The following is a 72,089-nucleotide window of genomic DNA, read 5'->3' on the forward strand; positions in this document are numbered from 1 at the left end:
AAGGAAATACTCGTGCTTGTAGGTAATCAAAATAGCCGAAGGGTGAAACGATCCTACCCTGCCTTTATTTCCCCATCATGTTGGGACGACCTTAAAATCAGCATATTAATGTGAACGGGCAGAACCGCATAACGAATCTCGGCTCCCTCGGGAGTTGGGACTAAGGATACCTTTTTTCGCCAATAGGGGGGTGCATACGCCGCGCATGTTTCCCACTCGGTACTTGTGCAGGTAGTACACCTATCCCGAACCCAATCGCTCGCCCATTAGGTCCCTCTCACCTGCATGCCCCCTTGGCTTGCACTTGTGGGTTGGCCTCTTGGGCGAAATTCGTCTGTTGAAGACACTACCTCGACCGGGGCATGTGTTGGATCTACGATAAAAGCGGTACCAAGCCAGGCGCAAATAAACTACCCATAGAAGCCTATCATAAACTACGTGGCATATTTAATTTTCAAATCCATGTTTGTAATGTAGTTATGTGTAGCGAAATATGTGATTGTGTGTGACAAACTATCCTAGAAAACCAACGACCTTAAAATTTTCCCAAACATTCATAAACCAATTTGCCAAAGAGTTATACCGAAATACGTGTTCCGCAAACCCGAACGATCGCCACAAGAATAAGCGACGCTCGGGATGGCCTGTAACGAATCCCACAAACGCTGCACAACGCGTAAAGGACGTTATAAGGCAAGCACGCAAAATCGAAGTCGCATAAACAAAAGTAGACGCAAACAGAAAACGAGAACCAGCCAGGGACGCATTTTCAACGCCCCTGGCTGGGCGCTGAAATTTCTCACGCCCACTGCTGGGCGCTGAAGTTGCTGCCTGGCCTTTTGGTCAGGCACAGCAGCCTCGGTGCCCGCGCATGAAAAAATATACGTAGCAAAAAAAAAACTTTTCGTAAAAGTTGCTGCAGGGGCGTATGAAAAGGCACTCGACTCTAAAAGCGACTAAAAAAATAAAAAAATAAATAACTCTTTGTGTCGTTGTTAGGCCTTCTACGACGACAATGCTCGGCACCAAAACCGAACATGCTAATAACTATGAATATCACATGGGCAAAGTATTCAAAAAATAATGTTCAAATAAAGTCTTCAAGAAAAAAAAAATGTTCAAATAAATCCGAGTCTAGACTAGGCTATGCCAAAGTACAATCTAAATCCTAAGTCTTAGTTGTCTTATCCATAGAATCGGTCCCAATGCTTGGTGTCGTTCTGCAAGTTAAAAGGTTAAACCATATTGAGTCTCCCCTCCTAACATTTAAATCAATAAGCACCCATATGTAATTGTCATCCCTTGCTAAGAATCCACGGCCTCAATACTCTCTCACCAATAAAAAGAATATACTATAGTATTTGCAAAATGGAAACAGTCACATTCTGGAAATCATCCCCCATAGTCGCACAACCCCAAAGTGAACCTAAGGTGTCAATACCATTGGCAAGAAAAATTAATGGCCTCAAGGCTTATAATCACATTGGGTCACGACTATCATAGTCCTCTCGAGTCACTCACTCCTTGAAATACTATTAAGTACGGACTAAAAGATTTTCAATGAATGCAACATGACCAACCATGAAAATACCCAAATCGGCATACCAATAGGGCTACCATTGGGGTAAAGCAATACACATTAAGAGAGAAGCCGCACTAATGATTCTAGTCTCGCAAAAATAAAAATTCGATCTCCCCAATTAACTACCTTGCCAACATTAAACAAAATGGCGCATGACAAATGAACACCCAAGGGTTAAAATCTAAAGTGTCAACCAACGAAAGTTATGGTCCAATTAGCCTAAGTCTGAGAGTTGCTGGGTCAAGTATTATAGGCTTACGCCACGTCATTATTTTGAGTCTAGGCCACCTCCTTGTATTTATACACGGGTTATAATCAGAAAGATTAATGAAAGTTTGAGTCTAAATCACAACTTCCAATTAAATCCCAGAAACTGGAATCTGAAAAGAAACAAAAAATTATTTTCGATGTAATTCTTTCGTTAAAATTCAATAAGGTAAAAACAACATTTTGAATCTACGCTATTTGCATATTTTAAGAAACGACTAAATACGCTTGCAAAGTAAGACAAATTAAAGGTCCATTATAAGCCTACCAAACGAGGCCCACTCAGTCTCGCCTCGTGACTCAAAGACCACAACCATCTACCTTTTAGCCCAAATTAAAAATTGAAGAATTTATGTTGGGGAGGAATCCCAAGAAAAAAGAAAGAAAAAATAGAAAGAGAAAAGGGAGAGCGAAAAGAGCAAGCCAGGGAATACTTATCCCGTAGTGCAACATTTACCTAAGTAAACGAAGGAAAAGAATTGAGTCAACCAATCCAAATCATAAAATTCTACGATGTCTACCCTTTCCAATCCTTATGCTCTTAAACGCCTTCGCTCTGGGTTCCCTGTTAAGCTCATTTAGCCCATCCATGTTCTCATTGCCATAACCCAAGAAACCATTACCTCAACTCTTGTTTTTGAACTTGTTATCAACCGCAAACCACGCACGACCATTGACACGTGCGTCATGCCCATCATTTCCAAAGTCCAAACCTGCTCTTACACCACCATTAGCATAATGACCATATAACTTGTTTGGATACGTCCTGTTGATATACCCTTGAACCGTCCCCATGCTATTCATTGGCCTTGGTTGATGTAATCCTCATGCTCGACTAATACGTATACAACTTATCCTATCTCATTCAACCCATCTTTCAAGCCGTCTTGAGTCACAAATAAAAAATAGACAAATGAAGAGTACATTCTACGCTCAACGTAAAAATAAAAAATGTGAATAATAAAAAAGAAACTTTGCAAAGCGCCTCTAAACTTAGTCTAAAAAGAAAAGAAGCATTTAGCGCACCAAAAAAGATCCGCCCAGAAATAATTTTCAGCGCCCACACCTGGGAGCCGAAAACTTTAGCGCCCCAGCCTTGGCGCTGAATCTCTCTGCTAGCCAAATTTTGTCCAGAAGTGCTCGTCATTTTATCCGCACATGCACGGAAAAATAACGAACACTTGGAGGGGTACAGCACGTATTCAGATATACGTACCACCAAAAAATACATGTACTCAAAAAATATATAAAACCAATTTTTGGCTTACGGCAAAGCAGTAGATTAAAATAATAATAAACTTCACTTATTCTACCGTTTCAAATAATATGTTTCCACCTCAGAACATACCTATCGAATTCGGCATTCTAAGAAACCATTTTCTAGGATAAGAACTACGCAAGACCTGATTCCAAATTAAATTTATTTAAGGCGGATACGTAGGCAATCCATGATTCGGTCCAACCAATTTGCAACCAATATTAAAGCCTATAGAAATAACAAGAATAAGAAATAGAGTCCCTTATTAAAATTTAATTACTTGCAACCCAAGTCGAAAGAAAAATTTAAGTCAAAGGAAGAATCCAAGTCACCAAGATGCCAAATTAATGAGCACACATCGAAAAATAATAAGGGCACGTACCCTTGCCAGAAGGAGCACTCACACTCCTAGGCACTTAGCCAAGACTCAAAAGATCACTCTGCCTCAATTGAATGGGGGCTAACGCAAGCGTCCATGACCTCTAAAGTACTCGACTTGACCCTCCCTAAAGCGAACTAACTCACTTAAAGACTTTCTTTCACCACTAGACATAGTCGTTCGCTTAAAGACCTTCTTTCACCACTAGACACAGTCATGATCGCCAACAAGTAGTAAGGGCAGTAAGATTGCAATAAAGAGGATTGTTCTACGGCATCGCCCCATCGTTCCTTCGAACTCAGGGCACCCGTTCATGGTAATTCAAATGCTTGCTAATCCCCTTTGAAAAAAAATAAAAAAAATGGTACATTGTCAATAGGACTTGGCACTTAACCAAGGCTCACCCTACTCAGGAATATGACACGGGCATCTAAAATCGAAATCTGAAAACATTATTAATGGGAAGACATAACAGTAACTGGGGACTAAAAATTGAAATGAAAGAGATAGGAAAGGAACTAAGTATACCTCGACCTTTTATACAGACATACACCAAGTAAATCTAAGTCAATTTGAAAACGGTTTATATTCCCGCAATTTTGGAAAAGATGGCCCTAAAAGCCTAAAGCATATGCCAAACGGGCACAAGTATGTCTTGACGCCTGCACCCTGGCTTCCAGCAAATCCTTAGACAGCATTCCAAGAATCGTAACAGTATTTTGATTCACTCATGTAATCTTGTACGAACCCTTCTATAAGTCAAACTTACTTAGGACACCTCGGATTGTACACATTAGGACTCGGATTTTAAATAATTTTCAAATGATTTTTAAAGACTTCTTCGAACATAATAAAGTGTCGTTGGTTTAAGCTAAGTATGTGTTTATCTCGATGTTACAAAGTGAGTCAAAAAGATTTCTAAATATGATTATGGGTAAAGAAAGGCACCTAACTTTTGGTCAAGGAACACTTCCACATGTTACTACCTTGACCATGGCGATGTCGCATAATACGACATTTACAAGAGAAGTAGCAGGCCACTACTCGAACGTACCTCGCACTAAACGAGTCTGGTTCAAACTATTCATGATCCCTGTCACCATGAATGCATAAAGACGTATGCAAAGCATTATAGCACCAAGCCAATCCCGTAGCTACAATTGGGGGCTTGAGAAAAACACTCTAAAAATGCTCGAAATGACGATTTTATCGCAAATTCTCGACGCTAATGCTATACATACATCATAGGGGCACAATCCTAAGCTTTAAATTGTGAAAAACAAACCTTAGAATGGCTACAACCCCTCCCAAATTCTAAGCACTACTTAGAATATATAAAGTCACCCCACTAACAAGGGTAACTGAAAATCGCGAGTCACCAAAACTCCGATCAAACCACTGCACATAACGCGCGCCCTATAAAGCGCCCGTTACACGGTCTACATCGTTCCAAAAAAAAGCGAAAGAAAAAAAAATATACTGTCAAAGTTCTGCCCAGAAATCATTTTCAACGCCCAGAGCTGGCGCCGATATCTTTAACGCCCCAGCCTGGGCGCTGAATCTTTCTACTAACCATGTTTTGCCCAGATATAAAAATAAGAAAGAAACACCTATGGATCCTCGCATCGAACGAAGTAATAAGCCGTGCAAACCCACGCAGAAGATGCTACACTTGTTCAAACACCTGAACGAGGCATGATGAAGTACTCCAATGCAAAAAATAATAATATCCCAACACCTGGAGGAATGTTCTAAGACACGCCGTTAGGCCACACAAGCCTACGTTGCACCATAATTTCAACCATCCCACAGTACAAGTCTAAAAAGTAAGGCACATTGCACTAATGCAAGCACGACCAAGAGTAAGAGGCAAAGACTACTTATCGCCCAAATGCAAGCCACACGACTTCTACATTAAGGATTAAAGGTAGCAAAACATTACCTACCACGGAAGGGATAGCTCGCACCCACACGAGCAGGAACCCCGAGGCATCTTTTTCGAAAGAACCTACAAAAATCGTACGCCAAAAGGAAGCATCCCAACATGCATACTTGGGGGCTCCAAGCTACGAAACAACCATAGAAAAATAAAAATAAAATCTCGAAACAAATGTTTGAACAATCGAAAGGGTACGATGTTTGAGCCCACTTCATGAATGGGCCTGAACCCTATCAAGCTTCTAAGCAAACTATTTAAAATCAGTCGTTGCTCAAAAAAAATGAAACAATTCAAGCAAACTGATTAATGGACCGCACACAACGGCCATTCTATGAACGCTCATTCGCACATACATATCATCATTCTAAGTATCGAACATTCACGAACACGTTCAAAAGGAAAAATATGCAACAACAAGAGCGGTCAAAGTCTTACGCCTCAAGGTATGTTCCTCGGGACATATAGACTCGCCCAACTACCGCAATAACTGTACGCCTTAAGAACAACAGTTCCTTAAAATAATCGCACCAAAGCGACAAGCACCGTAGTCCACCAATCGGCTACAACTTCTCAAGAAAATCATCACGTTCTAAAAACAAAGAAAAAACAAAAGAAAAGAGAATACATAGAACTTCCAAGTGAAATAAACGAATGAACAAGAGGCCAACTGTGTCATCAAAAGACCAGCCCAAACAACACTTTCAACGCCCCACCTGGGCGTGAATTATTTCAACGCCCAGGCCTGGGCGCCGTAAATGAACCCAGGCTCAAAAAAAGGGCCCTAACTTCTATTGGGCCCTGCCGCATCCATTTGACTCGAAATTGCCAATTTCCTTACTGAAAGTTGCACCTCACGACTTTGTCAAGAGTAGCACACCACTACGAAGATCGCTCGCACTTACGAGCACGATCCCAAACACAATGAAGGACATTACAAAATGCGTATCCCCAAAGAACCCCTTTGACAAGAACTGACCGCCAAGCACGAGTACTTGGTGGCTCGAAAGGAAAAAATATATCTCGACAAAAAAAGGAAGGTATGCAAAGTTAAAACAATATTCCCAGACTACGCTGTACAAAGTCCCGTGTTTGGATAATCTCAAAAGAAAAAGAACCGGTTTACGACCTCAAGACAAAGGCCGCCGTTGATACTTATACATGGTCCCCCAATCAAAGACCCAGGTAGTGGCAAAATTGAGCCGTAAGGACTAGCTCAAAACCATGAAGGAAGATGACCACAAGGCAATGGTCCGCCTAAGCACGTTGTCAACCCACATTCAGGTTGCAACTAAATCCGAGCATCCCTCGAAGGACCTGCGCGGTTTTATTGGCGCAGACCCCGCCGGCTAAAGATGGCGAGCCTGTCCGCTAAGGGTGGACACCCCATCCGATAGAAGTGGACGAATCTGTTTTTGAAATTTGAAAATAAGGACCTACGCGGTTTGTGGCGTAGATCCCGCCGCCTAAAGATGGCGAACCTTGTCTGCTAAGGGTGGACACCCCGTCCGATAGAAGTGGACGAATCTATTTTGAAATTTGTTTTGCTTTTTTTGAAAATAAGGACCTACGCGGTTTGTGACGTAGACCCCGCCGGCTGAAGATGGCGAGCCTGTCTTAATTTTGAAGACTTTATTTTTTCGAAAACTGAGGACCTGCGCGGCTAGTGACGCAGACCCCGCCCGCTGAGGGTGGGCGAGCCCTGTCCGCTGAGGGTGGACGTCCCTGAATTCGTTTTCTTTTCGATTTGGGAACTCGCGCGGTTTGTGACGCGATCTTGCCGACTGAAGATGGGCAAGTTCCTATTTCTTTGGTTCTTTATGATTTCTGTTGAGAATTTCTTTTTATTCATTCTTGCAAGAGCGAATTCTTTCGAGGGGTGCTCGAATTTAGTTGTAACCTGAACGTGGGCTGACAACGTGTTCAGACGGATCTTTGTCTTGCGACCGTCCACTTTCGTGATTTTGAGCTAGTCTTTACGGCTCGACTTGGTCTTTGATCAGAGGACCGTGCACAAGTGTCAGTGACGTCCTTTCGATGAGGTCGAACCTGTTGTTGTTCTTTTTTGAGATATCCAAACATGATATGGTGTATGGCGTAGTCCGGGAATGTGATTTTGATTGCGCGCTCCTTGTTGGAGTCTTTTTTTTCGCGAGCCCCCAAGCACTAGGGCTCGTCGGTTTGTTTTCCGCATCTTGTAATCATGTTTGGGGTCATGCTCGTATGTGCGAGCGACCTTCTACAGTAGTGTGCTACTTTAGCGAAGGCGTGGAGTGCGACTTTAGTTTTCAGGCGACATCCGGTTTTAGCTTGGCCCGGATTAACCCTTTGACAGACAAACATTTTTTATTTGGAAAACCAATGACTTGACGACACATATTTTTGGTGTTTCGAAGAATGACCATGATATTTAACTTGTTTTTTTTTTGAAAAGTGTACACAAGCATTTTCTGAGACGAGTCTAAGTTTCGACCAAGTTTTAATGTTATATTTTTTCTCGCTTATTTGGGAGCTAAAGGTGCTTTGGGCTTGATCCTACTTGCAATAGGGCCTCGTGTTTAGCAATACGGTCTTAAGTCCTTTCCTGTTCCGTGTTTTGTGAAATCTGGGCCTTGGGCTGCACTTTCAGCGCCCAAGGCCAGGCGTTAAACATTTCGGCGCCCAGCCGTGGGCGCTGAAAGTCCTTTCCTGGTAATATTTGACTTTCGGATTTCCTAACACGTTTTCGAATGGGATCAGGATGTTATTGGGTGCGTTCAGCTATATATAGGGGCTAGATACGTCCCTATTTTCTACTACTCTCAAATTTTTTCTTTTCCTTTTGTTGTTCTTTAATTATTCATTGCTTTCGCCATGTCGATCCCTACTTTCTCACTCCAACGGACTGTTAGGCGTTGGCTACGGGCCCTTACTCCCACAGAAAAAGCTTTGTTAAAAGAATACTACTTAGAGGCACTTTTAGGCTTACAACAAATTAATATTAATTATAATTTTCTGCATGCTGCCCTAAGCTTTTGGGACTCCGATCATCATGTTTTTGCCTTTCGGGGCAACGAAATATGTCATTTCCCGATGAATTTGCTGCGATCCTTGGTTATCCTACTAATGCTACTCCTGTTACCCCTGGCACTATTGAAGAGGGTAAAACAACCATAAGGGCTTTCCTAGGGCTAGATGATAACATGTTTACTGAAATTGTTGTAGATGATAAGGTTAACTTGGCAAAACTTGTAAAACATCACTTTAGGCCTAGTAAGAATATGACCGAACAGAAATTGAATATTCGAGCCCTTGTATTTTGCTTGTTGAATCATTATTTGCTATCGAATAACAATGGTGAGTTCGGTGACATAAGGTTGATCCCCTTGATTAGCCAGATGGAAAGTTGCTATTCTATCGTGCCGTTGGTTGTTACCGAGACTTTGCTGAGTGCGGACGAGCTTAAGAAGGATGCCAAATCTGAACATTTTAAGGGAAGCCCCCTATTACTGCAGGTGATCGATTTTTCCTTGCGCATGTATACGTCCCTTTTGCACATATTTTTTTTTTGCTTGGGGCTGAGTTTTAGCGCCCAGGGCTGGGCGCTGGAGTTTTCGGCGCCTGGTCCTGGACGTTGAAACTGCGCCCCAGGGACCATTTTTTCTTTCTTTTCACTCTTTTGATTCGATCGTGCCTGTTTTTGTAGATTTGGCTTGCGGAACGGCTTTGACTTTTGGAAGCTCCTGCCAATCCTAAACACTATCGCCCTATAGCCTTGGGTAACCGAAAATACTTGCACCAAGGCCAGGACGAGGCCGAATGGACCTCCTTTTTTACTTATGGCATTTGTTCTATTAAGTGGGTGGTACCATGGTGGGGTTTGACTACTATGACAGGGGGGTCTGATGTATCGGTTTATGTTTCTTTGTTGGGGCTATCTCGTCCCATTTATATTTTCCCTTACCGAGTCATGCGTCAATATGGTTTAAGGCAGACTATCCCCTTTTCTGATACGGTACCACCTAAGGTAGCGGCCTTTTCACAAACACGGGTCCTAGCGTGGGCCAAGTATTATGATGGTCTCCCGCGTTGGGCCGTAGCTACAAATGGCTTTGTGGGTCTTTCTGAAAACTACAATTTGTGGATGAGCTCCGATGATAAAGATGTGAGGACCGAGGCTCGTAATGGGGAGCCGGCTGAGCTTTTGATACCTCGTATTCGTGTTAAGTATGAGGGTCCTGATTCTGCCAAACCTCGTACCTATAGTGTTAAGACTGTGAAAGCTCGTCCTGATCGAAAGCGAAAGGAAGTTCCTCCCCGTTCCAGTTTCAGGCCTAAAAAGATGCCTAACATGAAGGGGCCTGCTGTTGTTAAAAGAAACGCAAGCTCTCGCGGAGATCGTCGCCGGAACAATGTATGGGTTAGGAAGGCTCAGCCGCCTGTAGAAACAGTGGCTAGTCTAGTGGATGATAATAATCCTTCTCCCACCATTGCCTATGCCCTCGAGGCTGAGCAGGCTATAACTGAGAATGTTTCTGAAGCCCTGGCATCTTTGGAAGTTAGTGTCCAGGAGCCGGTTCTTATGGAGATTGATATTGGGGCAGCGCAGAAGACTGTGGGGGTGGATCCTGCGAACATTGCTCTCTACAAGACTTTAATTGATGATCCAGAAGAACTAGAGTAGTGTAGTTCTTGCTAGGGTGTAGGTGCCCTCTATTTATTTCAGTCGTGTTTGTTTTTATTTTTAGCACTCTGTTTTCCTTCTTATTATATTTTAATAAAGGCGTATTTTTAGTTTTCATTTATTTTTGTTTCTCCTCTTTTTTATGTATTTTATATGTCTAACACTTTTTTGCACAAAGGATATTTTTTTTTATTATTTGGACCAAATCCTTGGTAAGGATTGCCTACGTATCTTGTCAGAATCAGGTCGCGCGTAGTTCTAGCTTTTGAATTAGTTCTAGTATGCCGGATTTCGGTAGATATGCCCTGAGGTGGAAACATATTACTTAGTCGGTCAAATGAGTGAAGTATTATCATTATTTTCATCTGCCATTTTTTTTTTGCCATAAGTCGTGTAAAATATGAAATTCGAAATTCGACTAATTTGTATGGCTATATTCTTGGTTGGTAAGCCTATTTGGATACGTACTGTACCCCCCAAGTGTTCGTTATTTTTCCGTTGTGTGCGGATAAAATGACGAGCACTTCTGAAAAGAAAACTTTTGGCAGGCAGAGAGTTTCAACGCCCAGGCTGGGGCGTCAGAAATTCCGGCGCCCAGCCCTGGGCGCTGAAAATGACTTGGGCGGTCAATTTTTGACGCTTTGCTTCACATGTTCTTGCGTTTATTTCTATTTCTTTTTTTTTGTGCCTTGATATTTTGCTTCGTATTTAAAGTTAATTTTGAGGCTATTTTGGAGGCTTTTTTGACTGTTAGCGTGAAACGCATTTTTGTCTAGATTAATTTTTTCTATTGGTGACTCAAAACAGTTTTGAAAATGGAGTTAGGGTGCGGAATTTATGAAGATCTTTGTGTAGGCTTTGGAGGTGGGTTGTTAGTGAAGGGTATGATGGAATCTATGTTTTATGAATCTGTTTTTTTTGGTATCATTTGCATTGTTTTGGTTTTTTATTTCCTTTGATTTTGGGATGCATGGATTGGCTCTTATGATGACACTGGTTGGCTTTTTAGGTTTTGGGGATATGAATGGGATAGTGTGGTTTATTTTGTGGGTTTCGGGAATTGGTTCCCATGGCACTATTTTAAAACCGAGTGGGCTTTGTTTGTTGGGCCTATAGTGGGCCGCCTCTTTTATTTTTGTATTTTGCAAGTACATTTGGTGTTTATTTAGTGTTAGAATAAAAATTTTAGGAGAAATATTACGCCTTTATTGATTCGGAAAGTAAGGAAAACACACTGAAATAAAACTGACCTATATTCTAAGTGGCCTTAGGACCCTCTAAAGTCTCTATTATTTTTTTTCTATCAATCTAAAGAACTACTAGGCGCTTTTTACTAATGGTGCTCTATGTGGCTCAAGCCTGGGGTTTAGTCTCATAAAACTTCGGTCCTTCACCGGTACTCATCTTGAATTCCATTCCTTTTGCATTGACCCACTGATATGTCTTCACCCATCCGTTCTCGACCACTTCTAGCGTTGATGCAGGAGAGATTAACCGGGTTGGATCAAAACCTTCATCTTGTAAAGCTAGGGTAGTCATCACAGTCTCGTTCTCCATAGGCCTCGATTCGTTAAACAATGTCCATAGAGCCTGGTTGTCCAATATTTCAGTTGTTTTAGTCTTGGTGAGGTGGGGTGCCTCATCCAAGGTGTGGCAGTCATGGAAAATTTCAAATCCGGGTTTTAGCAAGTCATCCTGAACGAAGGGTTCAGGGAAATCACAGCATGGGTGTTCTTCTCCTTCCCGAACGAACATCCCGTTAAGGGTCCTTTGATATGGGGGAAGGAGGGTGGTTTGTTTGGCTTTGTTAAGGCGTAGCCTAGATAGGCGGTCAGCAATATCTTCCTCTGTTGGTTCATAACCTAAGCCAAAGGGAGTAGATTTGTCGGGAAAAGGATGGAATGTGTATGCCTTCTTCCTTATGCCCAATGGGGTTCCTGGGAAATAACCTTGAGCTAACAGCATTCTAGGGATGACTCGGGATGCATGCGGGTCTAGGAATGCTGGATCATAATCTTCGATGAACTGGGTTGCTTCTTCCATTTGAAACCCATAAAGGTCAGTCTGCAGTTTCGGCCGTTCCAACCATAGTACAACTGACGTCGAGAGGAGGGGCGCGGATTTCTAGTATTACCCCGTTATGGTTAAGTTTAACCATTTGGTGCAAGGTAGAAGCCACACCTCCTAAGTCATGGATCCAAGGTCGCCCAAAGAGGAGGTTGAAAGTGGGCTTGATGTCGATTATTTGAAACTCCGTGGTGCGTGCCACAGGCCCGGTTTGTATGGCAAGGTTGATTTTTCCCAATACAGGCCTTCGGGAGTTATCATAAGCTCGTACCCCTTATGTGGAGGTTCGGAAGTCATCGTTTCCTAGCCCCAAGCAATGGGCGGTTCGCAATGGGCAGACGTTAACCGCCGAACCATTATCTACGAGCGCTAGGGGGATGTTTTGTCCTTTGCATCCAACCACTAGGTAAAGGGCTTTATTTTGAGCACCCCCCTCTTTGGGTAAGTCTTTATCGGTGAAAACTATGGCCTTTTCTCCGGCATCTCTCGTGACATGGCTAACCAATGAGTCAGGTGTGATATCTGTAGGTACTGAGATGAGGTCAAGTGAGCGAATAAGCTTTACGCGATGTTCTTTTGAAGTACACATAAGATCCCAGATGGTAATCTCGGCCTTGGTTCTTTTTAGTTGTTTCAGGAGAAGATTTTCAATGACTTCCGCGACGGTGGCGTGCCGTCCATTCTCAGGAGTTTGCCTAACCGGGATGTCGTCCATAGGAGGTGGGTGAATATCCGGTTGGTATATTCTTCCGGATCGGGTGAGGTTGTCGACCTCGGGCTCCTGAGGGGTGGTGTCAATGAGAGCATACCCGGGCCAAGTTTCAGTGAAGAAGTCCTGGCCCGAGACTTGAGATAGGTAAATATCTTCAGCATCATCGTTCCACACACCGCACACTTCCCTCTCGATTCGATCCATAGGGACCACAGCGAGTGGTGCACCTTGAGGTGTAATATACACCGTGGGGTCGAAATTCTCTGGTTGGTCGAGAGAGATGTGACAAGAGCCGAGTGGGCTCTTGTTGTTGTTAGGTTTGCCAACGTTAGGGAGAGGTATCACTTCATCCTCTATCATGTCCTGGATCGTATGTTTTAGATTCCAGCAGTTTTCAGTGTAATGCCCATTTCCTTGATGGAATTTGCAGTAAGTACCTTCGACCCAATATTTGCTTTTGACAGGAGGGTCACGAGTGGGGCCTATAGTTCTCAACTTTCCTTGATTGGTTAGTCTTTCAAAGGCTTGTACCAAAGTTGACCCGAGTGGGGCAAACTTTCGGTCTCGGACCCATCTTGCAGGGTTTCTTCGGGCGGGAGTCTCTTCTACAGCATGGACTTCTTGGGCTTGGGATGTGTTACCCCGATTATAGGTGTTGGTCTTATATGTGGGTTTTCTCTGTATGGTTTTGGCGAGGTCGTCCTCGATCTTTATTCCCACATCATAAACTCTTTTGAAAGTGTCAAGTCCCAGGTACCTAAGGTGTTGTCTGTAAGCCGGGTCCAGGTTGTCAATGAATTTTTGGACCAATTCTGTTTCGGGAGGCCTATTGATTAGCTGGGCCGCCTGGTCCCTCCATCTAGAAAAGTAGGTTGTGAAACCCTCATTTTTCTTTTGGAAGAGAACTTCCAGCTCGCGCATGGTGACTTGGAAATCCATGTTCGACGAGTATTGCTTGATGAAAACATTGACAAAGTCTTCCCAAGTGGGAAAGAGCTTAGGGTCCTGGTGATAGTACCATTTGAGCGGCACAGGTTCCAAGGACAAAGGAAAGGCAGGTAAGTACATGGACTTGTCCACGCCTTTCAAGTTCATGGTATTCACAAAGCTCAGTAGATGATCACGGGGGTTGTCCGTGGCCATGAACTTTGGTAAGTCAGATGAACTGAACTTTTCTGGTAATTTGCCAGGAAAAGGTTCAGGATCGAGAGAGAAGTATTTGCTCTCGTTATCGAGGTCATATTTGGCTTGCGCAGCCGCTAAAGCTTCATTTTCCATTTTCAGTTGGCCCATAAGTTGGGTCATTTGGACCATCTGGTCTCGCAAATCTTCGATGGATATGTTTGAATGTGCGAATCGAGGTTCGGGAAGCGGAGATCCCTGAAATGAGGGACGACGGACGGAGCTTGGAGTTACTAAACCTGGTGTTGGCGATGTATCTTCGAGACGCACTAACCGTTGATTCCCTGATCGGCACCAAGTGGCAGGACCAGTCCTAGGCATAAGATAAGCTACAGTTTAGGCTCCCAAAGTTTCAAGCATTACTTAGTCTAGACTTCGACTCTCTAAATTGGTTTTTCACTCTTTCTTTTGTCGGTACACTTTTTGGTTTTTTTTATTTTGGTCATTCTTTGGATTTTCGAAACACTTGCCTGTGTGACATTCATAGTTATTAGAACGTTAGGTTTTGGTGCCGGGTATTGTCGTCGTAGGAGGCCTAAAAATGACACAAAGAGTTATTAATTTTTTGCGAGTCGCTTTTTAAATCGAGTGCTTTTCTTATGCCCTCGTAGCAATTCTTTTTATGGACATTTTTTTTTTGCGCTACGTATTTTCCTTTCGCGCGGGCACCGAGGCTGCTGCGCCTGACCAGAAGGCCAAGCAGCAACTTCAGCGCCCAGCGAGGGACGTGAGAAATTCTGGCACCCAGCCAGGGGCGTTGAAAATTCGTCCCTGGCTGGTTCTCGTTTTCCGTCTTCTGTTTATGCGACTTCGATTTGCGAGCTTGCCTAATAACGTTCTTTACGCGTAACAACGTTTGTGGGATTCGTTACAGGCCATCCCGAGCGTCGCTTATTTTGTGGCGATCATTCGGGTTTGCGGAACACGTGTTTCGGTATAACTCTTTGGCAAATTAGTCTATGAATGTTTGGGCAATTTTTAAGGTCGTTGGTTTTCTAGGATAGTTTGTCACACACAATCACATATTTCGCTAGACATAACTACATTACAAACATGGATTTGAAAATTAAATATGCCACGTAGTTTATGATAGGCTTCTATGGGTAGTTTATCTGCGCCTGGCTTGGTACCGTTTCTACCGTAGATCCAACACATGCCCCGGTCGAGGTAGTGTCTTCAACAGACGAATTTCGCCCAAGAGGCCAACCCGCAAGTGCAAGCCAAGGGGGCATGCAGGCGAGAGGGACCTAATGAGCGAGCGATTGGGTTCGGGATAGGTGTACTACCTGCACAAGTACCGAGTGGGAAACATGCGCGGCGTATGCACCCCCCTATTGGCGAAAAAAGGTATCCTTAGTCCCAACTCCCGAGGGAGCCGAGATTCTTTATGCGGTTCTGCCCGTTCACATTAATATGCTGATTTTCAAGTCGTCCCAACTTGATGGGGAAATAAACGCGGGGTAGGATCGTTTCACCCTTCGGCTATTTTGATTACCTACAAGCACAAGTATTTCCTTCACTATCCCCAGTGGAGTCGCCACTGTGAGGGGGTCGAAAAAGCACGAGGCTAATGCGTGACCTCCTCCCTCGTGGGTGTGACGATTCTTTTTATTCAATCAAGTGTAATTGGATTTCCTGTGAGTTTACACCCAATTGACTAGTAATATAGGAGTCGCCATTCAGTTTTTAACGACAATGAGAAAAACTAACAAAACCCGGTTATCGTGACATAAAGGGAGTGCAATTATGTTTGACCACGACGGCCGTAGGTTCCCTTGTGATCCCTGGTGTGGGGATCTCTCAACATACACCCGCAAGGTAGAGATTAAGGGTTCGGGGGACTGTAACTACTGAGAGGAGTACTTCGCTCGTCGATAACTCCAGAGGCAGGATATCCTTACTAGCTCAGCATAAATAATTGAAGGGACATGCGTTAACTATTAAACTAATCTGAATTGATTTTAGCAATATGCAACATATAATACTAATTCGATCGTGATTATCTGATTTAAATAGCACTAAGGGACCTAGCATGATAATCCAATTTCCCAAAAATATTATATTTGTTAGGCGTGATAGAACAATCAGATTAGGTTAGTTTAACAGTTCATAAAAAGGGCGAGGAAAGCAGTTAAATCATCGAAAAGGGACACATTACGACGCACCCTTGAGAGGTGCGTCACGGTTCTCAGAAAACTAACCACTTTGACTTTGCTATTTCTCCTTTTTATTTAACGAATCTCAATTATGGGACAGGATACGTTCTGTTCGATTTATGGATCGATTGCGACAGAACGCGTGAACAATTTCGCAGCGAGAGGCTTAGGCTAAGGGTTGGAGTCAATACTCAGAATATAATTGTGTGTTGTTGTGTGTTTTTCACGTCGAATTTAGGGGTCTATTTATAGGGAAGAGTTCGTGGAAAGATAGAATTGCAGAGTTCTAATCCACAAAGAATTAGGAAAAAACACGTACCCAGGTATTTTCAGCGCCCAGGCCTGGGCGCCGAAGATTTCGGCGCCCAGAGCCAGGCGTTGAAAATAGGGTCTGGGCTGTTTTCTTTAATCAGATTCGGATTCCTGAAATCCGTAGAGTTTGAGATTAATTCGAGTCTTTTAGCGCGTATCAATTTTATGACGGAATGCGTCTGGGCCCGTTACGAACTCTAGGCTCGTTAGGATTTTAATTAATACGTAACTCTTATTTCCGAATCATATTAGGAATAGGATTCTCGCAGGTTTCTATCTCATTTAGGATTTATGTCGGAATGCAACACCTAATTCTGACAGGTTTCTATCTTTTATGATTTGCCACTTTTAGAAGCTACCTTTTACGGCAGTTACTATTTTTAGCAGGTTTCGGGTGAAATGAAAAGGGGAATTGAGATTCGTTTATTTCATAGGAGATGCGTTTGTCAAGTGGAGATTTACGTTTTCATCATCGAACCTTTCCCTTGCGGGAATGGGGACAAAAGTAGGTGTCTACACTTGCTAATCATTTAGAAATCAAAGCAACATAGTAGATTAGAATGGGATTCGGATTTACCTAGTTAGATTTAGGCAAGAGCTCCCAATTGCTTTGGATTTTAGGAATTTTGTATGTGTTTTTTGTGGAGTTTTGAGTTGTATTTTGAGGCGTAATGTCGAAATTACGACGTTGTATTGTTGTGCTCCCCTTTTTTCGATGGAAATGAGGGGTACTTATAGGAGGGAATGGTGCAAAACGCCGGCACACGCCAGCGCAGGGCGCCAGGCCAGCGCAGTGCGCTGCTGACGTGGCTTGAATGCCGCCAAAGCAAGGACGGGGAATCGTCCTTGTTTCGTCTTGTAGCGTTGTACATGTTGTACGAATAGTACTAGTTTTGGCGTTTTGTATTTTCTTGGAGGTTAAGGCATCGTTTAGCGTCTAAAAACAAGCCTTTATCGGGTTTTTGAATTCCGGTTTTACGGGATGGGGCCCGACATGCTCGGTTTTGTGGGTCGGCGCCCGAATTTGACTTGCCTTATTTGAGTGGAAAAGGACTAGTAAAACCAATAGTATGGTCTACTAGTTGAGATTGTACTTGGATTTTGAAATTGGATTTGGAAAGTTGTATTTTGTACCGAGTTCCGGGAGGGGAACGGCCTCGGGGATTGGATTTTGGACCTTGGATTTTGGAGGTGTTCTTAGCAATTGGGATTTCCGCCTGGAGTTACTCCAATCACCTAACAAGGATAATGGTATCGTCATCATCCCAAAGGGGAGACACAAATTAGGTGTCTACAGTTATCCAAGTAAGTGTTATTTTGGCATGGCACCTTTTAACTCAATTTTTAAAGTTTGGAACTTAATGCTCTTACTATATTGGTTAGATTTTAAGTCAACTAAAATCCTTAATCATGCAACATAATCAAGACATAATCTCATGCATAATTAAGACATATTTAAAGCAATAAATAACTTAAAGCATGGATAAGATATAAATGTGATCTAGTATGGCCCGACTTCATCTTGAAGCTTCAACTTCAAACTCCGTCTTGAAAATGGATTGGAAGCTCCGTCTTGAATTTCACCATGGGAGGCGCCATTTTCTTCAAATAGGATATGCTATAATTGAAACTCATTACAACTATTTGATGGTACGCAGACCATATTTAAAATAAAAACTTTAGTGCATTAGACCAATTTTACATTCAAATTAATGGTACGCAGACCATATTTTCTATCCTATTTGGGCCATACTAGTCACTTTCCATAACCTGCAAAACAGTATATTTACGATATACCATTCACCCATTCATTTATCAATGAATGGCCCACATAGCAAGTTAGTAGAAAAAATTATGCATCACATAAATATTTGCAGCAACTAATCAAAGGGTTCCAATAATCTACAAATTATTCAATCTTATTAGTTCTAATCGAGTTGTTTTAACCTTAAAGGAATGTAGACCTAATTAAGAGTTTAATGACTAAAAGCTCCCACTAAAACCAAGAATATACATGCTTTACAAATTTTAAACATAAAATTGTATTTCCTTGCCCAACCGAAACTTACAAATTTGATTAAAATTTAAAGCCCATATAAAATAATATTTAAATCCCTTTATTTTATTTTCAGTTGATTAAAATTAATTAATTTATCAAGGTTTTAATTTTAGTAAAGTAATTAGTATAAAATAATTTATAATAATTAAATTAATCAAAATTAAATTCCAAGAAAAATTAAATTACGAAATTAAATTAAAATCGTTTTCAAGCGAAACATAAACAAAACGGCCCAAACGTACCAAGGCAAGGCCTTAGGCCGAAGCCCAAGCCTTGCACAAGCACCAACTCCGCAGCGCCATGGGCCGCGTGCACAAAGCAACGCCCAAGGCCCGCGTTGCTGTGGCCGAGTAACGCACCATCGCAGCGCAACAACCCTTGTTGTGCCTGTTGCATGCTCGTCGATGGCTGTGCGCTGGGCCGTGGCGTGCGCAGCGGCACGCGAGCTCCCTTGCTCGTTTGGTGTTGCCTTGCCTCGTGCCTAGCGCTACGATGCATCGCTGCCCCTTTTGCTCGACCATCCACACGGCACACACGGCACTGGCCACTTCCTGCCGCGCATGCCTTGCTTGCTCCTTGCCTCGTACTGCATGGGCGACGAGCTCCCTTGCTCGTCGTCGCATGCCCGCACAATTCAACACCCCTTAAGGGTAACACTTAGCTTCCATTGCTTCGTGGTGCAAGATTGGTAATCGGTTTTATAAAAACTAATAATTTTTATACTTTAATTTAATCGACAAATTAATAAATCATATTAATTTCATTAAATTTGGGCAAAAATCAAAAATTTATTATTCAAATGAATTTCCAATTACACTTATTTTAGGGATTCAAATCTAGGTCATAAAATTTTAAAACTTTTCAATTTTAACAAATTTTATGGTGGTTTTTAATCATAGGATCCTAATTAAATTGCTAATTAATTATGAAAATCAAAACAAATTCTAAATGATTTAATTCGGAAATTCAACAAATTAATTACAATTACAAATTAGGTTGTATAATTAACAAGATTAGGCTTTAAAATTGTTAACCATATACAGTAGGTCAATCATAGATTCAAGATTTACATACAAGATTCGCAAATATTTAATTGAACATCATAAAAGTTACAAATTTTGCGTTCGAAAAACTAAAACCTCCGAAAAGTCGTAGTTAGGCTTCGAATTTGGGAATTTTGGGTTTGGCGACAGATCTTTGATTTTTGTCAGAATTTTAAAATATTGTTTACATGCGAAATTCACTATAAAGTTATAAGATTCCGACCATTATTGCCAAAACTGCCGAAAATCCTGCGAACATATAATCAAATAATCGCACGAATTTGCAATTGATTACATACACGAAATTAATCACCCCTTTAATTCATTGCAAATTTATAAGATTTAATCCATGTAAACTATAATGATCTAATCCATGTTAACTATAATTGATTGTGAAATTAATTAGAGGCTCGTGATACCACTGTTTGTTAGGTTATGATACATATGGAAAAACATAAATCATGCGGAAAACTTTAATGCCAGGAAACATATTATTTACACATAATCATATAGCATAATTTAGATGCATACACTTTGTAGCGTGCCTTCCCTAGCTGCGCCCGAACCGAACAAGAACAAGTCTTTAGGACTCCAAGTGTCGTCCCTCCGTAGATAGTCCACAGCACGTCCGGATCCGCCTTAAGCTTGACCAACTAGAATCGCCCTTAAGGTTCCTAGGAATTTTCGGCTAAAATGGTTGCAAGTGTTTGGCTGATTTTTGCTTCAAAATCTTACCTTTGAATACTTCAATATTGTATATAAATTTGTGACCCTAGGGCCCTATTTATAGATTTATGGAAAAGGACTTATAATCCTATTAGAATACTAGTTTAGTTTAATTAGAATCCTGCTAGGACTCTATTAAATAAACTTTATCGATTAGGATTAGGATTTAATCATATGACAAATTGTAATAGCTTTAGGATTCGTTTTGCACACAACCGTACACGAGCATGAACACAAGCATGCATGCACGCGGCGCCCAAGCAGCGCACGCCCATGCGCAAGCCTTGCGGCCCACGCACAGTGCACAGTGCTGAGGCCCACTTGCTCGCAACCCATCGCTGAGCTCGCGCGCGCCAAGGCTTGGCTGGGCCTGGCCTTGCGCTGGGCCTGGTCGAGGCTTGGCGTGTTATTGGATGCGTGTGGCTTGCTGGGCGATGGCCTGGCTTCGTGCTGGGTCTTCGTCTAGAAAGCCTCGTCCGATGCTTAATTCGTACGATACGCTTTCCGATTAAATTCCCGATTCCGGAATTCATTTCCGATACGAACAATATTTAACATTTCCAATTCCGGAATTATATTCCGTTTCGAACAAATATTTAATATTTCCGTTTCTGGAATTATTTTCCGATTCCGATAATATTTCCGATTCTGACAATATTTCCGTTTCCGGTAATATTTTCGATTCCGGTAATATTTCCATTTCCGATAATATTTTCCGATACGTACCATGTTTCCGTTTCCGGCAACATCTACGACTTGGATAATATTTATATTTCTGATACGATCCATATTTCCGTTTCCGGCAATATCATCATTTCCGGAGTATTCATTTCTTGCTTTTGACGATCTCAACTCCCATTGAAACCAAGATCCGTCGATTCCGAATATCCATGGATGGAGTATTTAATGCCATTAAATACTTGATCCGTTTACGTACTATTTGTGTGACCCTACGGGATCAGTCTAGAGTAAGCTGTGGATTAATATCATTAATTCCACTTGAACTGAAGCGGCCTCTAGCTAGGCATTCAGCTCACTTGATCTCATTGAATTATTAACTTGTTAATTAATACTGAACCGCATTTATTAGACTTAACATTAAATGCATACTTGGACCAATGGCATTATTTCCTTCAGTCTCCCACTTGTCCTTAGGGACAAGTGTGCATTTCCTAATTCCTTTGTCGCTCGATGCTTGCTCTTGAACATAAGGTAAGAGTTGTCATCCTTATTACATCCAGAGGTGTTTCTCGGTTTCAGAGTTCAACTGATCAAATAAACAGATAATCATAGCCTATGATTCATCTGAGCACGGCAATGCATTTTACAGTTTCTAGCTCTCCGAGTGGTCTTGTACAAATTTTAGCATCTCATCCCGATTTATGGGAGGACAATCCCAATCTTGCGATCTTGAGATTAGACTTCGTTTAATAGGTGATTACCTGAGCGTTGCCTTTATAGCCTCCTTTTACGGTGCGACGGTTGGTCAACGCCAAAGTAAGCAGTTCTCAAACAAGTAATCTCAAATCACTCTGGTATTGAGGATTAGTGTCTAATAATTTTAATGAAATTTACTTATGACGGATTTTCATCACTTACAGTAAAGTTTCATAGGTCTGTCCGATACTAGTCTTCCCAAAGTAAGTATCTATGCAAATGATTACGACATTGCCATGTCCTCATAGTTCAAGAAACAGAACTACTAGTCATCTTGCATTCTAGTCGTCTAAAGTTTTCTATGCGTCCATCTTTATAGAAAATTCCGACCAGGGACCATTTTCAACTTTTGACATTCAAGTTCACTTGATAGACATTTCTTAGTCACAGGACTGGTCCTAACAGTCTATCTTGAATATATTGTCAAATTGAAGGGACTCATCATTTAATACTAAACCAAGATTAAATGGAATATGAAAATACATTTCATATATGATAAATGTTCAACCCCAATGGTTTACAACCATGGGCCTCGAACCCATCTTTAAAACAACTAGTGGAATTCAAAACTATGCTTTGATTTCCAGTGCCACAATGTGAGTGTTGTTTCTCACTTGTTGCATAGGTTTAGTTATCATGCTTTGCCAATCTTAATATCCTTATCATCGAATGTTCTTCGAGACAAGACGATAAGATCTTTTGAGTTTTTTTATTAAGTGATCTAGTCTTTCTTCCTTCAAGAGTGGTTCTACGCATTTTGCAATGAAGAACCATCAAGTCAGCAGACATGTGATCCTCCCAGGTTCAGTGAAGAACTCTTTAACGTAAACAACCCTGTTTTATTGCTTCAAAGGCAATAATTACTTTTACTTCAACTGTTTAGGTTGCTAGTGATGCTTTGTGTGGATTTACTTATCCAAGCAGTTCACAGATATGTGGAAGACTTTCCAGCTGTATCTTAAAACAGAGAAATTAATATTTAATTTCCCACGCAACAACTCATGGTCTCCAATCCATGTTGCCATTTCAAAACACGATGCTCTTTAGCTCGTCCTTGTCAATGGTTAACTCCAAAGGAATCTTGCTTGATCCTTTGCCAGTGTTTATGCGTGTAGCATCAATATTTAGCATATCTTTATTTCCTTGAATCAAGAACTACTCTTATGTATCCTTTTCAAGTACCATAAGTTTTTCTTGATCTCATTCTAGTTGATCTTCACTTAGATTAATAGAGATTGGTTATATGTTCGTCATGCCTAAAGCCTTACGATACATTTTTGGCGATCCTCATATTATATCATACATGATAAATTATTTTGCAGAATAATTCCCAATTGAATTCTATTCATGTAACCTTAGCTTATCTAGTTTCAGTAGATACTAAATCCAGCTAAATTCTTTGACATATAATATAGGTTTAAGAATCTTATTTTGACTCTTTGATGTTTAACTTAGTAAATGCTTATACATAGTTCAAACATCCTTTACTTAGATTTATTCATATGGGTCGAATGTCTCCAATGGAGTCTTTCGTGTTTAATTTAGTAAATGCCATTACTTAATCCAAAATAATATTATAAGATCTTTGTAAATAGATCTTAATACCCAATATGTACTAAGTTTCACCTTGGTCCATCATTGATGAATAATTTCAAATCTAAGTCATTAGCATTTGAATGTTATTTCACAATAGAGAGATATGTGTGTGATACACATAGGACCAATTAAGTTTTACGTACTCCCACTAAACTTCTTATTTATCTATAAGAGTCATGTACATTTTATGAAACTAAAATACTTATTAGCTTCACTAAAATACATTTCTAATTCCCAATTGCTTGATTAAATCTGTACTTAGATTTCATAAGCTAGCTTTCCTTTTCAAGCATTTATTTGGATCCACAAATCCTATGACATACCATGTACATAGTTTATTCCAACATTTGATTGAGGAATTGTTTTGTCATCCAATTGCCATATGTACCAATATGCAATCATTGCTTGATTTATAGACTTCAGCATTACGATTATGCATGAGGTTTCAACACAATCCACGCCGTGAATTTGCTTGTAACCTTTAGCAACTAATCTATCTTTGTGTGTGAACACAATTCCATGTTTGATGGTTTTTATCCTTAAAACCAACTTGCAACCAATAGGTGTGAAACTATTCTTGCAAATCAACAAAATGTCAATTTTGTCATCAAAACATTGATTATGTTTTATGCCCTTTAACCATCTAAAACATTTGAGTCTATATATGGCCTCTAACCATTTTAGGGAATCTGGGTTTCGTCATAGCTTTCTTACAGGTCACAAACTCATTAATCTATATGATAATAGTTTGATTGCAAGTTGTAGGTTTCTTCACTATCTAATAGAAGAATCGCATAGCTTCAGTGACCTAAACTCCATGTTTCTTCACTATCTAATAGAAGAATCTCATAGTTTCAGTGACTTGAACTCTATGCCTACTTGGGTATAGAACATCGATCAAACAATAGAATATCAACAACCACTTGAAAGTCCTTTGAATACTCTGTTCTCCTTGAAGCACTTGTAAAGTCTTCTAAGAGATGTCTATTCTTTAAAGCTACTTCTAAAGTCCTTAAAGAATACGTGTTCGGATTTTCTAAAGAACTTCGAAAAGCCTCCTGAATGTCCGTTTATGTTTGTTGTTCGCCTCGAAGACATTCGAGGTCTCTTTTCTCCCACTTTTCATTTTGGAAACGAATCTCGAAAAGGACATTATTTTGAGCAAACAAACATTATGTTCTCAAAAATCCGTGGTAGAAACAATACCCTTGTGTCTCATTTGAATAAATCACAATGAAACATATATCTATACTTGGGCCTTAGTTTGTTGAATAACAAACACTAAGCTCCCACTGAGTTTAGGAACTCTTTAGATATATTATGAAAAGATATTCTGAAATTACTTTTCAATAGCTTTGACGAATTTGGTTTAGTTTGGTGGTAGTTGAGCATTTTGTTTAGAAATTATAGGAAAATTCTTTATGATTCATCATTTGATCGAATCAAGTATTAATTGACTTCGATCATTCCAACTTAGATATGCCATATCTTATGGAGCTAGATCGTGAAATTACAACGCACAATTATTGATGATCATTTTTGGTCTCAAGTAATCATCAACATGATCTAACCTAGATCTTTATGATTTCTTGCCAAGTGATTTTATACTTCCGAATCTTTGAACTAGCCAAACAGATTCAAACTTATATCACATTTGAGTAAGAAAAACCTATATTCACCCAAGTCCATGTGAAATAATGAAGTCATAAAATCTTTCTTTAGCTTTGAACTCTATTGTCTAGGCGTTCTATCAATAGTTCATATCCTTTGTTACTTTCAACAAGTAAGACTAGCTTGTCTTGAATTGATCTAGAAATCAACCAACTTTTAAAAGTCCATCAAAATAGATCCTTTGAATGTTAACAATGCCAAAGATTAGTGAAACTCAAATCAAGGGGTTGATTTGAACCTAGTAAAGTTTTTATTGTTAAAGATTTGTTTGTTTTAACCAAGCATATTGACTCAACTCGTATAAACAAACAAACATTGTTTTTGTTTTTCTTGAATGTGAGTCTTTCTGTGTTTGAAAACAGAAATTTAGGTATGGTGATTATGGAACAAAATAGCCATTAAGTTCCAGCCTTTGAAAGGACTTAAAACAAACTAGATGACCCTACAACTAATGAAGCATTTCCATGCTTCATTTCCCACTTGTAGGCCATTAGTGTAGCCTAACTTCCATTTTTTGAGTTTTTACCGAAGTAAGAACCTCAAGCGGTATATGATACCAAGGAAGTTTGATTGCTAGGTAACTTCTCTTTATACATAAACTTATAGGTAGAAACGGAATCGTAAATTCCTTTCATTTGTTCCTTGTTTTCCTATTTCATGTACCCTTTCTTAAGAATTGAATTCTATAGTGTTGACTTTTATACTTTGTTTAGACATGTCCAATGTCATTCCAACAAAGTTTTTACCATTTTACTTATGTTGAAAATTCTGTTTCAACTAGATGATCTTACCAGAAGCTTCTAAAGTTCTCTAAGCATCGATCTATTCGAATGTCTAAGGACTAGACTCATTCGAGAATTAAATGGAAAAAAGATTTTAGGTTGTTAACCATTGGTAAAGCTGAGCGTTTAAACTCAATGCTCTATGATCTCAAAAATACATTGTATTTTGAATTCACAAGCACCAATCGGTTCGCCATTCGACTTTGATACTCGAAAACAACCATAAAAGTCGCTAAAAGAAACGTACATTTTAAATTGCTCATTTTCTCTCATTTCCGTGAATCGTTCTTGGATTCACTACCAATCGAGGAAATTTACTGTTACCTTTATAAAAGGATTTATTGCAGTGCAAGATATTTAATTATAAACAATAATTAAAACATACATTGAAGCATGCAAAGTCAAAACATTTATCATGAGTAATAACTTGAAAGTTAAAGCAATCATGAAATTTAAACAAGTTATTAGCATTTTATTCGAATTTATTGTTCCGGCAGGTGTGAATAAAATGATTCCAAGACCCTAAAACCATTGAAGAATTAAGCACATTATGTATTTAGACTCAATTCTAAAACCTTTTAGGTAAGCAAAAGCCTTTTGCTAATAGTCTAGAAACTACTCTTGGTTGATAGGTACATCTAAGAACTTATTAGGTAAACCTATCAAATTTGCCACGACATAAAAGGACTCCTTACTTATATCGTTGAGTTTTACCAAAACTAACAAGTACTCACAATTACTTGTGTACCTTACCCCTTTAGGATCAATAAGTAACACTTCGCTGAGCGTAAAACTATTACTAGATTGATGTAAAGGTTATCCAAGTAAGTGTTATTTTGGCATGGCACCTTTTAACTCAATTTTTAAGTTTGGAACTTTAGGCTCTTACTATGTTGGTTAGATTTTAAGTGAACTAAAATCCTTAATCATGCAACATAATCAAGCCACAATCTCATGCATAATTAAGACATATTTAAAGCAATAAATAACTTAAAGCATGCATAAGATAAATGTGATCTAGTATGGCCCGACTTCATCTTGAAGCTTCAACTTCAAAGTCCGTCTTGAAAATGGATTGGGAACTCCGTCTTGAATTTCATCGTGGGAGGCGTCATTTTCTTCAAACAGGATAAGCTATAATTAAACTAATTACAACTATTTGATGGTATGCAGACCATATTTGAATTGAAAAAATAAATTTTGGTGCATTAGACCAATTACATTAAAGTTAATGGTACGCAGACCATATTTTCTATCCTATTTGGGCCATACTAGTCACTTCATAACCTGCAAAACAGTACATATACAATATATACCATTCACCCATTCATTATCATAAATGGCCCACATAGCTGGTTAGTAAAACACGTTATATATGCATCACTTAAATATTTGCAGCAATTAATCAAGGGCACCAATAATCTATCAATTATTTAGTCCTTATTAATTCTAATCAAGTTGTTTAACCTTAAAGGATTTGTAGACCTAACCAAGAGTTTATGACTAAAGGCTCCCACTTAAACCAATAACTTTATATGCTTTACTAATTTTAAACATAAAATTGTATTTCTACTCTAACCGGAAACATACAAGTTTAATTAAAATTTAAAGCTCATATAAAATTATAATCGAATCCATTTATTTAATTTATTTTTCAGTTCAATTAAATAAATTTAAATTAATTCAAGGTTTAATTTTAGTAAAATAATTAGTATAAATTAAAATTTATAATAATTATAATATTCAAAATTAAAATCCGAGAAAACAATTTAAATTATTAATTTTAAAATTAATTAAAATTATTTCCGAACTGAAAATTTAAAATTAAAACGAAACTCATCAATAGTTTGCAAGACGAGGCACTTGGGCTTGCGCCCAAGCCCCATCGAGCTACGAGGCCCATTGCCCCGTGCCATTGCTCGTTGCCCATGGCTCGCACAGCGACATCACACACACGCCCCATCGCCACGCACACACGCAGCCTTGAGGGCTACGATGTGCGCAGCTTGGTGCTGTGTCGTGGCTGCCTATCCTTCGGCAGGCTTGGTGCGTCGTGGCGCAGCGCACTGCTGCCTACACGCATCATGCTTAGCGTTGTGTGCCCACTGCCCTCGCCCATCGCTAGCATGCACGACTAGGCCTAGAGCCTTGCGTGTCGCATAGCTCGTTGCTCGCTGCATTCGTACCGCACGGGCGACGAGCTCCCTTGCTCGTCGTCGCGTGCCCGCACTATACAACACCCCTTAAGGTAACACGTAGCTTCCTTTGCTTTGTGCGTGCAACATTTATGAGCGTTTTCATAAAATATAAAATTTTTAATTTAAAATTAACGACAAATTAATAAATCATATTAAGTTCATAATTTTAGGGCGAAAAATCGAAAATTTATTAATCAATTAATTTCCGATTAACATGGATTCAAATCTAGGTCATAAAAATTTAAAATTTAACAGAAATTAACAATTTTTATGGTGGATTTTAATCATGGATACCTAACTAAATTATTAATTAATTATGAAAAGCAAATCAATTCTAAATTATTCGAATTTCAACAAATTAATCATAATTACAAATTAGGTTGTATAATTAACAAGTTAGGCATTCAAATTTGTTAAACATATACTGTAGGTCAATCAAAAATTCAAGATTTATCAACAAGGATCGCAAATATTCAATTTAACATCTCAAATTTACAAACTTTTGCGTTCGAAAAACTAAAACCTCCGAAAAGTCATAGTTAAGCTTCGAATTTGGGAATTCTGGGTTCGGCCAAACAATACATTTTTTGTCAAAAATTTAGAATGCCTTTTACATGCGGAATTGACACAATAATCACTCGATTTGGATGAGTAATGAAGAAACTGCCGAAAAACTGCGTACATATAATTAAATAAACGCAATTTGCAATTAATTAACAATTACGAAAATTAATCACCCCTTTTAATTCGTTGCAAATTTGTAAAATTTAACCATGTCATGCAATTTAGATTATGAAAATAATAAGAGGCTCGTGATACCACTATTAGGTTATGATACATATGACAAAACATAAATCATGCGGAAAACCTTAATGCCAGGAAACATATTATTTACACATAATCATATAGCATAATTTAGATGCATACACTTTGTAGCGTGCCTTCCCTAGCTGCGCCCGAACCGAACAAGAACAAGTCTTTAGGACTCCAAGTGTCGTCCCTCCGTAGATAGTCCACAGCACGTCCGGATCCGCCTTAAGCTTGACCAACTAGAATCGCCCTTAAGGTTCCTAGGAATTTTCGGCTAAAATGGTTGCAAGTGCTTGGCTGATTTTTGCTTCAAAATCTTACCTTTGAATACTTCAATATTGTATATAAATTTGTGACCCTAGGCCCCTATTTATACAGTTATGGAAAAGGACTTATAATCCTATTAGAATACTAGTTTAGTTTAATTAGAATCCTGCTAGGACTCTATTAAATAAACTTTGTCTATTAGGATTAGGATTTAATCATATGAAAAATTCTAATAGCTTTAGGATTCATTTTGCACACAACCGTACACGAGCATGAGCACGAGCACGCATGCACGCAGCGCCCAAGCACCGCACGCCCATGCGCAAGCCTTGCGGCCCACGCACAGCGCACAGTGCTGAGGCCCACTTGCTCGCAGCCCATCGCTGAGCTCGCGCGCGCCAAGGCTTGGTTGGGCCTGGCCTTGCGCTGGGCCTGGTCGAGGCTTGGCGTGTTATTGGATGCGTGTGGCTTGCTGGGCGATGGCCTGGCTTCATGTTGGGCCTTCGTCTAGCAAGCCTCGTCCGATGTTTAATTCGTACGATACGCTTTCCGATTAAATTCCCGATTCCGGAATTCATTTCCGATACGAACAATATTTAACATTTCCGATTCCGGAATTATTTTCCGTTTCGAACAAATATTTAATATTTCCGTTTCCGGAATTATTTTCCGATTCCCATAATATGTCCGATTCTGACAATATATCCGTTTCCGGTAATATTTCCGATTCCGGTAATATTTCCATTTCCGATAATATTTTCCGATACGTACCATGTTTCCGTTTCCGGCAACATCTACGACTTGGATAATATTTATATTTCTGATACGATCCATATTTCCGTTTCCGGCAATATCATCGTTTCCGGAGTATTCATTTCTTGCTTTTGACGATCTCAGCTCCCACTGAAACCAAGATCCGTCGATTCCGAATATCCATAGATGGAGTATTTAATGCCATTAAATACTTGATCCGTCTACGTACTATTTGTGTGACCCTACGGGTTCAGTCAAGAGTAAGTTGTGGATTAATATCATTAAATCCACTTGAACTGAAGCGGCCTCTAGCTAGGCATTCAGCTCACTTGATCTCACTGAATTATTAACTTGTTAATTAATACTGAACCGCATTTATTAGACTTAACATTAAATGCATACTTGGACCAAGGGCATTATTTCCTTCACTGTTAGGTTATGATTAATGTACAAAATATAATTCATGCGGAAAAACCATAAAGCCAGGAATCCAAATTAATTAATTGCCACATAGTCAATTAGCATAATTAGGATACATACAATGTGATGTGGGCCTTCCCTAGTTGCTCCCGAACCGAACAAGAACATGTTTAGGACTCCAAATGTCACCCCTCCGTAGATAGTCCACAGCACGTTCGGATCCGCCTTAGATTCAACCAACTAAAATATTCTCAAAGGTATTATGTGCACTCGGGAAACTTATTATTAAAGTTAGGCAAATATTAAATTCTCTCTTGAACTTAATGTATTAGAATACTTATGAATTGCATTATAAATTGTGATCATGAACCACATATTTATAGGGTGGAAATAACGGAGTTAGAATTCTACTGGGATTCAAATAACTAAATCCATTAGGATTCTAGTTAAATAATATCATTAGTATTTTACGTTTAATCAAATACCTAAGTATTCCAGATTTAACAAAAATATCCAATTTGAGTAGAATTAGGAAAACGCGATTACTTGACAACGAAGTAATCCTAACCGGCCAAGGTAATGCATGCGTGGCCCTTGAGCCCACGCTGCTATGCAGCCCGCAGCCACCCTGGTGTAGCCCGCAGCACCCAGGCCCACGAGTGGCGCTACTGCTTGCTCCATGGCCCAAGGGCGCTGGCAGCATACACGTGGCCCACTTGGGCGCTGCTGTTGCTCGGCCTGCCTTGCTCTGCCTGCTCTGCGCGCGCGGGCTTGCTGGGCGCTGGGCCTGGCTTCGCGCTGGGCCTTGCGCCTTGCAAGCTCGTTTGTCGATCGTTCGTACGTCGCGCTTCCGATTCGTTTTACGATTCCGGAATTCATATCCGATTCGAACAAATATTTAATATTTCCGATTCCGGAATTTATTTCCGATTCTAACAAATATTTAATATTTCTGTTTCCGGAATTTATTTCCGATTCCGACTATATTTCCGATTCCGGTAATATTTCCGTTTCCGACAATATTTCCAATTCTGGCAATATTTTTATTTTCGATAATATTTTCCGATACGTACCATGTTTCCGTTTCCGGCAACATCTACGACTTTGGATAATATTTATATTTCGTAATGATCCATATTCCGTTTCTGGCAATATCATCATTTCCGGAGCATTCTATATTTTGCCTTTTGACGATTTCAGCTCCCACTGGAACCGAGATCCGTCGTTTCCGAATGTTCATAAATAGAGTATTTAATTCACTTAAATACTTGATTTGTTCACGTACTATTTGTGTAACCCTACGGGTTCAATCAAGAGTAAGATGTTGATTAATATTATTAATTCCACTCGAACTGAAGCGGCCTCTAGCTAGGCATACAGCTCACTTGATCTCACTGAATTATTAACTTGTTTAATTAATTAATATTGAACCGCGTTTATTAGACTTAGCATTGAATTCATACTTGGAACAAGGGCATTATTTCCTTCAGCCGGTACGTCTACACCATCTGGACCTGTACCGTCGGCAGATGGAGGCAAAGGCTGAGCAGGCAAGTTCTTGGACTGGCGAGTTTACTTCCTTGATTTCACCATTAGAGTCCTCAAAGACAGGGGGAGGCAGACCCAATTTCTCAGCATTTAAGATAGCACCCTGTTTTTCCATCTGCCGCTCAAACCATTCAAAGGAAAACTCATCCATGCAGGCGTCCCAGGCACGGCGAGCTTTCTCCCTTGTCTCGGTCGCGGCTTCCTTAGCCTCCGCTTTGACCTTGGCTACTTCCGATTGAGCAACAAAACATTGATCCTCCAATTGGGCCACCTGTAGCCTCAAAGACACCGTCTCCTGGATCTTGGCCTCGGTTTCCTGAAGATAGGACTGGGCAGAAAGAGCTTCAGCCTTAAGATTGTCAATAACGAGTACTTGCTCATTAATTTTGATCAAATACTTCTTATTGTCACTCCGCAGGACGGCGAGCTCTTTACTTTGAGCCTCTATCGTCTCCTGCATCTCCAGTCGGACCTTCTCCACCGTCACCATGGCATAGTTTTCAGCGTTGGTGGCTTTGTGCACCTGCCTGTTGAGCTGACCCGTGACGTCGGCCGTCCAGCGCTTGAGACGTTCGCCTCTGACCATCAACTATAAAAGGAAAAGCAAAAAATTAAAATTTAAACTAAGAGTTAAATCCAAACACATATCGAATCACTAACTTACGTCCAGGAGATATGACTGCATGACCCCAATATGGCCGTCGGAAGACGAGGGAAATGACTCCACATACTCCTTCGGCATGGCCTTCATCACCGCAGAGATGATCTTCGACTTGCCCTTTGAAGAAAAATACTATGAAGGAGGAATGTGATGCACCTCCTCCTCAACCTCAGGCTGCCGATTGGGTAATGAATCAAACCAAAATGAAACGTCATTCATTTTTTACCACATTCACAAAGTAACTCCAGGAACTAAAAACAAATTACCGCTATCTTCACCAGCCTTCTGACGAGACGTCTGGGGGTTACCAGCCTTGGACGGTTCACCTTCCTCATCAAGAATCTCGACGGAAGAAGGCGAAGGAACTCCCTTCTGAGCAGTCTCCCGCCTAGCGTCATCTCGCTTCGCCGAACCTTCCGGCGGCGGAACCTGCCTCAGAGGCGTCACTGCCATAGGGATCACCTCCACCGGAGAATCTGCCGACTCCCAAACGACGTCCTCCTTTTTAGGACGCTTGATTCCAGCCTTCACCTTTGGACGCTTCCCAGCCGATGCCACTTTATCCTCTGCCTTCCTCTTGGGGACGGCTTGGCTCTTCTCACCTTTCTACAAATTCAAAAGAGAAATGAGAATAGTCCTAAAAAGACAAAGTAAATAACTAAGGGACTCACCTTTGCCGGTGGGCCGCCGACGATCCCCTTCAGCTTTTGCTCAACCATCTGAGTTAGCCACTCCTTAGTGTCGATTTGGCCTTTCTCGACAGGAGGAAGTTTAAACATGGCAAAGGATGCACAAGAAGAATGGTTAGTAGAATTAAAGCGAGGTCATACTAATTAATCAAAACTATCCCAGATCATACCCATGGTCTAGACCTGCGGCGGCCAGAAATACAGGATCTTTAAATTGAGAATAAGACGGAAGCCAAGACTTGGGAATATTTAGATTTTTGCCTTCAACGGCTAAAGACTCTACTTGGAAGTGGACGGCTATCTGGTCCCACTCATGCTTAGTCAAAGCCGGCAGCTCCTCACTTCCCCTAGCAAAGCGAGGCTCTAGCTTCCAACAACTAAACTTCAGCTCCATTTCCTGATCTATCGTCCACATCATAACCCATCTTAACCTCCAGAGATGATGTTTGGACGGTTAGTCAAAAGTAGTTGCATAATCACCTTTGTTGGCCAATTGTTACCACCCCTCGGCTCCTTTCACCTTTTGAAGACGAACCAACCTCAAGAAAGCATTGAAAGACAGTTTCAAACCCAAGAATTCACATTTGGCCACATATCCAAGCACGCTCGTCCAGGAGTTCGGAGTAAATTTCCACAAGCCAAGGCCAAATCCATCCAAAACTTCTTCCACGAAGGGATGGACGGGGAATTGCAGGCCGCTTTTAAGCGCTCCATTATACACAGGAAACTCTCCTGGGCCTACATCATAGATAGTGGAAGCCTCACTGGCCGGCAGCCCGTCTAATAACCCGAGCCAATATTTAAACCATCAGCATAACCTTTTCCATTTTTCTCCAGCCATTTCATCCACTTAGGATCCACGCAAATTTGGCTAGCAAGGATTTCACCATTTTCCCCTCTCACCATAACAACAACTCGAGGCCTTTCAGCTGCCTCCTTTTCAACCCCGCCGTCAATCTCATCTTGCTCTGACTCCTCGAGTGAGTCAGCTGGGTGATTAGACGGACCAACATCCTCCGTCTCCTCCATCAAAATTCATCAAAATATGTGGCTTCATGACGAGAGCTTTTGGCCTCGCTTGGAGGACTCCGGCTTAATTCTCCAGCCGACACTCTGATGGATCTCCCTCCTGAGAAAGAAGGGTCAATCTGTTTTCTCCTGAACCGAAGGGCAGCTAAATTTACCGTCTTTTTTGTCCTCGCCATCGTATCCTACATAAGAGGCATAATGGGAGGCCGAACTTAACGACGGGCTAAAAATGAGGGATATTGGTGCGGCGCAGATCAGACCACCATATCCAGAAGTTCCAACCCAACGTCCCGAGAACCGAGGTACCGTCATCATAACTGACGGCATAGAGTTGAATAAAAATAAAGTAACGAATGAAGACTCATAAGAAAGGCACAAATTAAAAAATAAACACGAAGTCTAAGGCATAGAGGTTTACCTTGTAAAAATGACGGAGCAGATGACCACGAAGCCGGGCGGTGAGAAAAAAAGAGACCGAATGGCAATAGGAAGGGTTTTCGTCTTCCTTGATTGAGTGCAAACTTGACGGGAACAAACTTGAAGAAAATTCTCTCTCTAAAAGCGCAGGAGAGTGAAAAAATCTAAACGTTTAAAATCATTTACCCCTCCTCTATATATAGGAGAGGGGCAACAATAGAAAGTCGGCCACGTGGCCATCACCCATGGCCTAAAAAACAAGGCATGGGAAATCCAACAGTCAAAGATGGCAATGACCAAGCGAATTTACGTTATTACCCTCCTTGAGGGGAAAATGTTGTGGTTAAATCTTCCCGACCTGCGTAGCCCAATCCGCAAGTGCCATGTGGCACTGCTTAAACACGTCAGCAAGCCACTTGGCTCCTTTCCACTTCTCCGTGGGACAAATATTAGGCAAAATGCCCATCAATTCCTTTGGCCCATGGCCCAAAAGAGGAATATCTTGATAGAGACACTTGTCCTCTTCTCATTAATTAGCCAATCAGAACCTAACTTTTTAGGGTTAGTCCCATAAAGACAACAAGTATAAATACCCCTATTTCCCAAGAAAGGGGTGAACAAGTTTCAACACAAAAAATACATCACTATTGATGACATCAACAACTCTCTCTCTATCTCTCAATTTAATATTGTTTTCTTCCTCTTCTAAAAACCACCAATCTTACTTAAGCATCAGAGGAAAAATTCCTACGGAAATATTCTTGTTTTGCAGGTGACACAGTCGGACGTGACGTGGATCAAGTTCTACCTGGGCCGCATACCTCCTCGTCAGCAACATAAGGAAAAACTCCCACAACAGCAACAGTTTCAATTGAGTTTATGGCAACGCTTTAAATTGAGTTTATATACGGCAACGTTTTAAATTGAGCTTATGGAAATGCTTTTAATTGATCTAATGCTACATTCTCAAATGAATTTAGTTATCCATATACCTGTAATACAAAGATTTCAATTGATCAATAGCTACATTCTCAAATGGATTTACTTATCCATATACCTCTAATACAAATCGTTCAATTGATCTATAGTTAATTCTCAAATAGAATTAGTTATCCATATACCTGTAATAAATATGAACTACATATAATAAGATTTTCATAACAAATAAGTTAAAAATCTGTAAATTCATAAGAATAATATATATCTTTTACAATTGTCTGAATAGTTCAAAAAAATATTGGTTCTAAAACTACCTCCATTAAAATGAAAAAATCATGCAATAATCATTATATGATAGCTTTATTTCTTAAAACCTGTCTAATATTTATGTGCACTATAAATATCCACATATTTAAAGTAGCTCGTACTTCTTGACTATATGCACCATCCTACACAACAAACAAATCAAGTATAACAATTTAATAAGAATTCAATATCAATGAATAAAATCCAAATATTTAAGAAAAAAGAAGCTCAACATGAATGAAAAAAGATAAACCTTAAAAAAAAGAAAAGGAATGAACTTGTTAACCAAATAAGTTTACAATAGCAGCCTATGATATACAACAAACTAAGATCTCTGAATAGTTAACTAAGATCAAGTCAGTTTATGACTTGATTAACGGATTGGATCATTTACATGTTTGTGTATGTTTGTGTATGCACTGGTTGTAGCTGCATTTTAACTTAAACAATCTATACAAACAATAAAAAAACCAAGTTGCAAGCTAGCCTAAAAGATATACAGACATAGACATGCTTTCTCAAACAAACTTTTGCAGCCCCTATTAGCCTTCACCAGCGTTCACTAAGGCAAACAACCCAAAACCAACAACAAAACAAACAGAAAATAGAACATCAAAAGGCTATAAGTAGGAAAAACATTACTCAACAAAGCAGCTCAAAAAATAGAATTAAGCACAAACAATATAACTAAGCAGATCTGGAACACCAAACGGTTCAAACGCATCTTTGGGGTATCTTCAACAACGAAAATTAAAAGGTTCAAACGCATTCCCTTATCCAAATATTACCAAAAAAAATAAGTATATTAAAGAAACTAAAATTGATTGGATTGGTTATCCTTAAGTAACCCCTATGACTCGGGAATCGGGATATCCTCAGTACCAAGCATCCAATCCCAGTCTGTATCATCATGGTCAGAGTCAACTTCAGGCTTGGCTGGAACATCTAACAAATCACTTATGTGTATAGATCGTACTTCATCACCGGCTCATGCATGAATATCATTTTCATCAGCAGGAGGCATGTCATTACAACTGAAATCAATAGGATCCTGCCAATATGTTTCCTTACTTAGCTCTTCCTCAAAATAAAAAAGATCTCTTGGAATATCCTGCATAACATACTGAATATCATTTTCAACTGGATCTTGGGAGAAGTAAACTTTTTGAACTTGAGAAGCCAGTACAAAAGGATCATGTTTGGAACATTTCTTCTTGAAATTGACATATTTAAGCCCCACACTCATCGATATCACCAAGGAACCAATCACACTTAAATAGCACAACACTGAATTGAGACTAAAAGTCTAATTCAATAATTTCTTCTATAACACCATAGTAGGTAACATCTCCATCTACAAGATTTCGGTCCCTTGAGCTAGCAAAACTTGAAGTCAAAGCTATTAAAGTGACTCCCCTGTTTTGTGTCTTTATTCGTAAATCACGCTCTCTTGTGTAAAACTTATAACCATTAATAATGTATCTAGTGTACCTCCCGTCCTAAGGATTAGGACCCTTAGACAACCAAAAAATTTCACCACTAACTTGTTCTGTTGGAACCTTTGCCTGAAACCAAACAATAAAATCTCTACTATGACTTTGTGCGGTATCCCATCTACGCTTTCGACCTTGGCTATTCACCCAATTTGGTGTTCTCTAAATTTGAAGAAAAAAAAATGTATAACATAAAAATGAAGTAAATAAAAAATATTTATAACATCTAACTTGATATAAGTTTCCACTTTAACATCGCCGCAATTGAAGATGATATATCTATGAGCTTGCTTCAAACTTTAGAAATCCAAAGTAAATCCCTTTCCTTTTCTTTTCCCTTTTCCTCCAGGAGGATATCCTATCTTAGGAAAAATAGATGATTCCTCATCCCCATCAGCCACCCCGAAATTCCTAGCACATCTTCTTTCCAGTCTAGTGCTTACACCTTCGAGTAAATATCGAGAAATAAAAGTCAAGCATTCTTCCATCATATACCCTTCTGCTATGCTTACTTCGGGGTTACTCCTATTTCGGACATATGACTTCAACCTACCAAGATACCTCTCAATAAAGTACATCCATTGATATTACACAGGTCCACCAAATTTGACTTCCTCTACTAAAGGAACGGGTAAATGCATCATAACATCAAAGAAAGCAGGAGGAAATATCATTTCGAATTGACAAATTACATCAACAACTTCAGATGCTAACCTGTCTAATTCTTTAAGATTGACAATTTTACTACATATACCTCGAAAAAAAATTACTCAATCTAATCAAAGGTACTGCTACAGTTTTTGGCAATATTTTTCTAACAGCAACCTGAAGCAAGTGATGGAGCACAACGTGTGCATCATGAGTTTTGTGACCAGTAAACTTTGTTTCTTTAACTTGTACACATCTCCCTATATTCGATACCCAGAAGGTAACTTTGTTTCTTTAATAACTTTAAGGAACAAATCCTTCTCTTCATTACACATTGTATAAGGTGCCGGTGGAAATAACATGTGGTTGCCATCATCAGAAAGATAAGGGTGGAGATGTGATTTTAGGACAAGGCCCAAGGGCCACTAAATCAAGACGCGCATTGTTGTGGTCCTTAGTCTTTCCTGGATTGTCTAACAAGGAGCCAAAAATATTATCAAAAAAACATTTTTCTCAATATGCATGACGTCAAGATTATGACGACATTTGATATTTGGCCAATATGACAATTGAAGAAAAGTTGGTTTCTTTTTCCATGGACCTTTACTTCCTCCACCTTTCTTTGTTTTCCCGAAATCACTTACAAAGTTCTCTAATATCCTCTGTTTCTTCATTAAATGATTTCTTATTCTTTCGCCATGGATAACTTGCATCAAGAAGCCTACGGGTGTCCATATAACAATTTTTTTTTTCTGTGAGGCAAATATTTCGGTGTCACATCATGGTTACAATTAGGACATGCATATTTCCTTTAGTAGACCATCTAGATAACATAGCGTAAGCCGGGAAATCATTTATCGTCCCCATTAAAGCAGCATGCAATATAATTGAAATGATTGCTTTTTAAATGCATCATATGTTTCAACCCCATACTCCCATTATTCCTTCAGGTCGCAAATAAACATCTATGTCATTTCCAAGAGACTTAGGGCCCGAAATTAACAAAGATATCATAAAATATTCAGGTTTCATAGAAAACCAGGGTGGAAGGTTATAACTAATCAACACAACAGGCCATGTGATATGAGCAACACTCATAGTTCGAAATGGATTAAATCCATCGCTAGCAAGAGCTAGTCGAACATTTCTTGGTTCTATTTTAAAGTCAGGATACGTCTCATCAAAGTCCTTCCAAGATTGTGCATATGCTGGATGTCTAATTTTGTCATCTTTTGTTCGCTCTTTATCATGCCAAACCATTGAAGCGGCTGTTTTAGAACACATGAAAAGTCTTTGGAGTTTAGGCTTCAAAGGAAAATGCCTAAAAACCTTTGCAGGGACGTTCTTAGACTTCCACCTTGATGTTTCACACTTGGGACAAACATCAGCTCCTTCATACTCTTTCCTGTAAAGAATGCAATCGTTGGGACAAGCATGTATCTTTTTATAATCAAAACCCAAGTCCTTAATTATATTCTTAGATTCGTTATAGGATTTTGGAAGTCGAGCCATAGGAAACACCTCTTTTAATAACTCTAAGAGATCCCCAAAGGCCGTATTGCTTAAGCCATTAAGGACCTGGAAGAGAAATAAACAAATTATGAAGGATAACATTGAGAAAGTTTTACAACCCGGATAAAGCTCTTGCTTCCCTTCTTCTACTAGCTTATAAAACTTTATAGCCTCCTCATTTGGCTCACTTGGAACACCTTGATCTCCATTTAAACCTTCTTCCACCTTAATAAAAGTATCATGTAATAAACCATCAATATCATCATACGTATTTTGATCATTAATTCCAGACATATCGTTACTTGTAGATGAAGATGCTTCCCTTTGAACGACCCACTCCCTGAATCCCTTTACGAATCCGTCAACAATCAAATGATCATAAACGACGTCTCTAGAATGGCAAAAACTCCTAGAACACTTTTTACAAGGGAAAAAAATTTGTCCTCCAATAGCATTCTTTGTAAAATAACCATTAAGAAAAATATTCAAAGCAGCTTTAAAACCTTCTGACCCTCTAGGGAAGTTCATCCAATTTTGATCCATTTGTTAAATATATTCCACAACGACGATGCCTAAATTACACACAAAAAAGAGTCTATAGATCACAAATATTTTGCAACGAATAATAGATTTGTTGGATATAGACATAATTAACAAATAAGAGACTTAAGAAGACTGTTCAGTAAATAATCAATCAAAATATAGACATCAACTTAAAATTTGCAGCCCCTAATTAGTAATGTACAATGTAAAAGCAATTGGAAAAAGTTAAATATATAAATTGTCTGATCTAGAGAATACAATAAAAGGAACAGAAGCATAAAGAAGTAGAATACGGGACCAATTCAACTAACCTACATCAACTTAAACATAGCTAAGACACTAATTATGGACTAAATAACTAGTAATTTCAGTTACAACTAATTAAGTTCCTAAAAATAAAATGCATAAATTTAAACCTTCGTGCATTCTGACAGTACTTGTAATTTTAATATGCCCATGCGAAAAATAACATTTAGCTATAAGATTGGACATAAAATACAACTAATAGTTATAGATTTTACTTTAAGTTAAAATACTACTAATGGAACCAGAAATGGGCTTAAGAAGTTAGAAACCAAAGTAAACACAACAATTGGTCAACTTTACCTTCCTTTAGCACAACTAACATATTATTACATAAGAAAAAAAATATACATTAGTTGTTTTTCTATTTTAGTTTGTCACGTCAGTGTCTCAATTATGTGTTGCAGAAAGAGATAAGACATTTAGGTATCTGCTCAGCAACGTTATAGATCACAGCAGCAAATTGCAACTCAACATTATCACCAAATAAGCAACTGATCAACACAACAAAAGAACAAAACAAAATTGCAGCATAACAACTGAATATATACTAAATAACCTATTGAGTCTGTGAGTATGTGACCACTAAATCGCAAACCTATTACAGGAACACTATTATTTCTTCCTAGATCAGACAATCGTTTGTTTAGCGAACTCACAAGAAGTAGAAGGAAAGCATTTTTTAGTAGCAAATCTAATCAGTATTCACGCTCAAATCCCATCCAAACAACACATAATGTCCCTGTGGATGTGACATAATCTAACATCTCCAAAAGGACATGACAGAAGCTATAGTCATTTTCGATAAAAACTCCTAGAAAGACTCCAATTGAAAATTACCAGCCAACCTCTTCAATTTAACGTAAACAGAATATTAATAATCGGGAGCAATATAAGATCTTGTGAGGGGGTCGAAAAAGCACGAGGCTAATGCGTGACCTCGTCCCTCGTGGGTGTGACGATTCTTTTTATTCAATCAAGTGTAATTGGATTTCCTGTGAGTTTACACCCAATTGACTAGTAATATAGGAGTCGCCATTCAGTTTTTAACGACAATGAGAAAAACTGACAAAACCCGGTTATCGTGACATAAAGGGAGTGCAATTATGTTTGACCACGACGGCCGTAGGTTCCCTTGTGATCCCTGGTGTGGGGATCTCTCAACATACACCCGCAAGGTAGAGATTGAGGGTTCGGGGGACTGTAACTACCGAGAGGAGTACTCGCTCTTCGATAACTCCAGAGGCAGGATATCCTTACTAGCTCAGCATAAATAATTGAAGGGACATGCGTTAACTATTAAACTAATCTGAGTTGATTTTAGCAATATGCAACATATAATACTAGATCGATCGCGATTATCTGATTTAAATAGCATTAAGGGACCTGGCATGATGATCCAATTTCCCAAAAATATTATATTTATTAAGCGTGATAGAACAATCAGATTTAGTTAGTTTAACAGTTCATAAAAAGGGCGAGGAAAGCAATTAAATCATAGAAAAGGGACACATTACGACGCACCCTTGAGAGGTGCGTCACGGTTCTCAGAAAACTAACCACTTTGACTTTGCTATTTCTCCTTTTTATTTAACGAATCTCAAATTATGGGACAGGATACGTTCTGTTCGATTTATGGATCGATTGCGACAGAACGCGTGAACAATTTCGCAGCGTTAGGCTTAGGCTAGGGGTTGGAGTCAATACTCAGAATATGAATTGTGTGTTGTGTGTTCCTTTCACGTCGGTTTTAGGGGTCTATTTATAGGAAAGAGTTTGTGGAAAGATAGAATTGCAGAGTTCTAATCCACAAAGAATTAGGAAAAAACACGTACTAGGTATTTTCAGCGCCCAACTCTGGGCGTCAAAGATTTCGGCGCCCAGGGCTGGGCGTTGAAAATAGAGATCCATGCAATTTCGACGCCCAGGACTGGGCGTTAAAGATTTCGGCGCCCAGCTCTGGGCGTTGAAAGTGATGTCTGGGCCGAGTTCTTTGTCAGATTCGGATTCCTAGAATCCGGAGCGTATGAGACTTAATCGAGTCTTTTAGTGCGTATTAATTTTATGACGGAATGCGTCTGGGCCCGTTACGAACTCTAGGCTCGTTAGGATTTTAATTAATACGTAACTCTTATTTCCGAATCATATTAGGAATAAGATTCTCGCAGTTTTCTATCTCATTTAGGATTTATGTTGGAGTGCAACACCTAATTCTGACAGGTTTCTATCTTTTATGACTTGCCACTTTTAACAGCTGCCCATTACGGCAGTTACTATTTTTAGCAGGTTTCCATAAATAGCAGGTTTCTATAAATAGCAGGTTTCGGGTGAAATGAAGAGGGGAATTGAGATTCGTTATTTTATAGGAGATGCGTTGTCAAGTGGAGATTTATGTTTTCATCATCGAACCTTCCCTTTCGGGAATGGGGACAAAAGTAGGTGTCTACAGTTAGCCCCCACTTTGACTGAGTCTTGGAGTAAGACGATGGTCAAAGTATTAGACGGAGTGCGTCGCACAAGCCATGGTGACCTGTTTTTGCGAGGGTCTCACGAGCACTCGAGTGATAACATTTGACTTAAGGGTCATCACTTGAAGTGTCGACATATCCCTCACGTGTCATTGGGATTAGTCAACGGATAGTATAGAAACTTCCTCACTTTGTCATTGGAAGGATCTAAAGATGTATAGAAACTCCCTCACTTTGTCATTGGGAGTAGCTACAGATGTTTTTGAAATCAAAGCTATAAAGTGTAATTGGGCCTGGCCAAGCCCAATCACGGGGTAAAAAAGTTTTTAAAGATTCTCATTTTCAGGGCTAGCTAAACGAGAAAACCCCCTTGTTTTTATGGGACTTAAAACGAAGGAAAATCCAGCACATCGTCCTTTTTTGGAAAAAACGTAAAACCAATTTTCGGAAAAAAGGAAAGCTACTCACATCGTTCTTTTTTGGAAAAAACAGAAAACCAGAAAAAGTTATCGTTGCAGCGACTAAGGACCTGCGCGGTTAGTGACGCAGACCCCGCCGGCTAAAGATGGCGAGCCTGTCTGCTAAGGGTGGACACCCCGTCCGATAGAAGTGGACGAATCTATTTTTGAAATTTGAAAATAAGGACCTACGCGGCTTGTGACGTAGACCCCGCCGGCTAAAGATGGCGAACCTGTCCGCTAAGGGTGGACACCCCGTTCGATAGAAGTGGACAAATCTATTTTTGAAATTTGAAAATAAGGACCTACGCGGCTTGTGACGTAGACCCCGCCGGCTAAAGATGGCGAACCTGTCCGCTAAGGGTGGACACCCCGTCCGATAGAAGTGGACGAATCTATTTTGAAATTTGTTTTGTGTTTATTTTTTGAAAAATGAGGACCTACGTGGTTTGTGTCGTAGACCCCGCCGGCTGAAGATGGCAAGCCTGTTTCATTTTTAATTTTGAAATTTTCATTTTTGGAAAACTGAGGACCTGCGCGGCTAGTGACGCAGACCCCGCCCGCTGAAGGTGGGCGAGCCCTGTCCGCTAAGGGTGGACATCCCTGAATTCATTTTTTCCTTGATTTGGAACTTGCGTGGTTCGCGGCGCGACCTTGCCTGATTGAGGTGGGCAAGTCTCTATTTTTGTTCATTGTGATTTATTTTTTTTTTGAGAATTTCTTTTTTTCATTCTTGCAAGAGCAAATTCTTTCGAGGGATGCTCGGATTTAGTTGTAACTTGAATGTGGGTTGACAACGTGCTTAGACGGACCATTGTCTTTTGGCCATCATCTTTTCATGGTTTTGAGCTAGTCTTTTCGGCTCAACTTTGCCACTACTTGGGTCCTTGATTAGGGGACTATGTATAAGTATCAACGGCGACCTTTGTCTTAAGGTCGTAGTCCGGTTTTATTTTTTTGAGATTATCCAAACACGGGACTTTGTACAGCGTAGTCTGGGAATATTGTTTTAACTTTGCATACCTTTTTTTTGAGATATATTTTTTTCTTTCGAGCCACCAAGTACTTGTGCTTGGCGGTCAGTTCTTGTCAAAGAGGTTCTTTGGGGATACGCATTTTGTAATGTCCTTGATTGTGTTTGGGATCGTGCTCGTAAGTGCGAGCGATCTTCGTAGTGGTGTGCTACTCTTGACAAAGTCGTGAGGTGCAACTTTCAGTAAGGAAATTGGCAATTTTCGAGTCAAATGGATGCGGCAGGGCCCAATAGAAGTTAGGGCCTTTTTTGAGCCTGGGTTCATTTTCGGCGCCCAGGCCTGGGCGTTGAAATAATTCACGGCCAGGTGGGGCGTTGAAAATGTTGTTTGGGCTGGTCTTTTGATGACACAGTTGGCCTCTTGTTCATTCGTTTATTTCACTTGGAAGTTCTATGTATTTTCTTCTCTTTTGTTTTTTCTTTATTTTTAGAACGTGATGATTTTCTTGAGAAGCCGTAGCCGATTGGTGGACTACGGTGCTTGTCGCTTTGGGGCGATTATTTTAAGGAACTGTTGCTCTTTAAGGCGTACAGTTATTGCAACAGTTGGGCGAGTCTATACGGCCCGAGGAACATACCTTAAGGCGTAAGACTTTGACCGCTCTTGTTGTTGTATATTTTTCCTTTTGAACGCGTTCGTGAATGTTCGATACTTAGAATGATGATATGTATGTGCGAACGAGCGCTCATAGAATGGTCGTTGCGTACGGTCCATTAATCAGTTTGCTTGAATCATATTTTTTTTTGAGCAATGACTGATTTTGAATAGTTTGCTTAGAAGCTTGATAGGGTTCAGGCCCATTCATGAAGTGGGCTCAAGCATCGTGCCCTTCTTGATCGTTCAAACACTTGCTTCGAGTTTTTTTTTATTTTGCTATGTTCGTTTCGTAGCTTGGAGCCCCCAAGTATGCATGTTGGGATGCTTCCTTTTGGCGTACGATTTTTGTAGGTTCTTTCGAAAAAGATGCTTTGGGTTCCGCTCGTGTAGGTGCGAGCTATCCCTTTCGTGGTAGGTAATATTTTGCTACCATTAATCCTTAATGTAGAAGTCGTGTGGCTTGCATTTTGAATTTGGGCGATAAGTAGTCTTTGCCTCTTTTACACATGCTCTTTGGTCGTGCCCGCATTAGTGCAATATGTCTTGTTCTCTTTTTTAGACTTGTACCGTGGGATGGTTGAACTTATGGTGCGACGTAGGCTTGTGTGGCCTAACAGCGTGTCTTAGAACATTCCTCCAGGCGTTGGATATCATTATTATTTTTGCATTGGAGTACTTCATCATGCCTCATTCAGGTGCTCGAACAAGTGTAGCACTTTCTGCGTGGGTTTGCACGGCTTATTACTTCGTTCGATGCGAGGATTCATAGGTGTTTCTTCCTTATTTTTATATCTGGGAAAAACATGGCTAGCAGAAAGATTCAGCGCCCAGGCTGGGGCGTTAAAGATATTGGCGCCCAGCTCTGGGCGTTGAAAATGTTTTCTGGGTATATTTTGACAGTTCTTATCCTTGATTTTTTTTTCTTTCGCTTTTGCTTTGGAACGAGGTAGACTGTGTAACGGGCGCTTGTAGGGCGAGCGTTATGTGCAGTAGTTTGATTGGAGTTTTGGTGACTCGCGATTTTCAGTTACCCTTGTTAGTGGGGTGACTTTATATATTCTAAGTAGCGCTTAGAATTTGGGAGGGGTTGTAGCAATTCTAAGGCTTGTCTTACACGATTGACGCTTAGGATTGTGCCCCTATGACATATGTATAGCATTAGCGTCGAGAATTTGTGATGAAATCGTCATTTCGAGCGTTTTTAGAGTGTTTTTCTCAAGCCTCCAACTGTAGCTACGGGATTGGCTTGGTGCTATAATGCCTTGCATACGTTTTTATGCATTCATGGTGACATGGATCATGAATAGTTTGAACCAGACTCGTTTAGTGCGAGGTACGTTCGAGTAGTGATCTGCTACTTCTCTTGTAAATGTCGTTTTATGCGACATTGCCATGGTCAAGGTAGTCATATGTTGAAGTATGCCTTGACCAAAAGCTAGATGCCTTTCTTTACCCATAATCATATTTAGAAATCTTTTGGACTCACTTGCAACATCGGGATAAACGCATACCTAGATTAAACCAACGACTCTTTATTATGTTCGAAGAAGTCTTTGAAAATTATTTGGAAATTATTTAAAATCCGAGTCCTATTGTGTACAATCTGAGGTGTCCTAAGTAGGTTGACTTATAGAAGGGTTCGTACAGGATTACATGAGTGAATCAAAATACTGTTACGATTTTTGGAATGCTGTCTAAGAATTTGCTGGAAGCCAGGGTGCAGGTGTCAAGATATACTTGTGTCCGTTTGGCATATGCTTTAGGCTTTTAGGGCCATCTTTTCCAGAATTGCGGGAATGTAAACCGTTTTCGAATTGACTTAGATTTACTTGGTGTATGTCTGCACAAAAGGTCAAGGTATACTTAGTTCTTTCCCTAGCTCTTTCATTTCAATTTTTAGCCCCCAGTTGCCATTATGTCTTCCCATTAATGATGCTTTTAGATTTCGATTTTAGATGCCCGTGTCATATGTCTGAGTAGGGTGAGCCTTGGTTAAGTGCCAAGTCCTATTGACAATGTCTGATTTTTTTCAAAGGGGATTAGCAAGCATTCGAATTACCATGAACGGGTGCCCTGAGTTCGAAGGAACGATGGGGTGATGCCGTAGAACAATCCTCTTTATTGCAGGCTTACTGCCTTTACTACTTGTTGGCGATTATGACCGTGTCTAGTGGTGAAAGAAGGTCTTTAAGCGAACAACTATGTCTAGTGGTGAAAGAAAGTCTTTAAGTGAGTTAGTTCGCTTTAGGGAGGGTCAAGTCGAGTACTTTAGAGGTCATGGACGCTTGCGCTAGCCCCCATTCAATTGAGGCAAAGCGATCTTTTGAGTCTTGGCTAAGTGCCTAGGAGTGTGAGTGCTCCTTCTGGCAAGGGTACGTGCCCTTATTTTTTTTCGATGTGTGCTTATTAATTTTGGCATCTTGATGAATTGGATTCTTCCTTTGACTTAAATTTCGACTTGGGTTGCAAGTAATTAAATTTCAATAAGGGACTTCTATTTTTTATTCTTGTTTTTCTATAGGCTCTAACATTTTTGCAAATTGGTTGGACCGAATCATGCATGGATTGCCTACGTATCCGCCTTAAATAGATTTAATTTGGAATCAGGTCTTGCGTAGTTCTTAGCCTAGAAAATGGTTTCTTAGAATGCCGAATTCGATAAGTATGTTCTGAGATGGAAACATATTATTTGAAACGGTAGAATAAGTGAAGTTTATTATTGTTTCAATCTACTGCCTTGCCGTAAGCCAAAAATTTGTTTTATATTTTTTTTGATTGAGTACGTGTATTTTTTGGTGGTACGTATATCTGAATACGTGTTGTACCCCTCCAAGTGTTCGTTATTTTTCCGTGTATGTGCGGATAAAATGACGAGCACTTCTGGACAAATTTTAGCAAGCAGAGAGATTCGGCGCCCAGGCTGGGGCGTCAAAGATTTCGGCGCCCTACTGTGGGCGCTGAAAATGATTTCTGGGCGGATCTTTTTTTTTGTGCGCTAAATGCTTCTTTTTCTTTTTAGACTAACTTTATAGGTGCTTTGCAAAGTTTGCTTTTGTATTATTTACATTTTTTGTATTTTTCATTTGTCTTTTTTTTTTTTATATTCGTGACTCAAGACGGTTTGAAAGATGGGTTGAATGAGTTGGGATAAGTTGTATAGGTATTGGTCAAGCATGAGGATTATATCTGCTAGGACTCATAATTTGCAGCCTCAAGCTAGTGTCATGAGTTTGCATCAATCAAGGCCAATGAGTAGCATGGGGACGGCTCAAGGGTATATCAACAGGATGTATCCACACAACTTATATGGTCATTATGCTAATGGTGGTGTAAGAACAGGTTTTGGAAATAATGGGTATGACGCACGTGTCAATGGCCGTACGTGGTTTGCGGTTGACAATAAGTTCGAGAACAAGAGTCGAGGTAATGGTTTCTTGGGTTATGGCGATGAGAACATGGATGGGTTAAATGAGCTGAACAGGGGCCCCAGAGCGAAGGCGTCTAAGAACATAATGACTGGAAAGGGTAGACATCGTAGAACTTTATGTAGCTTTTGTGGCGTGATTTGGATTGGTTGACTCAGTTCTTTTCCTTCGTTCACCTTGGTAAATTCCAAACCTTGGAAGGTACGGGCTAAGTATTTCATGGCTCGCTCTTTTCGCTCTCCCTTTTCTCTTTCTCTTTTTTCTTTTTTGCTTGGGATTTCTCCCCAGCATAAATCCTTCAAAATCTTTTTTATTTGGGCTAAAAGGTAGATGGTTGTGGTCTTTGAGTCACGAGGCGAGACTGAGTGAGCCTCGTTTGGTAGGCCTATAGTGGACCTTTAATTTTAGTGGGCCTAGGGTGGACCTTTAGCTTTAGTAGGCCTAGGGTGGACCTTTTAAATTGTCCTACTTTGCAAGAGTATTTAGTCGTTTCTTAAAAGGTGCAAATAGCGTAGATTCAAAATGTTGTTTTTACCTTATTGAAATTTAACGAAAGAATTACATCGAAAATAATTTTTTGTTTCTTTTCAGACTCCAGTTTCTGGGATTTAATTGGAAGTTCGAAAATAATTCGAACTTTCATTAATCTTTCTGATTATAACCCGTGTATGAGTACAAGGAGGTGGCCTAGACTCAAAATAATGACGTGGCGTAAGCCTATAACACTTGACCAAGCGACTCTCAGACTTAGGCTAATTGGACCATAACTTTCGTTGGTTGACACTTCAGATTTTAACCCTTGAGTGTTCATCTGTCATGCGCCATTTTGCTTAATGTTGGCAAGGTAGTTAATTGGGGAGATCGAATTTTTATTTTTTGCAAGGCTAGAATCATTAGTGCGGCTTCTCTCTTAGTGTGTATTGCTTTACCCCAATGGTAGCCTTATGGCATGCCGATTTGGGTATTTTCATGGTTGGTCATGTTGCATTCATGGAAAATCTTTTAGTCCGTACTTAGTAGTATTTCAAGGAGCGAGTGACTCGAGAGGACTATGATAGTCGTGACCCAATGTGATTATAAGCCTTGGGGCCATTAATTTTTGCTAACGGTATTGACACCTTAGGTTCACTTTGGGGTTTGTGCGACTATGGGGGAATGTTTTTCAGAATGTGACTGTTTCCATTTTGCAAATACTATAATATATTTTTTTATTGGTGAGAGAGAGTATTGAGGCCGTAGACTCTTAGCAAGGGACGACAATTACATATGGGTGCTTATTGATTTAAATGTTAGGAAGGGAGACTCAATATGTTTTAACCTTTTTATTTGCAGAACGACACCAAGCATTAGGACCGATTCTATGGATAAGACAACTAAGACATAGGATTTAGATTGTACTTTGGCATAGCCTAGTCTAGACTCGGATTTAATTTTTTATTCGAACATTATTTTTCTTGAAAACTTCATTTGAACATTATTTTTTTTGAATACTTTTCCCATGTGACATTCAAGGTCGTTTAATTAGCATGCTCGGTTTTGGTGCCGAGCGTTGTCGTCGTAGGAGGCCTAACAACGACACAAAGAGTTATTTATTTTTATTTTTTAGTCGCTTTTAGAATCGAGTGCTTTTTCATACGCCCTCGTAGCAATTTTTTTTCACGAAAAGTTTTTTTTTTGCTACGTATTTTCTTCATGCGTGGGCACCGAGGCTGCTGTGCCTGACCAAAAGGCCAGGCAGCAACTTCAGCGCCCAGCGAAGGGCGTGAGAAATTTCAGCGCCCAGCCAGGGGCGTTGAAAATGCGTCCCTGGCTGGTTCTCGTTTTCAGTATTCGTCTACTTTTGTTTTTGCGACTTTAATTTTGCGTGCTTGCCTTATAACGTCCTTTACGCGTTGTGCAGCGTTTGTGGGATTCGTTACGGCCATCCCGAGCGTCGCTTATTTTTGTGGCGATCGTTCGGGTTTGCGGAACACGTATTTTGGTATAACTCTTTGGCCAATTGGTTTATGAATGTTTGGGCAATTTTTAAGGTCGTTGGTTTTTCTAGGACAGTTTGTCACACACAATCATATATTTCGCTACACATAACTAACATTCCATCATGAGGCAATAATAATATGTCATGTAGTTTATGATAGGCTTCTATGGGTAGTTATTTGCGCCTGGCTTGGTACAGCTTCTATCGTAGATCCAACACATGCCCTGGTCGAGGTAGTGTCTTCAACAGAGGAATTTCGCTCAAGAGGCCAACCCGCAAGTGCAAGCCAAGGGGGCATGCAGGCGAGAGGGACCTAATGAGCGAGCGATTGGGTTCGGGATAGGTGTACTACCTGCACAAGTACCGAGTGGACAACATGCGCGGCGTATGCACCCCCCTATTGGCGAAAAAAGGTATCCTTAGTCCCAACTCCCGAGGGAGCCGAGATTCGTTATGCGGTTCTGCCCGTTCACATTAATATGCTGATTTTCAGGTCGTCCCAACTTGATGGGGAAATAAACGCGGGGTAGGATCGTTTCACCCTTCAGCTATTTTGATTACCTACAAGCACGAGTATTTCCTTCACTATCCCCAGTGGAGTCGCCACTGTGAGGGGGTCGAAAAAGCACGAGGCTAATGCGTGACCTCGTCCCTCGTGGGTGTGACGATTCTTTTTATTCAATCAAGTGTAATTGGATTTCCTGTGAGTTTACACCCAATTGACTAGTAATATAGGAGTCGCCATTCAGTTTTTAACGACAATGAGAAAAACCGACAAAACCTGGTTATCGTGACATAAAGGGAGTGCAATTATGTTTGACCACGACGGCTGTATGTTCCCTTGTGATCCCTGGTGTGGGGATCTCTCAACATACACCCGCAAGGTAGAGATTGAGGGTTCGGGGGACTGTAACTACCGAGAGGAGTACTCGCTCTTCGATAACTCCAGAGGCAAGATATCCTTACTAGCTCAGCATAAATAATTGAAGGGACATGCGTTAACTATTAAACTAATCTGAGTTGATTTTAGCAATATGCAACATATAATACTAGATCGATCGCGATTATCTGATTTAAATAGCATTAAGGGACCTAGCATGATGATCCAATTTCCCAAAAATATTATATTTGTTAGGCGTGGTAGAACAATCAGATTTAGTTAGTTTAACAGTTCATAAAAGGGCGAGGAAAGCAATTAAATCATCGAAAAGGGACACATTACGACGCACCCTTGAGAGGTGCGTCACGGTTCTCAGAAAACTAACCACTTTGACTTTGCTATTTCTCCTTTTTGTTTAACGAATCTCAAATTATGGGACAGGATACGTTCTGTTCGATTTATGGATCGATTGCGACAGAACGCGTGAACAATTTTGCAGCGAGAGGCTTAGGCTAAGGGTTGGAGTCAATACTCAGAATATGAATTGTGTGTTGTGTGTTCCTTTCACGTCGGTTTTAGGGGTCTATTTATAGGAAAGAGTTTGTGGAAAGATAGAATTGCAGATTCCTAATCCACAAAGAATTAGGAAAAAACACGTACCAGGTATTTTCAGCGCCCAGCTCTGGGCGTCAAAGATTTCGGCGCCCAGCTCTGGGCGTTGAAAGTGATGTCTGTGCCGAGTTCTTTGTCAGATTCGGACTCCTAGAATCCGGAGCGTATGAGACTTAATCGAGTCTTTTAGTGCGTATTAATTTTATGACGGAATGCGTCTGGGCCCGTTACGAACTCTAGGCTCGTTAGGATTTTAATTAATACGTAACTCTTATTTCCGAATCATATTAGGAATAGGATTCTCGCAGTTTTCTATCTCATTTAGGATTTATGTTGGAGTGCAACACCTAATTCTGACAGGTTTCTATCTTTTATGACTTGCCACTTTTAACAGCTGCCCATTACGGCAGCTACTATTTTTAGCAGGTTTCCATAAATAGCAGGTTTCTATAAATAGCAGGTTTCGGGTGAAATGAAAAGGGGTAATGAGATTCGTTATTTTATAGGAGATGCGTTGTCAAGTGGAGATTTATGTTTTCATCATCGAACCTTCCCTTTCGGGAATGGGGACAAAAGTAGGTGTCTACATAATGATGCGTGGATACTAGAATCAGATGATGATGGTGACCACATTGACGAGGAGGGGACTTTTTTCGACTTGAATGAAGCAGCAGAAGAAACAGGGGACATGGAACACATAGTTTTTCCATTTGATCTCAATGAGACACCAGAGCAGCATCAACACAATTTTCAGCAACATGTAGGAATACGGGATCATCAACGCAAGAAGAAGCCAAGGCTCAGCTGTGACACAAAGGTGCAAATTCTGATGCGGTTGTTGAACAACCATCGCAAAAGGGACAAAGACAAACCATATTATGGAGCATATAAACATATTGCTCAAATGTACAATGTGCATCCAAGAACAGTCAGAAGAATTTGGAAGCAAGTAATGGCACAAAAAGAGGCATTCCAGAGATACAACATGGCAACAAAGGCAAAAAAATGCTGGCAGGAAACGCATTCAAGTTGAACAAGACACAATCACAAGCCTAACCATGGGGGACAGAACATGCATTAGGGATTTGGCAGAGATGCTAGATATTGGAGCAACAACACTTTGGAGAATGATAAAAAAGGGTGATGTTAGGGAACACACAAATCCCCTACATCCGGGGTTGCAAGACCCCAACATGCTACACAGGGTCAAATGGGTCCTAGATTTACTAGAAGGGGATAGTCCACAAACAAAGAGGCAATACCAACCAATGTTTAATTTTGTGCATATTGATGAAAAGTGGTTCTACTTGAGCAAAAAAACACAAAGGGTGTATTTGGTGAAGCATTAAAGGGGCAAATACAGATCGGGAAAGTCAAGCAAATTCATACCAAAGGTAATGTTCACAGTAGCAGTTGCAAGGCCTAGATTCAATGCTCAAGATGAATGCACATTTGATGGCAAATTGGGGATCTTTCCATTCACTTATCAAGAAGCAGCAAAGAGGAATTCAAAAAATAGAGATAAGGGGACAATGGTGACTAAAGTAGTTGAATCAGTCAGAAAAGAAGAGACAAGGGACATGCTCATCAATCAAATTGTTCCAGCAATCATGCAAAAATGGCCTCCAAGTGAAGGGCCAAAAACAATATTCATACAACAAGACAATGCAAGAACACACATCACTCAATCTGATGCTATATGGCAACAAGCACATCAACAAGGTGACTTCACTTTCATTCTAGTCCAACAACCACCAAACAGTCCGGACTTGAACATATTAGACTTGGGTTTTTTCAAAAGTATTCAAAGTTTAATGCACAAGAAAATGCCAAAGGATGTTGATGACATGTTGGATGCAGTTAACCAAGCTTATTATGAGTTAGAGGCAAGAACACTTGGAAATGTTTGGTTATCATACCAATATGTGATGAATGAAATACTAAAAGCCAAGGGTTCAAATAATTATGATCTACCACATGTGAACAAGAAAAGACTTTTTGCTCAAGGAAGGTTACTGTAGACACCTACTTTTGTCCCCATTCCCGAAAGGGAAGGTTCGATGATGAAAATATAAATCTCCACTTGACAACGCATCTCCTATAAAATAACGAATCTCAATTCCCCTCTTCATTTCACCCGAAACCTGCTATTTATAGAAACCTGCTAAAAATAGTAACTACCGTAAAGGGTAGCTTCTAAAAGTGGCAAGTCATAAAAGATAGAAACCTGTGAGAATTAGGTGTTGCACTCCAACATAAATCCTAAATGAGATAAAAAACTGCGAGAATCCTATTCCTAATATGATTCGGAAATAAGAGTTACGTATTAATTAAAATCCTAACGAGCCTAGAGTTCGTAACGGGCCCAGACGCATTCCGTCATGAAATTGATACGCACTAAAAGACTCGATTAAGTCTCAAACACTACGGATTTCAGGAATCCGAATCTGACTAAGAAAACAGCCCAGGCCCTATTTTCAACGCCTGGCTCTGGGCGCCGAAATCTTCGGCGCCCAGGCCTGGGCGCTGGAATTACCTGGGTACGTGTTTTTTCCTAATTCTTTGTGGATTAGAGCTCTGCAATTCTATCTTTCCACAAACTCTTTTCTATAAATATAGCCCAAGTTCGACGTGAAATCAGAACACACAATTCATATTCTGAGTATTGACTCCAACCCCTAGCCTAAGCCTCACGCTGCGAAATTGTTCACGCGTTCTGTCGCAATCGATCCATAAATCGAACAGAACGTATCCAGTCCCATAATTTGAGATTCGTTAAATTAAAAGGAGAAATAGAAAAGTCAAAGTCCTTAATGCAATCTAAATCAGATAATCGCGATCGATATAGTATTACATGTTGCATATTGCTAAAATCAACTCAGATTAGTTTAATAGTTAACGCATGTCCCTTCAATTATTTATGCTGAGCTAGTAAGGATATCCTGCCTCTGGAGTTATCGACGAGTGAGTACTCCTCTCGGTAGTTACAGTCCCCCGAACCCTCAATCTCTACCCTGCGGGTGTATGTTGAGAGATCCCCACACCAGGGATCACAAGGGAACCTACGGCCGTCGTGGTCAAACATAATTGCACTCCCTTTATGTCACGATAACCGGGTTTTGTCAGCTTTTCTCATTGTCGTTAAAAACTGAATGGCGACTCCTATATTACTAGTCAATTGGGTGTAAACTCACAGGAAATCCAATTACACTTGATTGAATAAAAAGAATCGTCACACCCACGAGGGACGAGGTCACGCATTAGCCTCGCGCTTTTTCGACCCCCTCACAGTGGCGACTCCACTGGGGATAGTGAAGGAAATACTCGTGCTTGTAGGTAATCAAAATAGGCGAAGGGTGAAAAGATCCTACCCCGCGTTTATTTCCCCATCAAGTTGGGACGACCTGAAAATCAGCATATTAATGTGAACGGGCAGAACCGCATAACGAATCTCAGCTCCCTCGGGAGTTGGGACTAAGGATACCTTTTTTCGCCAATAGGGGGGTGCATACGTCGCGCATGTTGCCCACTCGGTACTTGTGCAGGTAGTACACCTATCCCGAAACCAATCGCTCGCTCATTAGGTCCCTCTCGCCTGCATGCCCCCTTGGCTTGCACTTGCGGGTTGGCCTCTTGAGCGAAATTCCTCTGTTGAAGACACTACCTCGACCAGGGCATGTGTTGGATCTACGATAGAAGCTGTACCAAGCCAGGCGCAAATAACTACCCATAGAAGCCTATCATAAACTACATGACATATTATTATTGCCTCATGATGGAATGTTAGTTATGTGTAGCGAAATATATGATTGTGTGTGACAAACTGTCCTAGAAAAACCAACGACCTTAAAAATTGCCCAAACATTCATAAACCAATTGGCCAAAGAGTTATACCAAAATACGTGTTCCGCAAACCCGAACGATCGCCACAAAAATAAGCGACGCTCGGGATGGCCGTAACGAATCCCACAAACGCTGCACAACGCGTAAAGGACGTTATAAGGCAAGCACGCAAAATTAAAGTCGCAAAAACAAAAGTAGACGAATACTGAAAACGAGAACCAGCCAGGGACGCATTTTCAACGCCCCTGGCTGGGCGCTGAAATTTCTCACGCCCTTCGCTGGGCGCTGAAGTTGCTGCCTGGCCTTTTGGTCAGGCGCAGCAGCCTCGGCGCCCGCGCAAAAGGAAAATACGTAGCACAAAAAAAACGTTCGTAAAAAAATTGCTATGAGGGCGTAAGAAAAGCACTCGATTTCAAAAGCGACTCGTAAAAAATTAATAAACTCTTTGCGTCGTTGTTAGGCCTCCTACGACGACAATGCTCGGCACTAAAAACCGAACATGCTAATAATTATGAATGTCACACGAGCAAGTGTTTCGAAAATCCAAAGAATGACCAAAAGAAAAAACTGAAAAGTGTACCAACAAAAGAAAGAGTGAAAAACCAATAGAAGAGTCGAAGTCTAGACTAAGTAATACTTGAAACTTTGGGACCTAAACTTTAGCTTATCTTATGCATAGGACTGGTCCTGCCACTCGGTGCCGATCAGGGAATCAACGGTTAGTGCGTCTCGAAGATACATCGCCAACATCAGGTTTAGTGACTCCAAGCTCCGTCCGTCATCCCTCATTCCAAGGATCTCCGCTTCCCCAACCTCGATTCGCACCTTCAAACATGTCCATCGAAGATTTGCGAGACCAGATGGTCCAAATGACCCAACTTATGGGCCAATTGAAAATGGAAAATGAAGCTTTAGCGGCTGCACAAGCCAAAAATGACCTCGATAACGAGAAGAGGATTGAAAAAATGGTCCTACAGCAAACCATGAGGAGCAAATACTTCTCCCTCGATCCTGAACCTTTTCCTGGCAAACTACCAGAAAAGTTCAGTTCACCTGACTTACCAAAGTTCAAGGCCACGGACAATCCCTGTGATCATCTACTGAGCTTTGTGAATGCCATGAACTTGAAAGGCGTGGACAAGTCCATGTATTTACCTGCCTTTCCTTTGTCCTTGGAACCTGTGCCGCTCAAATGGTACTATCACCAGGACCCTAAGCTCTTCCCCACTTGGGAAGACTTTGTCAATGTCTTCATCAAGCAATACTCGTCGAACATGGATTTCCAAGTCACCATGCGCGAGCTGGAAGTTCTCTTCCAAAAGAAAAATGAGGATTTCACAACCTACTTTGCTAGATGGAGGGACCAGGCGGCCCAGCTAATCAATAGGCCTCCCGAAACAGAATTGGTCCAAAAATTCATTGACAACCTGGACCCGGCTTACAGACAACACCTTAGGTACCTGGGACTTGACACTTTCAAAAGAGTTTATGATGTGGGAATAAAGATCGAGGACGACCTCGCCAAAACCATACAAAGCAAACCCACATATAAAAACAACGCCTATAATCGGGGTAACACATCCCAAACCCAAGAAGTCCATGTTGTAGAAGAGACTCCCGCCCGAAGAAGCCCTGGAAGATGGGTCCGAGACCGAAAGTTTGCCCCACTCGGGTCGACTTTGGTACAAGCCTTTGAAAGATTAACCAATCAAGGAAAGTTGAGACCTATAGGCCCCACCCGTGACCCTCCTGTCAAAAGCAAATATTGGGTCCAAGGTACTTACTGCAAATTCCATCAAGGAAATGGGCATGACACTGAAAACTGCTGGAACCTAAAGAATACCATCTAGGACATGATAGAGGATGAAGTGATACCTCTCCCTAACGTTGGCAAACCCAACAACAACAAGAGCCCACTCGGCTCTTGTCACATCTCTCTCGACCAACCAGAAAATGAGAACTTCGACCCTACGGTGTACATTACACCTCAAGGTGCACCACTCGCTGTGGTCCCTATGGATCGAATCGAGAGAGAAGTGTGCGGTGTGTGGGATGATGATGCTGAAGATATCTACCTATCTCAAGTGTCGGGCCAGGACCTCTTTACTGAAACTTGGCCCGGGTATGCTCTCATCGACACCACCACTCAAGAACTCGAAGTCGACAACCTCACCAGATCAGGAAGAATATACCAGCCTGACATTCGCCCACCTCCTATGGACGATATCCCAGTCAGGCAAGCTCCTGAGAACGGACGGCACACCACCGTCGCAGAAGTCATTGAAAATCCTCTTTTGAAACAATTGCAAAGAACCAAGGCCGAAATTACCATCTGGGATCTCATGTGTACCTCAAAAGAACATCGCGAAAAGCTTATTCGCTCACTTGACCTCAGTGCCTACAGATATCACACCTGACACATTAGTTAACCACGTCACGAGAGATGCTGGAGAAAAGGCCATAGTTTTCACTGCCAAAGATTTACCCAGGGAGGGGGTGCCCATAACAAAGCCCTCTATCTAGTAGTTGGATGCAAAGGGCAAAACATCCCCCTAGCGCTCGTAGATAACGGTTCGGCGGTTAACGTTTGCCCGTTGCGAACCGCACATTGCTTGGGACTAGGAAGCGATGACTTCCAAACCTCCACACAAGGGGTACGAGCCTATGATAACTCTCAATGGCCTGTGTTGGGAAAAATCAACCTTACCATACAAACCGGGCCTGTGGCACGCACCACGGAGTTTCAAATAATCGACATCAAGCCCACTTTCAACCTCCTATTGGGGCGACCTTAGCTCCATGACTTAGGAGGTGTGGCTTCTACCCTGCACCAAATGGTTAAACTTAACCATAACGGGGTAATACTAGAAATCCGCGCCCCTCCTCTCGACATCAGTTGTACTATGGTTGGAACGGCCGAAACTGCAGACGACCTTTATGGGTTTCAAATGGAAGAAGCAATCCAGTTCATTAAAGACTATGATCCAGCATTCCTAGACCCGCATGCATCCCGGTTCATCCCTAGAATGCTACTAGCTCAAGGTTATTTCCCAGGAACCCCATTGGGCATAAGGAAGAAGGAACGCACATTCCATCTTTTACCCAACAAATCTACTCCCTTTGGCTTAGGCTATGAACCAACGGAGGAAGATATTGCTGACCGCCTGTCTGGGCTACGCCTTAACAAAGCCAAACAAACCACCCTCCTTCCCCCGTATCAAAGAACCCTTAACGGGATGTTCATTCGGGAAGGAGAAGAACACCCATGCTGCGATTTCCCTGAACCCTCCGTTCAGGATGGCTTGCTAAAACCCGGATTTGAAATTTTCCATGACTGCCACACCTTGGATGAGGCACCCCACCTCACCAAGACTAAAACAGCTGAAATATTGGACAACCAGGCTCTATGGACATTGTTTAACGAATCGAGGCCTATGGAGGACGAGACTGTGATGACTACCCTAGCTTTACAAGATGAAGGTTTCAATCCAACCCGGTTAATCTCTCCTGCATCAACACTAGAAGAGATCGAGAACGGATGGGTGAAGACATATCAGTGGGTCAATGCAAAAGGAATAGAATTCAAGATGAGTACCGGTGAAGGACCGAAGTTTTATGAGACTAAACCCGAGGCTTGAGCCACATAGAGCACCATTAGTAAAAAGCGCCTAGTAGTTCTTTAGATTGGTAGAAAAAATAATAGAGACTTTAGATGGTCCAAAGGCCCCTTAGAATATAGGTCAGTTTTATTTCAGTGTGTTTTCCTTACTTTCCAAATCAATAAAGGCGTAATATTTCTCCTAAAAAAATTTTATTCTAACACTAAATAAGCACCAAATGTACTTGCAAAATACAAAAATAAAGAGGCGGCCTACTCTAGGCCCAACAAACAAGGCACACTCTGCCTTGAAATAGTGCCATGGGGACCAATTCCCGAAACCCACAAAAATAAACCGCAACATCCCATTCATATCTCCAAAACATAAAAGTCAACCAGTGTAACCATAAAAATCAACCCATACAACCCAAAGAAGTCAAAGGAAATCAAAATCCAAAACGAAAGCAAATGTTGCTTAAAAGGGGAATTAATAAAATATAACCCCCACCAATCCTTCAAAAACGACACGCACCTCAACCCACCTCAAAAGCCTACACAAAGATCTTCATAACTTCCGCACCCTAACTCCATTTTCAAAACTGTTTCGAGTCACGAATAGAAAAAATTAATCCGGACAAAAATGCATTTCACGCTAACAGTCAAAAAAGCCTCCAAAATAGCCTCAAAATTGACTTTAAATACGAGCAAAAATCAAGGCACAAAAAAAGAAATAAATGCAAGAACATGTGAAGCAAAGCGTCAAAAACGACCGCCAGAAATCATTTTCAGCGCCCAGGGCTGGGCGCCGAAATTTCTGACGCCCCAGCCTGGGCGTTGAAACTCTCTGCCTGCCAAAAATTTTCTTTTCAGAAGTGCTCGTCATTTTATCCGCACACAACGGAAAAATAACGAACACTTGGGGAGTACAGTACGTATCCAAATAGGCTTACCAAAAATATAGCCATACAAATTAGTCGAATTTCATTTTTACGCGACTTATGGCAAAAAACGGCAGACGAAAATAATGATAATACTTCACTCATTTGACCGATTAAGTAATATGCTTCCACCTCAGGGCATATCTAACGAAATCCGGCATACTAGAACTTATTCTAAAGCTAGAACTACGCGCGACCTGATTCTGACAAGATACGTAGGCAATCCCTACCAAGGATTCGGTCCAACAAAAAAAAAACAACACATATTCTTTGTGCAAAGTGTTAGACACATAAAAACATAAAAAAGGAGGAGTAACAAAAAATGAAAATGAAAAAATAAAAATCTGCCTTTATTGAAAAATAATAGGAAGGAAAACAAAGTGCTAAGAATAAAAAACAAACACAACTGAAATAAATAAAGGGCACCTACACCCTAGCAAGAACTACACTACTCTAGTTCTTCCGGATCATCAAATAAAGTCTTGTAGAGGGCAATGTTCGCAGGATCTACCCCCACAGTCTTCTGCGCTGCCCCAATATCAATCTCCATAAGAACCGGCGCCTAAACACTAACTTCCAAAGATGCCAAGGCTTCAGAAACATTCTCAGTTATAGCCCGCTCAGCCTCAAGGGCACAGACAATGGTGGGAGAAGGATTATTATCATCAACTAGACTAGCCACTGTTTCTACAGGCGGCTGAGCCTTCCTAACCCATACATTGTTCCGGCGACGATCTCCGCGAGAGCTTGCATTTCTTTTAACAACAGCAGACCCCTTCATGTTAGGCATCTTTTTAGGCCTGAAACTGGAACGGGGAAGAACTTCCTTTCTCTTTCGATCAGGATGAGCTTTCACGGTCTTAATACTATAGGTACGAGGTTTGGCAGAATCAGGACCCTCATACTTAACACGAATACGAGGTATCAAAAGCTCAGCCGGCTCCCCATTTCGAGCCTCGGTCCTCACATCTTTATCATCGGAGCTCATCCACAACTTGTAGTTTTCAGAAAGACCCACAAAGCCATTTGTAGCTACGGCCCAACGCGGGAGACCATCATAATACTTAGCCCACGCTAGAACCCGTGCTTGTGAAAAGGCCGCTACCTTAGGTGGTACCGTATCAGAAAAGGGGATAGTCTGCCTTAAACCATATTGACGCATGACTCGGTAAGGGAAAATATAAATGGGACGAGATAGCCCCAACAAAGAAACATAAACCGATACCTCAGAACCCCCTGTCATAGTAGTCAAACCCCACCATGGTACCACCCACTTAATAGAACAAATGCCATAAGTAAAAAAGGAGGTCCATTCGGCCTCGTCTTGGCCTTGGTGCAAGTATTTTCGGTTACCCAAGGCTATAGGGCGATAATGTTTAGGATCGGCAGGAGCTTCCAAAAGTCTAAGCCGTTCCACGAGCCAAATCTACAAAAAACTAGCACGATCAAAAAATAATAAAAGAAAACGGTTCCTAGAGCGCAGTTTCAACGCCCAGGACCAGGCGCCGAAAATTCCAGCGCCCATCACTGGGCGCTGAAACTCATCGTGTACGCAAAAAAAAACGTGTATACGTGCGCAAGGAAAAATCGATTACCTGCAGTAATAGGGGGATTCCCTTAAAATTTTCAGATTTGGCATCCTTCTTCAGCTCATCCGCACTCAGCAAAGTCTCGGCAACAACCAACGGCATAATAGAATAGCAACTTTCCATCTGGCTAATCAAGGGGATCAACCTTATGTCACCGAACGCACCATTGTTATTCGACAGCAAATAGTGATTCAACAAGCAAAATACAAGGGCTCGAATATTCAATTTCTGTTCGGTCATATTCTTACTAGGCCTAAAGTGATGTTTTACAAGTTTTGCCAAGTTAACCTCGTCACCTACAACAATTCCAGCAAACATGTTATCATCTAGTCCTAGGAAAGCCCCTATGGTTGTTTTACCCTCTTCAATAGTGCCAGGGGTAGCAGGAGTAGCATTAGTAGGATAACCAAGGATCGCAGCAAATTCATCTGGCAAAGGACATATTTCGTTGCCCCGAAAGGCAAAAACATGATGATCGGAGTCCCAAAAGCTTAGGGCAGCATGCAGAAAGTTATAATCAATATTAATTTGTTGTAAGCCTAAAAGTGCCTCTAAGTGGTATTCTTTTAACAAAGCCTTTTCTGTGGGAGTAAGGGCCCGTAGCCAACGCCTAACAGTCCGTTGGAGTGAGAAAGTAGGGATCGACATGGCAAAAGCAATGAGTAATTAAAACACAGCAAAAAAGAGAAAGAAATTGAGAGTGGTGGAAAATAAGGACGTATCTAGCCCCTATATATAGCGGAACACACCCAGTGACATCCTCCCATTCGGAAACGTGTTTAGGAAATCCGAAAGTCAAATATCAGCAGGAAAAGACTTCCAGCGCCCATGGCTGGGCGCCGAAATGTTTAACGCCTAGCCTTGGGCGCCGGAAATGCAGCCCAAGGCCCAGATTTCACAAAACGCGGAACAGGAAAGGACTTAAAACCGTGTTGCTAAACACGAGGCCCTATTGCAAGTAGGATCAAGCCCAAAAGCACCTTTAGCTCCCAAATAAGCAAAAATAAACATTAAAACTTGGTCGGAACTTGGACTTGTCTCAGAAAATGCTCATGTACACTTTTCGAATCAAAATAAATATCATGGTCATTCTTCGAAACACCAAAAATGTGTGTCGTTAAGTCGTTGGTTTCCCAAATAAAAAATGTTTGTCTTGTTAGGTATGATACATATGACAATTCATAAATCATGCGGAAAAACCATAAAGCCAGGAAAACATATTATTTACACATAACCATTTAGCATAGTTTAGATGCATACTCTTTGTTGCGTGCCTTCCCTAGCTGCGCCCGAACCGAACAAGAACAAGTCTTTAGGACTCCAAGTGTCGTCCCTCCGTAGATAGACCACAGCACGTCCGGATCCGCCTTAAGATTGACCAACTAGAATCGCCCTTAAGGTACTCTGAATTTTCGGCACTTTATAGGCAATTGTATGACTGAATTTTGCTCTCAAAAACTCACTTTGAATACTTGAATGCTCGATGTAAATATGTGACCCTAGGCACGTATTTATAGAGTTATGGAAAAGGATTTGGAATCCTATTAGGATACTAATTTATTTAATTATAATCCTACTAGGACTCTAATTAAATAAACTAAATCTTTTCGGATTAGATTTAATCATATGACAAATCCCGGTAGCTTTAGGATTCGAGTAGCACACAAACACACACGCACGCACAGCAGCCCACGAGGGGCGCCATGCGGGCGCGCACAGCCCACGAGCTCGCAGCCCACTGCCGCAAGCCCACACGCTGCCGTAGCCTTGGCGCGCGCTGGGCCTGCCTTGCGATGGGCCTGGCGCAGCCTTGGCTGGTGCGTTTGTGGCACGCTGGCTTGCTGGGCGATGGCCCGGCTTTGTGCTGGGCCTTCGTCTGGCAGGCCTCGTCCGATGTTAATTCGTACGATACGCTTCCGATTAATTTCCCGATTCCGGAATTCATTTCCGATACGAACAATATTCAATATTTCCGATTCCGGAATCAATTTCCGTTTCGAACAAATATTTAATATTCCCGTTTCCGGAATTATTTTCCGATTCCGATAATATTTCCGATTCTGACAATATTTCCGTTTCCGGCAATATTTCCGATTCCGGTAATATTTCCATTTCCGATAATATTTTCCGATACGTACCATGTTTCCGTTTCCGGCAACATCTACGACTTGGATAATATTTATATTTCCGATACGATCCATATTTCCGTTTCCGGCAATATCATCGTTTCCGGAGTATTCATTTCTTGCCTGTGACGATCTCAGCTCCCACTGAAAACAAGATCCGTCGATTCCGAATATCCATAGATGAAGTATTTAATGCCATTAAATACTTGATCCGTTTACGTACTATTTGTGTGACCCTAAGGGTTCAGTCAAGAGTAAGTTGTGGATTAATATCATTAATTCCACTTGAACTGAAGCGGCCTCTAGCTAGGCATTCAGCTCACTTGATCTCACTGAATTATTAACTTGTTAATTAATACTGAACCGCATTTATTAGACTTAAAATTGAATGCATACTTGGACCAAGGGCATTATTTCCTTCAGTCTCCCACTTGTCCTTAGGGACAAGTGTTCATTTCCTAATTCCTTTGTCGCTCGATGCTTGCTCTTGAACATAAGGTAAGAGTTGTCATCCTTATTTTGTCCAGAGGTGTTTCTCGGTTTCACAGTTTCTAGCTCTCCGAGTGGCCTTGTACAACTTTTAAGCATCTCATCCCGATTTATGGGAGGACAATCCCAATCTTGCGATCTTGAGATTAGACTTCGTTTGATAGGTGATTACCTGAGCGTTGCCTTTATGGCCTCCTTTTACAGTGCGATGGTTGGTCAACGTCAAAGCAACCAGTTCTCAAACAAGTAATCTCAAATCACTCAGGTATTGAGGATTTAGTGTCTAATAATTTTAATGAAATTTACTTATGACAGATTTTCATCTCTTACAGTAAAGTTTCATAGGTCTTGTCCGATACTAGTCTTCCCAAAGTAAGTATCTATGCAAATGATTATGACATTGCCATGTCCACATAGTTCAAGAAACAGAACTACTAGTCATCTTGCATTCTAATCGTCTAACGTTTTCTATGCGTCCAATTTTATAGAAAACTCCGACTAGGGACCATTTTCAACCTTTGACATTCAAGTTCACTTGATAGACATTTCTTAGTCACAGGACTGGTCCTGAAAGTCTATCTTGAATATATTGTCAAATTGAAGGGACTCATCATTTAATAAACCACAAATTAAATGGAAAAATGAATTCTTTTCATTTATTGTGAATGATTAACCAATAATGTTTTACAAAGATTTAAACTCTAAAACTTTAAAACATTAAACAGGGATATCAAAGCCATTCTCCAATATGCTTGATTCCCATAGCTGCAGTGTGCGAGTTGTGCTTCGCCTGCGGCAGAGGTTTAGTCAATGGATCTGATATGTTGTCATCAGTTCCAATCTTGTTTATCTCGACTTCTTTTCTTTCAACGAACTCTCGTAGAAGGTGAAATCTACGAAGTACATGCTTGACTCTCTGGTGGTGTCTAGGCTCCTTTGCCTGTGCAATAGCTCCGTTATTATCACAATACAGGGCTATTGGTCCTTTAATGGAGGGGACTACACCAAGTTCACCTATGAACTTCCTTCGCCATATAGCTTCCTTTGCTGCTTCATGTGCAGCAATGTACTCCGCTTCAGTTGTAGAATCCGCAATGGTGCTTTGCTTAGCACTTTTCCAGCTTACTGCTCCTCCGTTGAGGCAGAAGACAAACCCAGACTGTGATCTGAAATCATCTTTGTCGGTTTGGAAACTTGCGTCAGTATAGCCTTTAACAATTAATTCATCATCTCCACCATAGACCAGGAAGTCATCTTTTTGCCTTTTCAGGTACTTCAGAATATTCTTGGCAGCAGTCCAATGTGCCTCTCCTGGGTCTGACTGGTATCTGCTCGTAGCACTGAGTGCGTACGCAACATCCGGCCGTGTACATATCATAGCATACATTATTGAACCAATCAATGATGCATATGGAATCCCATTCATTCGTCTACGCTCATCAAGTGTTTTTGGGCACTGATTCTTGCTTAGAGTCATTCCATGAGACATGGGTAGGTAGCCTCGCTTGGAGTCCGCCATCTTGAACCTATCAAGCACCTTATTGATATAAGTGCTTTGACTAAGTCCAATTATCCTTTTAGATCTATCTCTGTAAATCTTGATGCCCAATATGTACTGTGCTTCTCCTAGATCTTTCATCGAAAAACATTTCCCAAGCCAAATCTTGACAGAGTTCAACATAGGAATGTCATTTCCGATAAGTAATATGTCATCGACATACAATACTAGGAAAGCAATTTTGCTCCCACTGACCTTCTTGTATACACAAGATTCGTCTGCGTTCTTGATGAAACCAAAGTCACTGACTGCTTCATCAAAACGTATATTCCAGCTCCTGGATGCCTGCTTCAATCCGTAGATTGACTTCTTTAGCTTGCATGCCTTTTTAGCATTCTTTGGATCCTCAAAACCTTCAGGCTGTGTCATAAACACAGTTTCTGTTAAAACGCCGTTTAAGAAAGCAGTTTTGACATCCATCTGCCATATTTCGTAATCGTAATATGCAGCGATTGCTAACATTATCCGAATAGACTTTAGCATTGCAACTGGTGAAAAGGTTTCATCGTAATCCACACCGTGGACTAGCCTGTAACCTTTTGCAACCAATCTAGCTTTGAAAACTTCAAGTTTCCCATCCTTGTCCTTTTTCAGTTTGAAAACCCATTTGCTTCCAATGGCTTGGTAGCCATCTGGAAAATCGACCAAATCCCATACTTGGTTTTCAGACATGGAGTCTAATTCAGATTGCATGGCTTCTTGCCATTGCTTGGAGCTAGGGCTCGTCATAGCTTGTTTGTAAGTCGCAGGTTCATCACTTTCAAGTAATAGAACGTCATAGCTCTCGTTCGTCAAAATACCTAAGTACCTTTCCGGTTGAGATCTATATCTTTGCGATCTACGCGGGGTAACATTTCTAGATTGACCATGATTCTCACCAGATTCTTCTAAAGATCTCTGAGTTTCATCCTGAATGTCATCTTCAGCATTCTCTAGAGTTTGTTGTTCGACTCGAATTTCTTCGAGGTCTACTTTTCTCCCACTTGTCATTTTGGAAATGTGATCTTTCTCCAAAAAGACACCATCTCGAGCAACAAACACCTTGTTCTCAGATGTATTGTAGAAGTAATACCCCTTTGTTTCCTTTGGATAGCCCACAAGGATACATTTGTCAGATTTTGGATGAAGTTTGTCTGAAATTAATCGTTTGACGTATACTTCACATCCCCACATCTTAAGAAAAGACACATTTGGAGGCTTTCCAAACCATAATTCGTATGGAGTCTTTTCGACAGCTTTAGACGGAGCTCTATTTATAGTGAGTGCAGCTGTATTTAGTGCATGTCCCCAAAATTCTAATGGAAGTTTGGCCTGACCCATCATTGACCTGACCATGTCTAGCAAGGTTCTGTTCCTCCGTTCCGACACACCATTCCATTGTGGTGTTCCAGGAGGAGTCATTTCTGATAGAATTCCACATTCTTTCAGATGATCATCAAATTCATAGCTTAGATATTCACCGCCTCTATCAGACCGCAGTGCCTTAATCTTCTTGCCTAATTGATTCTCTACTTCACTCTGAAATTCCTTGAATTTGTCAAAGGATTCAGACTTATGCTTCATTAGGTAGACATAACCATATCTACTGAAGTCATTAGTGAAAGTGATAAAGTAGCTGAAACCACCTCTAGCATTTGTACTCATTGGTCCACATATATCTGTATGGATTAAACCCAATAGTTCATTTGCTCTTTCTCCAACTTTAGAGAAAGGTTGCTTTGTCATTTTGCCAAGTAAACATGATTCGCATTTACCATAATCCTCTAAGTCAAATGGTTCTAGAATTCCTTCCTTTTGAAGTCTTTCTAAGCGTTTCAAGTTTATATGGCCTAATCGACAATGCCACAGATAGGTGAGATCTGAATCATCCTTTTTGGCCTTTTTGGTATTTATGTTATATACTTGTTTGTCGTGATCTAATAAATAAAGTCCATTGACTAATCTAGCAGATCCATAAAACATCTCTTTAAAATAAAACGAACAACTATTGTCTTTTATTAAAAAGGAAAATCCCTTAGCATCTAAGCAAGAAACTGAAATGATGTTTTTAGTAAGACTTGGAACATGAAAACACTCTTCCAGTTCCAAAACTAGCCCGGAGGGCAACGACAAATAATAAGTTCCTACAGCTAATGCAGCAATCCGTGCTCCATTTCCCACTCGTAGGTCGACTTCACCCTTGCTTAACTTTCTACTTCTTCTTAGTCCCTGTGGATTGGAACATAAGTGTGAGCCACAACCTGTATCTAATACCCAAGAAGTTGAATTAGCAAGTATACAGTCTATAACGAAAATACCTGAAGATGGAACGACTGTTCCGTTCTTCTGATCTTCCTTTAGCTTTGGACATTCTCTTTTGTAATGGCCTATTCCATCACAATAAAGACAGCTTGATGTGGACTTGTCCTGCTTTGATTTAGCATTGCCCTTGGACTTTCCACCTTTCTTGAACGGTCTCCTTCTAGCCTTGAGTAAATCTTTGGCTTCACAGTCCAGTATTATTTCAGCCTTTCTGACAAGGTGAACAAATTCTGCAACTGTTTCTTCTCTTGGTTCACTTAGGTATAGTTGCTTGAAGCGACCAAACCCACTGTGTAGTGAATTGAGGAAGATAGAGACTGCCATCCTTTCGCTTATTGGTGTTCCTAGTAGACTTAGGCGATCAAAGTATGAACGCATAAGATCCACATGGAACCTCAGTGGGACGCCTACCCTCTGTTTAGTGCGAAGGAGCTGAACATGTGTTTCTTGGACCTCCATCCTATAACACCTGTTGGGAGAACTAACCTTTAGACCAGACATTGATTCAATCAACTCATGGACGTTCAGGTCCCTGTCCTCCGTGCTTCCACGACAGATATCCCTCAGATTCTTGATGAGCGTAAAAGGTTCATAGGCTACAAACCTTCTAGCCCAATCATCAGGGATATTGTTCAGCATGAGACTCATAACCTTTTTGAGATCCGTATCCCAGGCGTAAAATCTCTCAGGGGTCATGTCTCTGGCATAGTAGCTTGGCATGGGATGTGACAGTACATACTCAAGTCCATTGAGTTTGACTATTTCAACTAGCTTAGCTTCCCATTCAAGAAAATTTGCCAGGTTCAGCTTGACCATAAGCTCAGAACCTATGATGATGTTTTGATTGTTGTTTGCCATATTTAAAAACTACAATCGAAAAGAATAAACAAATAAATAACCATTCACAGTTTCTCTTAATAAACTTAAATTCTAGCATACATGCATAATTCAATGTTTATTAAGCATTTTATTCAAGTTATGTGTTCCGGCAAGTGCGAATAAAATGATTCCAAGATCCTAAAATCATTGAAGAACTAAGCACAGTTTGTCGACTTAATCCTAAAACATCTTAGGTAAGCAAAAGCCTTTTGCTAATAGTCTAGAAACTATTCTTGGTTGATAGGTACGTCTAAGAACTTATTAGGTAAACCTATCGATTTTTTCCACGACATAAAAGGACTCCTTACTTATATCGTTGAGTTTCACCAAAACTAACATGTACTCACAATTATTTGTGTACCTTGCCCCTTTAGGACCAATAAGTAACACCTCGCTGAGCGAAAACTATTACTAGATTGATGTAAAGGATATCCAAGCAAGTGTATATTTTGGCATGGCACCTTTTAACTCAATTTTTAAGTTTGGAACTTAAGGCTCTTACTATGTTGGTTAGATTTTAAGTGAACTAAAATCCTTAATCATGCAACATAATCAAGCTTTTTATCTCATGCATTTTAAGACATATTTAAAAGAAATAAATAACTTAAAACATGCATAAGATAAATGTGATCTAGTATGGCCCGACTTCATCTTGAAGCTTTAACTTCAAAGTCCGTCTTGAAAATCTCCGTGGGAGGCACCATTTTCTTCAAATAGGATAAGCTATAATTAAAACTAATTACAACTATTTGATGGTACGCAGACCATATTTGAATTGAAAAACAACTATGGTACTTTAGACCAATTACATTCAAATTAATGGTACGCAGACCATATTTTCTATCCTATTTGGGCCATACTAGTCACTTCATAACCTGCAAAACAGTACATATACAATATATACCATTCACCCATTCATTATCATGAATGGCCCACATAGCTGGTTAGTAAAACACATTATGCATCACGTAAACATTTGCAGCAATTAATCAAGGCCACCAATAATCTACCAATTATTCAGTCCTTATTAATTCTAATCAAGTTGTTTTAACCTTAAGGATTTGTAGACCTAATCAAGAGTTTATGACTAAAAAAGGGCTCCCACTTAAACCAATAAATTCATATGCTTTACTAATTTTAAACATAAAAATGTATTTCTAGTCTGACCGGAAACATACAAATTTAATTAAAATTTAAAGCTCATATAAATTTATAATTGAATCCATAAAGTTTAATTTAATTTCAGTCGTATTTAAATTAATTCATGATTTTAATTTTAGTAAAATAATTAGAATAAATAAAATTTATTATAATTACAATATTCAAAATTAAAATCCAAGAAAATAATTTAAATTATTAATTTTAAAACTAATTAAAATTACGTAAACTGAAAATTTCAAATTAAAATTTCAAAACGATCTAATCGCAACGCAACAACCCCACGCAACGTACGCCCATGGGCCACACGCACACAGCCATCGCTGGCCATGTGCGCGCAGCCCATGCACTGCGTCGCATCGCTGCTGCTGCTCTCCTTCGCAAGGCATCACGCGAGCTGGTGCTCGCTGCGCGCGCCAGCACTCGATGCACGCGAGCCATCGCTCGCTTCGTTCGCTCGCCAGCGCTCGCTTCATGCGAGCCAGCGCTCGCTGCGCGCGCTCGCCAGCGCTCGCTTTGTGCGGGCCATTGCTCGCTGCGCGCGCTCGCCAGCGCTTGCTGCGCGCGCTTGCCAGCGCTCGATCCTGCGAGCCATCGCTCGCTGGGCGAGGCATCGACGCTGGGCGTAGCACTCGTGGCACGCGAGCTTGCGCTCGCTGCGCGCGAGGCTCCGCACGCTTGCGCGAGGCAGTGCGCGTTGTGGCGCAGCTCGCTTGCTGCCCACACGCAACTGCTGTGCCTGCTTTCACCCTCGCCCATTCGTCCATTGCTCACAGCCCACGACACAAGGCAGGGTTGCTGCCTTGTGCTCGTGCACCATGGCCTTGCTCATTGCATTCGTGTCGCATGGGCGACGAGCTCCCTTGCTCGTCGTCTCATGCCCGCACTATACAACACCCCTTAAGGGTAACACGTAGCGTCCATTGCTTTGTGCGTGCAAGTTATATGAGCGAATCGCATAAAATTTAAAAAAAAATTATATTTAAAATTAATGACAAATTAATAAATAATATTAATTTCATAATTTTAGGGCGACAAATCGAAAATTTATTATTCAATTGATTTCCGATTAACATGGATTCAAGTCTAGGTCATAAAAATTTAAAATTTAACATAAATTTACAATTTTTATGGTGGTTTTTAATCATAGGTATCTAATTAAATTATAATTAATTATGAAAATCAAATTAATTCTAAATTATTCTAATTTTCAACAAATTAATCATAATTACAAATTAGATTGCATAATTAACAAGGCTAGGCATTCAAACTTGTTAAACATATACAGTAGGTCAATCAAAAATTCAAGATTTATCAACAAGAATCGCAAATATTTAATTTAACATCTTAAATTTACGAAATTTTGCATTCGAAAAACTAAAACCTCCGAAAAGTCATAGTTAGGCTTCGAATTTGAGAATTCTGGGTTCGGCTGAAAAATACTGTTTTTGTCAAAATTTTAGAATGCCTTTTACATGCGGAATTGACACAAAAATCACTCGATTTGGATGAGTAACGAAGAAACTGCCGAAAAACTGCGTACGTATAATTAAATAAACGCAATTTGCAATTAATTAACAATTACGAAAATTAATCACCCCTTTTAATTCTTGCAAATTTGTAATATTTAACCATGTTCATGCAATTTAGATTATGAAAATAATAAGAGGCTCGTGATACCACTGTTAGGTTGTGATACATATGACAATTCATAAATCATGCGGAAAAACCATAAAGCCAGGAAAACATATTATTTACACATAACCATTTAGCATAGTTTAGATGCATACTCTT

General features: G+C 40.5%; 2 protein-coding genes across 2 annotated transcripts; one reads left to right on the plus strand and one right to left on the minus strand.

The window, feature by feature from the left end:
- Window positions 1-38,927: 38,927 nt before the first annotated feature.
- LOC130464936 (uncharacterized) lies at window positions 38,928-40,061 on the minus strand. The gene has a single exon (XM_056834075.1). The coding sequence runs from the start codon at window positions 40,059-40,061 to the stop codon at window positions 38,928-38,930; it is 1,134 nt and encodes a 377-aa protein (XP_056690053.1).
- A 13,152-nt stretch (window positions 40,062-53,213) lies between these two features.
- Window positions 53,214-53,837, plus strand: LOC130464937 (uncharacterized). The gene has a single exon (XM_056834077.1). The coding sequence runs from the start codon at window positions 53,214-53,216 to the stop codon at window positions 53,835-53,837; it is 624 nt and encodes a 207-aa protein (XP_056690055.1).
- The last annotated feature ends 18,252 nt before the right edge of the window (window positions 53,838-72,089 follow it).

Source organism: Spinacia oleracea, unplaced genomic scaffold (genome assembly GCF_020520425.1).
Source record: "Spinacia oleracea cultivar Varoflay unplaced genomic scaffold, BTI_SOV_V1 SOVchr0_018, whole genome shotgun sequence".
Lineage (NCBI taxonomy): Eukaryota > Viridiplantae > Streptophyta > Magnoliopsida > Caryophyllales > Amaranthaceae > Spinacia > Spinacia oleracea.

Coding starts and splice junctions, on each gene's coding strand:
- LOC130464936 (XM_056834075.1), bottom strand. CDS start 40,061: ATGGATCAAAATTGGATGAACTTCCCTAGAGGGTCAGAAGGTTTTAAA.
- LOC130464937 (XM_056834077.1), top strand. CDS start 53,214: ATGTTCACAGTAGCAGTTGCAAGGCCTAGATTCAATGCTCAAGATGAA.